At 37.4% G+C, this 72,089-nt stretch overlaps 5 protein-coding genes and 1 non-coding gene across 7 annotated transcripts in view; 5 read left to right on the forward strand and 1 right to left on the reverse strand.

Annotated features, from left to right (window-relative positions):
* The first annotated feature begins 19,579 nt into the window (after positions 1 to 19,579).
* LOC130589988 (uncharacterized) lies at positions 19,580 to 19,957 on the forward strand. Its single transcript, XM_057391775.1, has one exon. It carries the CDS (start codon positions 19,580 to 19,582, stop codon positions 19,955 to 19,957), a length of 378 nt encoding a protein of 125 aa, XP_057247758.1.
* Positions 19,958 to 35,513: 15,556 nt separating this feature from the next.
* On the forward strand, positions 35,514 to 44,720 carry LOC104897802 (hypothetical protein). Of its 2 annotated transcripts, XM_010684758.4 has the most exons (7): positions 35,516 to 35,763; positions 37,778 to 37,869; positions 38,068 to 38,209; positions 39,850 to 40,154; positions 42,587 to 42,640; positions 42,723 to 42,850; positions 44,224 to 44,720. In XM_010684758.4, the coding sequence occupies exons 1-7, from the start codon at positions 35,673 to 35,675 to the stop codon at positions 44,414 to 44,416; spliced, it is 1,005 nt and encodes a 334-aa protein (XP_010683060.1). In that variant the 5' UTR covers positions 35,516 to 35,672; the 3' UTR covers positions 44,417 to 44,720. The 2 variants fall into 2 exon arrangements, with proteins under 2 accessions (XP_048500419.1, XP_010683060.1); XM_048644462.2 differs by lacking the exon at positions 42,587 to 42,640 and having other exon boundaries at positions 35,514 to 35,763.
* A 1,818-nt stretch (positions 44,721 to 46,538) lies between these two features.
* LOC104897792 (hypothetical protein) lies at positions 46,539 to 47,725 on the reverse strand. Its single transcript, XM_010684740.4, has 2 exons — positions 47,145 to 47,725; positions 46,539 to 46,995 (listed from the first exon to the last, which is right to left on the reverse strand). The coding sequence occupies exons 1-2, from the start codon at positions 47,556 to 47,558 to the stop codon at positions 46,780 to 46,782; spliced, it is 630 nt and encodes a 209-aa protein (XP_010683042.1). The 5' UTR covers positions 47,559 to 47,725; the 3' UTR covers positions 46,539 to 46,779.
* A 1,300-nt stretch (positions 47,726 to 49,025) lies between these two features.
* LOC104898137 (uncharacterized) lies at positions 49,026 to 51,416 on the forward strand. Its single transcript, XM_057391776.1, has 4 exons — positions 49,026 to 49,509; positions 49,732 to 49,864; positions 49,985 to 50,825; positions 50,915 to 51,416. Exons 1-4 carry the CDS (start codon positions 49,026 to 49,028, stop codon positions 51,065 to 51,067), a joined length of 1,611 nt encoding a protein of 536 aa, XP_057247759.1. The 3' UTR covers positions 51,068 to 51,416.
* A 13,526-nt stretch (positions 51,417 to 64,942) lies between these two features.
* On the forward strand, positions 64,943 to 65,049 carry LOC125494492 (small nucleolar RNA R71). Its single transcript, XR_007270740.2, has one exon. It is a non-coding gene; the product is annotated as a small nucleolar RNA R71 (small nucleolar RNA).
* A 3,712-nt stretch (positions 65,050 to 68,761) lies between these two features.
* The window catches only part of LOC104897781 (C-type lectin receptor-like tyrosine-protein kinase At1g52310), an 8,248-nt gene continuing 4,920 nt past the window's right edge, over positions 68,762 to 72,089 (forward strand). The window contains exons 1-2 of the mRNA XM_010684730.4: positions 68,762 to 68,978; positions 71,092 to 71,164. Of these exons, the coding sequence (XP_010683032.1) occupies positions 68,922 to 68,978; positions 71,092 to 71,164 (130 nt within the window). The 5' untranslated portion in view covers positions 68,762 to 68,921. The remainder of the gene's footprint in view (positions 68,979 to 71,091; positions 71,165 to 72,089) is intronic.

The raw sequence follows: 72,089 nt of genomic DNA on the forward strand, positions 1-72,089 counted from the left end.
ACTTTAACATCATCTGGTTGACACGTCCCACAAACTTCAATTTCATCATAAGTGATAAATTTTAGCATAAACAATTATCGCCCGTGTGATAACGTATTGGCTTATCAGAATTTTGCAGCGGAAAAAATCTAACTAAACTTCATACTTTATTATCATAAATAAGTACTTTAAAATCAAACACTCTAAGTATGTCTACTCAAGCAAACTTATTAAAGTACGTTCCTACTAATGCAGAAAATAAGATATACTAGATTACACAAGCTCTTCATTCCCAGATTCCCAATGATGTAACATCAACGAACCTGTAAATGTCAATGCTTCAAAGAATCTTCTCTCCAAAATTGGGTCATCACAGGATCAATAAGACAAAGTCATGATCAACAATCACAAACAAAGCACGTAATCAGCAAAACTGAGTTCTACATACTAATACATAAACATTTCTATCATGATACTAATAAATAACATGCAGGGATAAATAATAGTATAACAATGTAACAGTCTGCAGACAACTTTTACTGAACTAAACTCTGAACATCTTTTTATTACTTTAATGGAATAGTTATTGGACTTAAGTTGTCTTATCTACTAATGCCTTCACCTACGAAAACGAAATACGGGAGTTACCACGTATTTCATAATGACCTGTGATATCGAGGAACCTTTGCTAACTGTAATAGGGATGGTGATCAATCCATCTTGCGTAAAAAGCCATGGCCCGCTCACCATGTACCCCAACTCCTAATGTCCAACTCTAGACGTGTACCAGTCTAAAGTCTATAACTATCCTCGTTACACTTTACATTATTTACAAATTATTACTTATTATGACACACATACAAGCAACATAGAAATACAAATCAAACATTCACAACTGAACTTCTTTTATCTTAGGATTTAATAAGTGATCACAACTTACAACCCAAGATTACTTTTTTTTAATTACAATCTTTCTTATTTTGTTGAACCTAGCCAACAATAAATCTTACCTTTCAAAGGTATAACTTGTCAACTTACCAGATAAGGCCCACAGTCCTTATAGAGTAGTGGAAATAATACTTGTAAGGGAACACATGAATAAACATGATTCAATCTCAATAATATATTAATTCCTCCATGTGAATTAATAAGTAAAGTTCCCATCCACATGCTTGCATCAATAATCCCATAGAAACATGACAATCTTTAACTCATACTCAATCTCATAATTAACATCCTTGCACCAGGCATAAAACATGTAAAATCTAATCATATACTAGAAATCACATATGAACTTATAAAGTTCTTATACATGATACTACAACGTTTCCTTCTTAAATCATGATACTATATACATAGCACATATGTATGTACGTACCTTGTGTAAACTAGTTGATAGGCCACCTTTAATTCCTTAAAAGTCACATACTGAGTAATCTCTGCCTAAAATAATCAATATAAACTAAAATCAATACTTTTAAATAAAATACGTACAACAACTTTAAAATATTTAAAATCCCCCTTAAAAATTCAAAAGTTGTTTTTACTATTAAAACTTCAATTACTTTTAATTCCTAGCATAGTACTACCATACTAGTAATTAAAATCCTTAAAACTCCATTATTAAAGCTTTTTCTAAATTTTAGCAACTTATAAAATCATAAAATCCTCTTTAAACATATGTAAACATGCTTAAATTCATAATTTAAAACAATCTCATAGTGTACAACATACTACTATGATTTTCTAATAATTAACACTCTAAAAATCCATGCTTTGATGATTAAAACTTCAATCTAAAAATAATAAACATATTTGAAATTTTATTCTTTTAATACATAATATACATGAATCAAGATTATTTATTAAAACAGTAAATTAAAATCAATAATTATGATTAGCATTAAAATAAAGCATAAAAACATAGTCTTTAATGGAAACTTGAGGAAGAAGAAAAGAAATTAACCAACAGTCAAAGAACCAAGAAAAGAGAATGAAGGTGCGGAAAAACAAGGGCACGCTGTAATACTCCGTATTTTTTTTACTAAGTTATTATATTTTTAGAAAAATTTTAGTTTTTTTTAAAAATAAATTATTTACTAAAAAGGCTTATTATTTATTAGAAAGACTTTTATAAGAAAGGTTTTGGGTATTTAAAATATATTCTAGCCCAAATGGATTTTAGGCCTAAGTTTTCTAAGTTTCAAAATCAAGTAGTTTGTTCAAAATAAAATTAAAAATGTTTTAAAGAAAATCTAAAAATATTTACAAAAAGAAAAGAGAAAAAAAAAGGTTTATAAAAAGAAAAAGAAAAAAAAGAAAAGGAAAAGAGTTACAAGAATTTTCAAAAGATTTTAAAAAAATAAAAAAAATAGAAAAATCCTGGCACACAGGGCTCACACGGTTAAGTGGGTGTGGCTTGATAAAAATTTTATTAATAACTTTATCCTTTTTGCTTATCTTTTAGTTATTTTACCTTATATAATTATAGATTATGGGATAATTTATATCTTTTCATAATCTTAGTTGGATAAGCGTAAATATTAGTTATATCTTAGCTAGATTAGTTTATCCTTTTTTCTATCTTTATCTTTTAGTTTCCAAGTCCTATTTCGATTCTACTTTTCCAACTAGTATAAATAAAGGTCTCTACCCATCATATTTTTCACACCAAATTTGAGAAACAAATCTCTTTTCTCAAGTTTAAACTCTCACTAGGCGAAAAAAAAGGAAGGGCTGCGCTTTTTTAAAAAAGCGCAGCCCTACATAACAGATTGGCTGCGCTTTTTAAAAAAAGCGCAGCCCTTCACTTAGTAGGGCTGCGCTTCTAAAAAAAGCGCAGCCCTTCTGTAATGTAGGACTGCGCTTTATTTTACTAGCGCAGCCCTTCGTTTAATTTTTTTTTGAGTGAATTTAGTGCGCGCATGTACAGTATCCAGAGCACTTTCCCTCTTTCTTTCACTTAGAGTAATTACAAGCGAAAACATTTCGAGTGCACCACCATTTTTTGCGACCTAATTCCAGTGCAACCACCACACCACCACATGCACATTGGCGACTTTATTCGAGTGCACCACTACCACCACACCACATTGCGCGACGTCATTCGAGTGCACCACCACTGCTGCCCACCACTGCTGCCCCACCAATTTCGAGTACGTGGGTTTGGCGACCTAACTCGATGTCCGCCACCACTTGCGCACCACACCACGTGCAACCCTTCTCTTCTCTTCTCTTTCCACCATCACATACCTTTCTTCTCTTCTCTTCTCACCATTTGAGTGGTTAATTAGGTATGAATTAATTTTGTTTTTAAGTTACTTTTGTTTTTCTTAATTGAATTAAATGATTAATGTGCAATGTGGGTTTTGTCAATTGTAGGAAGAAGAGGCTAAGGAAGGCAAATAAAGTTCCAAGTATCTCTTTTCTCTTCATTGCTCGTCGTTGGTGTTAAGAGGTAACTAGATAGTTTAACATGTAGACAAAGTTGATAATTTATTGATGTATATATGTATTTTTTATAATGTATATTATATTATTTGATATGAGATTGTATGAAAACGCAATGTGATTTAGCTATATATTAAATCTAAAAGTTGTTTGAATCATCATCATATATGCCTAGATACCCGTTCAAGACTTACTCATTAGGAGTAAGTCTTGAATAGTCCCCGGTTTGGGACTGTTCTTGGACGTTTGATCTCACTTAGGTGGTGAATGTGTGTCTTCTTTTCAATTCTGAGGAAAATCTTGGCTTATCGTTTTTCTACATTGTTCTCTGGGTACATATGTAGATAAGCAATTATCTACATTGTGTACTTGGAGAACTGTAGGGAAATGCTGCCGGATTTTCCTTAGAATTGAAAAGTTGGCATATATTCACTAGTGAGATTAGACGTCCAAGGATGGGTTAGGTTGGAGTGATAAGGACCTTTGACTGCATGCATACAATTGAACATGTCACTATCTTAGCTTGTTGTATACGTGTGTGATTTGAATATGTGAGTGTGTGTACTTTAATAATGATTGATGCATTATAATGAATGTTGTGTTTAATTATTAGAGGTGGTCTTCTTGAATGAGATGGATCGTACTTGGATGTATGGTAGTCGTGAATCGATTGAGTTTGTGAATGGGGTCTCGGAATTCTGTAGAAGTGCATTAGAATATCAAACATCCTCTGGAGCAGTCGACTTTTATTGTCCTTGTTTGGATTGTAGAAATGTGAGCAAGGTTAGTAGTATACATGTGGTTAGGGAGCATGTCTTTCGCCGTGGGTTTAGGCCTCAATACCACGTATGGTTTGGCATGGTGAGCAAGGGAGGTATATGGGAAGCTCTGGAGTAAAGAATGATGTATGTGAAGAAAAAAGAAGGATGATGATGAGTTAGGGGATGAGAATTTGGATGATGAATTTGGAGATGAGATAGGGATCGGGTAGACGAGATGATACACGAGGTTGAAGATCAGTCGTGTAGACGACCTCGTATTTTTGAGTCTATGTCTCAGGCTGCTGAAAAGCCGTTGTATCCAGGTTGTACAAAGTACACCAAACTTTCCGCGGTGGTAACACTGTTCAACATTAAGTCGAACGCTGGTTGGACGGACTCTAGTTTCACATCGTTGTTGGAAGTTTTAGCTGAGATGCTCCCTGATGGAAATGAACTGCCAAAGTCGTACTATTATGCGAAGAAGCTGATGTGTCCTTTGGGTTTAGAGTACGAGCGGATACATGCTTGTCCTAACGATTGTGTGCTTTATCGTAATGAGTATGAGCATTTACATGAGTGTCCACGTTGTGGATTGTCGAGGTACAAGCGTGAAGGAGCTGGAGGTAGTGAAGGACCACCAGCCAAGGTGTTGTGGTATCTACCCATAATACCTAGATTTAAGCGCATGTTCTCAATTAAAGGAGATGCGAAGAATTTGAGGTGGCATGCAGATCGTAGGAAGAAAGACGGTCTGCTCAAGCATCCGGCTGATTCGCCTGAGTGGAAAACTATCGACAGGGTGCATAAGTCATTTGGTAATGAGGATAGGAATCTGAGGCTTGGATTATGTACGGATGGCATGAACCCTTTTGGCAATCTCAGCTCGCAGCATAGTACATGGCCAGTAGTTTTAGTGGTTTACAACTTGCCTCCTTGGTTGTGCATGAAACGCAAGTACATGATGTTGTCGCTTCTTATATCGGGGCCCAAACAACCTGGAAATGACATAGATGTATACCTTCAGCCGCTTGTTGAAGATTTACAGAAGATGTGGAACGAAGGAGTGTTAGTATTTGATGCGTATGCTAATGAGATGTTCACTCTGCGTGCCATGCTTTTTTGTACTATGAACGATTATCCAGCTTATGGGAACTTATCTGGGTATAAGACTAAAGGAAAACAACCTTGCCCGATTTGTTTAGATGACATGAAATCTACACACCTTAAGGGCTGCAAACATGTGTATATGCGCACACGAAGGCTCCTCAGCCGCGACCATCCCTATCGGTTTAAGAAGAAGGCATTATCAATGGGACGGTTGAAGAAGAAGTTGTTCATCGACCATTAACTGCAACTGAAGTTTATAATCAGGTGAAGGGCATTGAAACAGTCTTTGGTAAACCTGCTAGTGAGGTTGATGGACCTACAGGATTATGGAAAAAACAGTCCATTTTTTGGAAACTCCCATATTGGAAAGATCTAAAGGTCAGACATTGTTTGGATGTCATGCACATAGAGAAGAATGTTTGTGAAGCTATTATCGCGACACTTATGAATATTCCGGGCAAGACAAAAGATGTTAAGGCGTCACGACTTTACTTGGAAAAAGAGGGGTTCGACCAGAGTTGTGGGCTCAGAAAAGGGACGGAAGGAAGAAGAAAAGGAGGGAGGAAAGGGTTGATGATGAAACTCAGAAAAGTAAAAAGGTGGAGGATTCGGAGAAGAATTATTTGCCACCAGCTTGCTACACGATGTCGCGTGCAGAGAAACGGATTTTTTGCGAGTCATTGTATGGCATTAAGGTCCCTACTGGCTACTCATCGAATATGAAGCGCTTTGTTACCTTAAATGGTGAGTTGAAGTTATCGAGTATGAAATCGCACGATTGTCATGTCATGATGCAAGTATTCTTACCGATTGCAATTCGTGGGATACTTCCAAAGCATGTGAGGCACACCATTACAGAACTGTGTTCATTTTTTCATATAATCTGCAGCAAAGTCCTAGACCCGTCGACCCTCGATTCCTTGCAGCCAGAGTAGTTGAAACTCTATGCAAATTTGAGATGTATTCCCCCCCCGCATTCTTTGACATTATGGTCCATCTCATTGTCCATCTAGTTCGAGAAATTAAGCTGTGTGGTCCAGTGTTTTTGAGGTGGTGCTATCCTTTTGAGAGATATATGGGAACTTTGAAGGATAAAGTTCGGAATCCTGCACAACCAGAAGGTAGTATAATTCAAGGGATTGTGGGTGAAGAGATCAGTAATTTTGTGGCTGAGTATTTTGCTAGTGTTGATCCTGTTGGACTTCCGACATCCCGACACGAGGGCAGACTTGAGGGCAAGGGTACAATTGGTTCAAAATTGATCACACCTTCCGTAGAAAAGCGTAAACAAGCTCACTTATTTGTATTGCATCACGTACCAGATGTCCATCCTTATTTAAGTGAACATATGGAGGAATTACGTGTTAGCAATCCTGGAAAAGGAGTGAGGGCATTGACGCAAATGCATAACAAGACTTTCATTGATTGGTTTCATAAACGAGTACTCAATGATTTGGATGAAAGTGTTCCTGAAACAGTCAAGTGGTTAGCATTTGGTCCTCGTGAACTGTACGCTCTTATGAGGGTTATGATATTAATGGGTATACGTTTTGGACTGAACGTCAAGATCTGAAGTCAAGATCGCAACAAAATAGTGGTGTTTCACTTGTGGCGTCGTCTACACAATATGCAAGCTCGAAAGATAAGTCGCTGTACATGCTGAAAGCAACTATTATGGGCGAATACAAGAAATATGGGAGCTGGACTACTGTACTTTTAATATTTGCCTCTTGTGTTGACAGTGGGTTGACAATAATCGACGTTGTGTAAGAAACGATGATCCTTGCGGTTTCACTCTGTTGACCTTAGTCATCTACCTGAAACTGAGGAGCCATTTGTAATTGCATCACAAGTCAAGCAAGTATTTTTTAACACTGATCCTGCTGATCATAAGTGGTCAATTGTTGTACCCGCTAAAAGGAGTATCCTCGGTATTGGTGATGTTGATAATGAGGAAGAATATGATGCATTCGAGGACCTCCCCCTTTTACCTATCCTAAATTGTGTGGAAGATGATGTAATATGTCGGAGAACTATATGCGTGTAGATCACACGGAAGGGATACATGTACTTGAGGATCCTAAGAAACGGCGGAAGCTCAATAAATCATGAGACATAAACTCAGGTTGTGTAATTTCTCCAATTTGTACTATTTTGGCCTTTTCGCTCCCAAATCGTACTTATCGAGTTTTAACCCCAAATTTCTTTGAACATGATTATATGAGATAATATAACTAGTATGTAGATTTTAGGCTTTAATTTGTTGTTGGTTGCATTTCGGGAACGAAAAGGCCATTTCCGGCCTATTTTGGCCTTTTCGCTCCCAAATGTACTTATCAAGTGATTTAACCCCAAATTTCTTTGAACATGATTATATGAGATAATATAACTAGTATGTAGATTTTAGGCTTTAATTTGTTGTTGGTTGCATTTCGGGAACGAAAAGGCCATTTCCGGCCTATTTTGGCCTTTTCGCTCCCAAATGTACTTATCAAGTGATTTAACCCCAAATTTTCTTTGAACATGATTATATGAGATAATTATAACTAGTATGTAGATTTTAGGCTTTAATTTGTTGTTGGTTGCATTTCGGGAACGAAAAGGCCATTTCCGGCCTATTTTGGCCTTTTCGCTCCCAAATGTACTTATCAAGTGATTTAACCCCAAATTTTCTTTGAACATGATTATATGAGATAATATAACTAGTATGTAGATTATTAAGCTTTAATTTGTTGTTGGTTGCATTTCGGGAACGAAAAGGCCATTTCCGGCCTATTTTGGCCTTTTCGCTCCTATTGCACCCCTCCCCCACCCTCCCACTGCCCCCCTCCCACTACCCCTTCCCCTACTACCCCCCTCCCCCTGCCCCTCCCTGCTGCACCCCCTCCCCCTCCCCTGCTGCTCCCCTCCTCCCTGCACACCCTCCCCTGCTGCCCACCCCTCCCCGTCCCACTGCTGCACACCCCCCTCCCCCTGCTGCACCCCCCCTCCTGCTGCACACCCCCTGCTGCCCCCTCCTCCTGCACCCTCTGCACACCCCTGCCCCCTGCTGCACACCCCCCTCCCTCCCCTCCCCATGCTGCTCCCCTCCTCCTGCACACCCCTCCCCCTGCACACCCCCTCCCCTGCTGCCCCCCTCCCTCCTGCTGCACACCCCCTGCTGCCCTCCCCTGCACCCTCTGCACACCCCTTGCCCCCTGCTGCACACCCTCCCCCTCCCTGCACACCCCCTCCCTTGCTGCACACCCCCTCCCCTGCTGCACTCCCCCTCCCCTGCTGCGTGCCCCCCTCCCCCTACTGCCCACCTCCACTGCCCCCTCCCCACTGCACAGCCCCCTCCCGCACTAAACGTGAATTTTTTTTTATTAATGCGTATGTTTGTTCAATTTCAGGGACATGGCGGAGGTGCATACGGATACGAGTGCGGAACACACTACCGAGGATGAGTGTTTCGATTACTAAAAGAAGCGGCGTAAATTGGTTAAGACTCGCAGTGAAGAAAAAGATGTACAAAGGCCAAGTAAGAAGTTGGAGACGAAAAAGAGAAAAGGAAGGGGACCTACAAAGTCATTAGGGAAACCCACCCTAATGACTTTGGAGTACGATCATTTGGGGCAACCTTGTGGAAAATGGCGTCAAAAGTATGCCATGCAAGTTGGGATTTGCACGCATAAGCTCTCCATTCTCCACTCATGGAAAGAGGTGCCCGAGTCTTTGAAAAAGATGATTTGGGAAGATACTATGGTAAGCTTCGCGTACAATATTGTTTAGAATCTTAACACTTTAGTTAAATATACTATGTAATATTTACTAATTTGTGAAATGTGTTTTTTGTAGAATCAATTCAATATTGGAAATGATGGAGCCAAGAAGAATGTGTTTCTATCCGCGGTTGCCCAGAGATTCAGAGACTTCAAGGCCAAGCTAGTGTCGGGGTGGATCACGAAGCGGAGAAAAGTCGTGGGTACAAAGAAGAAGAAAATCTACGGGGGAGCAACACATTCTTCTTCTGAGGCTTCACTGGACACATCATTTGAGGCGCCCTCCAGGTTTCCATATCAGATATGGAGGCATATCACACCTGAGGAGTGGCATGCATTTGTTGCACAAAAAACAACCCCGGAAGCTGTTGTAAGAATATTTTACTTGCTAAGATTTAATACTATTAGATCCAGTATTATTGTATAACACCTAACCTTTGTTTATAATTGTGTGTTTCAGGCATCTCGTGAGAAAAGTAGCGCGAATGCAAAACTATCACGATCTGGGTGCTCAGTCGTACGGGCAGGCGAGAGATACGTGGATGTATAGCCATTACCCCACGATTGGGTCGACAACGACAACGGGCACTAGCTCTACGACGATAGTTGCACAGCCTCGGCAACCAGATAGAGTGCTCGATTGGTGGTGTTCGATGCATGGGGTTGATGCAAAGGGACAGAGAGTCTTGCCTGATCCCGGAACACAGCAGATAGTTAATGCCATTGTAAGTACATATTATAAGTTTTTGATAAGGTATATATAATATAACTTGTGCGCTCACGAGCATTTCTCTCTTATCCTTATGTAGATTGGCTTGAAGGAAAAGGAGGCAACTGGTGAGTTCACTCCTAAAGGACAAGTTGATGCCTTACACGAGACTTTAGGACGGGACCAATATGGACGTGTAAGGGGCGTAGGAGGTGTCCGCCTCGAGGTGAGAAAGGTGTATGGTGATCAATACATGTCTACGTCAAAATCCAGTGCCTCCAATGTCAATTCGGCAGCTTTCATAGATGTGGAGGCTATGAAAGCCCAAATTCGGGAGGAGCTCAGAGCGGAGATGACTCATAATTTCAACACCATGTTGGCGCAGATGTGCTTACCGACTTTTGGTGCTTTCCAGCAGGGCAGTGTTCCTACGCAGCCTGATCCAGTTCCGGCGTTCACGGTAATCACTTAATATCACAACTATTGTTCTTAAATGCATGAATTACTATATATATATGTTGTTTCATAATAGACTAACTATGAATAGAGTTTTTTTTTAAAGGAAGAGACACCATGTGAGCTATTAGCTCAAGGGGATGGTCATGGCAGTTTCATTCTCGTTGCTTATGGCCAAGCACAATCCCATAGGGACCGGGTACAATTGCACAACCAGACAGTCGCTGATATTCACTATCAGCGTTTCAGAGATGTGTGCTCGGTTTCGAAGAATTACCTCTTCCGAGTGCCGAATGCGGAAGTTGGTCTACAGTTAGTGACTGATGCCCTTGGCAGTTACGTTCTATGGCCGCGTGCATTGGTGCGGTTATCAAATGAGGTACAATGATTAACATAATATATATATATATATATATATATATATATATATATATATATATATATATATATATATATATTATATATATATATAATATATATATATATATATCTATATATATATATATATATATCATATATTATATTGTTTTCTTTTATAGTTCTTATATATATATATATGATTGCCAGTAATATCTGTTTAATTTAACTAATTAATAGGGTTCGGGGAAGGCCGACAAGAAGGGAAAGAAGACATGTTCACCTCAGGAAGGCCGACGTGAAGTGTCCAACTCATTACGGAGATAGAGGTGGTGCAAGGCCTTACTTCTCTGTGCTTTTGGCTACATGAGTGCGCTAGCGATGTAGCCGATGAAGCAATGATTGAGATTCAGTTGTCGCACCACCAATTCCACTACTTTGAGGATACATCGACCTTCATTTCTAAGGTTGATATAGGAGAATTCTTACGTGGGGAAGAGTTGAATGTTTCGGTGATACAAACATTCATGAGGTAAAACTTTAGTATATAAATTAAATATGCATATTATATATACATATATATATATATGCCTTAATTAAGTAGTTTTCAATCCAACTAACTTCCATAATGAGTAAGTTTTCTTTTAATCAATATGATGTCTCAGGCTATTATACAATGAATTGCGTGCATCTAGTGAGCCAATGTTGGTTGGTTATGTCAAGCTTAGTACGAGATAACAGTTCTTAAATAACAAAAGGAGGTGAAAGACTATCTCAAGTCTTCTTTGAAAACATGTTCTCGCTTGGACATAAGATCGTTCTTCTCCTTACATTGAATCGTATGCTTCTAAACTCACTTTACTTTAATTAAATTGACTATTAGTGTTCTACGATTAATAATAACTATTTTATTGTTGTAGGAATCATTGGACACTGATTGCAATATGTTTGTCACATAACGAAGCCTACCACTTTGATTCTTTGCGTAAAGAAACAATGCGGCCCTTACTAGTCAAATCATTGTGCGCACTTATTTTGGCCTTTTCGCTCCCAAAATGTACTTATCAAGTGATTTAACCCCAAATTTTCTTTGAACATGATTATATGAGGCATAATATAACTAGTATGTAGATTCTTAGGCTTTAATTTATTGTTTGTTGCATTTCGGGAACGAAAAGGCCATTTTCGGCCTATTTTGGCCTTTTCGCTCCCAAAATGTACTTATCAAGTCATTTAACCCCAAATTTTCTTTGAACATGATTATATGAGATATATTATAACTAGTGTCTATACTTTTATGCTTGCATTTGTTTTTGATTGAATTTCGGGAAGGTATATGTCATTTTTAGAACTACTAACTACGGTAAAATGATTGAATTCTTATATATGTGTTTATTCCTTGGTTGTTTTGCAAGGTTTATGAGAATTCCAAACCAAGTTCGAGAAACTTCAGCAAAGAAGAAAAGATGAAGTTCGGGATAAGTTGGCGTCCACATTACCGATGATTGCATATGATACATTTTAGCTCGAATGTACTAGTTTCTATCAATTCTATGTACACTTTTTACATTATTAAATATATTTGAAGTTAATTATTACCTTTCTCCACTTGTCATATATTATTGCATTTGCATTTTTTTTTGTCCAAGGGAGGTTTTGGGTGGGGGTGGGGGTGGGGGTGGTGGTGGGGCTACTGGGTGGGCTGGGGATTGGGGTGCAGGGCTGGTGGCAGGGGTGTGGCAGGGGTGTGGTAGAGGGGTGGGCAGGGGGTGTGGCAGAGGGGTGGGCTAGGGGATGTGTAGGGGTGGGCAGGTGTGGGCTGGGGGTGGGCAGGGGGGGTGGGCTGGGGGTGGGCAGCAGGTCTGGGTGGGTGTGGGGGTGGGTAGCGGTGTGGGCTGGGGTGGGCAGCAGGTCTGGGTGGGTGTGGGGGTGGGTAGGGGTGTGGGTTGGGGTGGGAAGCAGGTCTGGGTGGGTGTGGGGGTGGGTAGGGGTGTGGGCTAGGGTGGGTGGGTGTGGGGGTGCGTGGGCTGTGGTGGGCAGAGGCAGGGGGTGGGCTGGGGTGGGCAGGGGCTGTGGGTGGGATGGGGTGTGCAGGCTGATTTTTTATTTTAAAAAAAAAAAAATTCAGCAAGAAGGGCTGCGCTAGTTGCGAAAAGCGCAGCCCTTCAAGCATGAAGGGTTGTGCTTTTCTCAACTAGCGCAGCCCTTCATGCCCTTCATTCTTGAAGGGCTGCGCTTTTCTCAACTAGCGCAACCCTTCATAGTAGGAAGGCTCGTGAAGGCTGCAGCCCTTCAAGCTTAGAAGGGTTGCACTTGTAAAACGCAGCTCTACTTAAAAAGTGAAGGGCTGCTATTGAAAGGGCTGCTGTCAAAAAGCGGAGCCCTACAGGCCATTTTCAGCACAGCCCTTCTTCATTTTTCCACTATTGTCTCTCTCTCTCTCTTTTAGCCTACCTTTCTCTTTCTCCCTAGTACTTATTAATTTTCAAGGTGCGTGTATATGTAGATCTTTAATAATTATTTTTCTACCTTATTATCATGTTTTTAGGAAAATATTTTATATTGAAGTTTATGTTTTTATTATGAACTGCATGTGTTTTATATGAACATGTTTGAATGTGTACAAATTTTATTTATGAACTTTGAATTATGTCTTTCGTTTAATATAATTATAAAGTTTGATCTTTGAATTTATATTCAAATATTTTAGAAGGAGTTTGATCTTTAGATTATGTTTAAATATTTAAAAAGGAGTTGTTTTGAATAATTATTATTTTTCAAAAGTTACCTCTTAAGCAAGTTATTTTATTTATGCCTTTATATGGCTAAATTTATAAGTAGTACTATTCTTTTTAAAGGAGGATTATTTCAGAAGGATTTTGATTAGATATATGATCTTTATGATCGCAATTATAAAGAGGCAACGGCTTGTTATTTATTAGCAAGAACGATAACCATTATATTATTTACCCATGTACTTTTTGTATAAGTCATGTGGACAAGGTAGTAACCCCTCGTAATAGACTCGGTAAAGAATACTAAACTTGGAGGGTGTGCACACTTTAGGAAAGGTACCTAGGCAAGGAAAAAGAATTTTTAAAGTTGTATATATACTTTATATTATATAAGTATTATCAAGTACACAAAAAGGTTTTTTGAAATTAAATATTTCAAAGGATTAATTAAATAAAGTGTTTAATATTCCGCATATACATGTACTCAGTATTTTTATTGACACGCATTTATTTGTTTTGTGTTGTTTTATGGCTTTGTCCCTGTGATGATCCTATTTTGGCGAGGAGAATTTACAGGTTGATTTGATGCATACTTCATGTGGGGGGAGTTAGTGAGGAATCATAATTAGTCAACGAGTTGTTATTTTACTTTATTTATTTCATTGTATATATTGTACAATAAAGTTTATATTAATAAAGAGAAGCTTATTAGTTATTTCCGCTGCATTAGTTTAAGTTCAGTTAATAGTTAGTATTAAAGCCTTTAATGTTATCACGTGGCGGTAATACTCTCAAGTTTCTCAAGTAATTTATATTAAAATGTATTTTCCAAAAGAGAAAAATTTGGGGGTGTTACACACGCAGCAGCACTGCAATGCCTAAGATTAATGGTTTGAAAGTTTTATGATGTTTCTTGTTGAAGAAGAAACGTTACTTGAAGAAGAAGAAAAAACATGAGAGAAGGGGAAATAAAGAAAATCGTGAGGAGAGAGAAGAAATGAGGCAGCCGAAAACTTTAGAGAGAAGAGAGAAAATAAATCTTTGTGTGGGGTAAAGTAATTGGGTATTAAGATATTTATAAGGAGCTTTCTTTTGGGCTTAGGAAAAGGAGATTTGGCTCAATAAAATTTGATGATGAATAGGATAAATAAATTAGAACTCCTAACATCAAAATAATTCCTTTTTCCTAATCTACTTAGAATTTTGGAAAAATTGACAATAGAGGTCTGAACTTTGGGTGATAATTTTTAAAAGGTCTGAACTATTGATTAACCTGTGTAGGTCCCAACTTTAGGGGGTCTTAACTTTTAGCGGCCTCGACGACTTAAAACTGAAGATTTTTTTTTAAATCTCACCTAGTTCCTACATCCCTCCCTCAATCAACCCTTCTGATGTGACCCAAGTTTTACAAGTGATGACCTATTAAGTCAGTTTTAAGTCACTAAGGCCTGCTAAAAGTTAAGACCCTCTAAAGTTAGGACCTACACAGGTTAATCAATAGTTCAGACCTTTTAAAAATTATCACCCAAAGTTCAGACCTCTATTGTCAATTTTTCCTAGAATTTTTGGTTCCTCAAGTCCACTTAGACTTCTTTTCCAAATCAAATTAATATTTCAAACCTTTTTCAAAGCTTGCCTAAATAAAATATTTTTAACTTCTTTAAATCCTTAAAATAATTTATTTTGACTTTTAAAATAGTCAACCTTCTTTAAATAAATAAATCATTTGAAACTAAATTATATTTAAATATAAATATATAAATACTAAAATATATTTATAAAATCCGTAAAATTATGGGGTATTACAAATAATGAATCATTTCAATTCAATAGTGCACCATACCTGATAAGACATATAGGTCATACCAATACAATAATGCACCTTGCATGACAGACCTATCAGACCATTACATGGGGAGTAACGCATTTGGATCGACAATCAACCACTCCATACCAATCTAATATCAAACAATTATAATAATGATTCCAATATGTAGTCACAACACTAGAAACATTAATAAGTATCCAAAAAGTAAATGATAAAAAATTTAAAATTATTACTTTAACTTTCATAAAATAAATAAATTAATTACATTATTTAAGAACATGCTTAGATTCTAAAATATGTTAGTTAACTGCACAAAACCCTAGCCGCCCTCCTTTCTCTTTTTTTCTCTCAAACCCTAGTCTCCCCTACCTTTTTTCACCAATTAGGGGTTGCCATGGATGATTTCATCCATGGTAAGCCCTTTTTTTCCTTTTATTTTTAGTTTTTAGTTCATTTATTTCTTGTTTTGTTAAATAAAGTAGTCTACGTATGAGATTTTCTCAAACCCTGTTATGGAGTTTTTAGTGTCTATTGTGCGGATCTCCTTCTCCCTCATGAGAATTGTGAGTATGGTTCTTTTGTCTTCAGGTAGGAGAAATTGTTCTCGTTGTTTGAAGTTTAACACTAAACATGAAGGTATTGGAATCTCGTATGCGGTCAACATGGTTAGTTCAAGAATGTTCTTCCCAAACTATGTCATAATGATAAACTTCCTCATCAATTGCTGCTTGATTCAGCAAATACAAGGGGGTTGCGCTGTATTGCTCGATATAGTTCATTATAGTTTCTTTGAAGATGAATTTGATCTAACCTTGTTTGATTGAATTTTGTTTTTCTTTAGTACCTATTGTAGATGTCGTTTGGCCTTCAATTAAAGAAATTTCTCTTTCAAAAGAAAAAAATTTAAGAACATGCTTAAACTAGGATATTACAGCATAACTGACATTAACAAAAATTACAACATTGATAATTATTAACTATCCTCAAGTATTCATCAGTTCATTCCATAAATTATCTCGTGCAACTATCACTTGTAGTAATTTGTACTTAAGTTATCGTTCTTTCATAGCGATCGCTTGTTCTTTTGTCCTTTATTATTTTATTCGCTCTACTTCGATAAACTCTTTCATTGCTTTTGAAGTTTCTTCATTTGAATTGAGAATATTTGTGAGCATTTCTTGTAAGGATCCATAACATCTTGACAATTTTTTGCTTTTGTTTTTGAACTCTAGGCTGTGCAAGGGCGTTAGCACTCCTCGATGTTGTTTTAGTTGATGAAGTGGAAAAGTTTTCGCTTTCGTCAAGACTTGTTCTTTTCTCACTCCCTTCACTCTCCCCAATATGATTGATATCAATTCCGGTAAGATAAGTAGGAGAATAAAAAAGAGGAGTTAAAGAATCAAACGTTTACACAAAAGTAGACATGGGCATGAGACGGGCCGGGCTTTTTCACGGGCTCGGCCCACGGGCTTAGGAAAATGTCGGGCCGGGATTGAAATTTCCAAATTTGTCTCGGCCTAGCCCAGGCCCGCGGGCCGGGCTCGTGCCTCCCGCGGGCCTGACCCGTGTTTTATGTTGTTTTTTTGTATTTTTGACAATTTTAGGCTAAAAAACAAAGGAAAAGGAGTGTTCGGCCCAAGGGCCGGCTCATGCGGGCTCGTGCCGGTGCGGGCCTGCAATAAAATTTCTTGACCGTGACGGGCCCGCGGCCCACGTAGCGGACAATGGGCCGGGCCGGCCCGACCCATGCCCACCTCTATACAAAAGCGTTCACAAATTCAGGTTGATATAATGTGATCTTTCCCATGCAAAACCAAACTTGCAATTCTCCTTTAAACAATAAACCAATTCAGCTTGTTCTGCAACATATAAATCAAACTCACCACTCTTTTGTCGTTGTAATTGATTAACACATGCAACATATTTTGCTACAATGTTCTTATGTTACCTCAACGACGCTTGAGCATCGTCTTGATTCTTTCACCTTATTCTTTCCTATTTTTGTCTTAATAACTCACTATCTTACCCTCAAAAGACCTTGTCGGCTTGATTTGTCCCATTTATATTATCATGAGCGTAGTAAGGAGTTTAAATTATTTGAATCCATGACTACAAAAAGTTGAGTTTGAATTAGTTGAATCCATAACTAAAAAAAATAAATGATAATGAAATAGAATGATAGAAGTTTGAGTACAGTATTTTTTTAATGGAAGTTGTTGTAGGTAAGCATTTGGGGATATGTGTTAATTGGAGATTTGTGTTAAATTATTTTCCAAAAAATTTCTAACCATTATACATTAAATTAACCATTTATAAAACAGTATAACAAGTTTAAAATACCCATTCAGTACATATTCTTATAAGTAGTTGTTGATAGCTGTATCTTTTCCCCAGATATCAATAAAATTGGTGTTCCTTCCTAAATATGCATGAGTTTTCAATATCTTATTCCTTCCTCTATTTGCCAAAATGTCACATAGTGCTTTAACTCTCCACCAACTATTAGTAAAAAATAGTCTCCTGTTTCATAAAATTTACACCTAACTCGTATTAAGAGTCTTCATTTCACATGTAAGAGTTGCTTCTTAGCTTAAAAAAATCTTTCTCGTAAGAGCATGTACAATGGGTTGGTTTTAGGTTGGTCTAGCAAATAGTAAAACTAGTTTTACTTAGTTTTATTATTGGGGCACTTGGCCCTTTGGGTTGGTTGGTCTTGATTTCCGAACCATATGGACCTAGGATAGAGTGCACAAGACCAATAAATCTCAAACGCGTGGCAAGAAACTGGCAAAAAAATTATGACGGGCCCTTGTGAAACGCAACGTTGGAAGAAGAAAAATGCAGCAGCATTGGCGGAACGCTGCACCAAGCAACATGCAGAATAAATGACAGCAGCTTGCTGTCAGTGGCCCTCACGCACGTCAGAGGCCCACTCACCAGCAAGTGGCAGCGCGCCACATGTCTTTTTTCTGCAACACTCTTTACTTTTAATGCTCAACAGTAATTTTGTAACGTTCTAAAGTTTGTTACATTAATAAAAAAAATAAGGTTATTAATTATTTTAAAAAAATAATTACAATAATGGCTATAAAATATTTTTATCTATAAATTGAGTCCAAAATTTCATATATTTTACCAAACTTCTTCCCAACCTATTTCTTTCTAATTACTCTCTCCTACCTAATATTACTTATATTAAGCCAATATTATGGATTCAAATAATCCAAACCACACACAAAATTCCCAAAATAATTTTCAAATCGATCCAAGTGTGCTACAAAATCGGAATTCCAAAGAATGTTTATGTTTTTTCAAAGCCAATCGAATTACCAAAATTCTCAACAAGCTACAAAACAATCTCCACAAAGTTCTAATCATCTATTCCAACAACAAGCTCAACCATCTTTTCCTCTATCCCAACATATTTCACAAAAACATGAACAACCTCACGAAAATGATGATGTAGTTGAAATCTATCACCAAAAATTTAAAACACTCCTTCAAAAAAAGCCACAACACCAAAGTTTCAATGGAATGCAGATGAAGATCATGCACTCATTTCGGCGTATCTATAATGCAGAGTAGATGTGTTGAAGGGAACCGACCAAAATGATGACAGTTTCTAGGGTTTAGTATTTGAGAGTGTGGAAGAGTCACGACGACTCAATCCAACATTACGCCCAAGGACATTCAAAGCTCTTACTAGTCGTTGGAAAAAAAATCAACGGAGATGTAATGCTTGGGTCTGGATATATACCGAGGCAAAAAGGAAGAAGGGGTCGGCTGCAATGACAAAGACGTCCTGACTGAAGCCCGTGAGATGTGGATAAAAGTCCATGGGCCCCGATTTACATTGGAGCATGCATGAAATGTTATGAAACACCATGACAAATGGGCAGATGGCACCCAAATGAGCGGCCGAAGCTCAAAACGATCTGGTCCAGACGAAGGTGTGAGCTCAAAATGTCTTGAGGGTTTCAAGAAAGTTAAGAGTAGGAGAAAAGCCCCAATATCTAGTTCTACATCTCCATCTCAATCCTCTTCAGAATTTACGAGGAGGATTAGTTTGGGAGAAGACTTGCTTGAATATCAAAAGGAGCGTGATGCCTTGAGAGAATCAACGAAAGAGGAAGATAGAAAGTTCTAAATTTGGAATATATTAATTGCTAAGTCTTCCCTTGATTCGGATGAGAGAGAGAGAGAGAGAGAGAGAGAGAGAGAGAGAGAGAGAGAGATGTATGAAAAACTTAAGCTACAATTTAAGGATAACTATGTTTAGTTAATGTTCATGTTTATAATTGGTTTTAGTTTGCAATTTAGTTGTATCGTACTTTAATTATGAATGTGTATGTGTCGTTATTTTTGATGATGAATGTATCATTATCATTATCGTTATAATTATTGTTATCATATCATCATTGTTTTCATAATTTCGTATGCATAAGCATATTTTCCTTCGTATTGTCGAAGGTGTAACAACTGAAGATGATGGGTTTTTTACGCAAAAACCAGATGCTATTGGAAGGATAGGTGCATCTGCACTGCAAAAATGCACAACGGTCATCAGGATGTTGGCATATGGTTCATCCTCTGATGCTGTTGACGAGTACCTGAAAATTGCTTCAAGTACCGCTAGAGAATGCCTTCTTCATTTTGTCGAAGGGGTTGCTAGATTTGGACCTGAATACTTGAGGAAGGCAAATGCAAATGACATTGAGCGTCTCCTACATGAAGATGGGCCCCGTGGCTTCCCAGGCATGATGAGAAGTATCGATTACATGCACTGGAACTGGAAGAATTGTCCTCGGGGCTAGAAAGGAATATATCAAGGAAGAAGCAAAACAACACATAATCTTAGAAGGGTTGCTTCAAGTGATTATGGATATGGCATGCTTTTTTTGGCACCCCGGGTTCATGCAATGATATAAACGTATTGCAGAGGCTCCCGCTTTGATGATGTCCTACAAGGAAGAGCCAGAGGTCAACTTCTCGTGAACGGGACATCTTATAACATGGGTTACTATCTTACTGATGGCATCTACCCGAGATGGTCAACATTCACCCCGCAATAAAGCTCCCCCAAACCCCAAACAAAGATATTCACACAACATCAAGAAGCTTTAGAAAAGATGTAGAACATGCATTCAGGGTATTGCAAGCTAGATTTGCAATCATTCGCAAACCCGCTCTCGCGTGGGATAAAGACATATTTGGAAAATAATCATGGCATGTATCATCATGCACAATATGATTGTTGAAGATGAGCGTGATACTTATCAAAATTACCGAGATCCGAACGAATATGATAAAGCTTCAAACTCAAAATAACGAGGGGTCATCTAACCAAGCTGGAGAAGACTCCTTCGTTGTGCACAACGGAATACTCGGGGCGCGAAATTTAGGTGCATACATGAGAAGATCTGAGATGCGAGATGGGGAAACTCACATCTCACTAAAAAATAACTTGGTTGAACACATATGGCGTAAGTTTGGGCCTAATCGTCAAGTTGATTAACTAACTTTATTTAATTAATTATGGTTTAAGTAATTTCAAATTTCATGTATTTGTGTGTTTTAAATTATCTATCTTTATGTATCAATCTATCATGTATTTGTGTTTTAAATTACTATCTTTATGTATCAAATTTCATGTATGTGTGGTTTTTAAATTATCTATCCTTATGTATTAAATTTCATTTAAAGTAAGCTAATCAACACATAGTTACTATAATCAAGTTAACACTAATTTAATTTAACGTAAGCTAATTAGCTTGTAACGTAATTTAATTGATCGTAAATAATTTAACGTAATCTAAATTAACGTAATCTAATTAGCTTAGTTTAAATCAATATTTCATATAAAAATAAACATTGAATAAGAGATAGAGTGTATATGGTGGGGTTTTGGTAAAAGTAGGAGAGAGAAATAGAAAAACCAAGTAAGGCCAACCAAACCATTGTGAGACAAAAAACGTGAGTTGGTGGGAGTTTCAGTGGGATGTGAGGTTTAAGAAGAAGGAAAGGAGAGAGAAAAAAAAAATTCAAAGACCAACAAACCAATTGTACATGCTCTAAGAGCATTCTTATCAATGAACCCAAATAAATGGTTCATCCTTCTCTCTCCTCTTTTCTCTCTCCTCCACATCATTCTCACAAACCATTTTCAATTTCACTCTTAACCATGAACCCAAAAATAATGATTCATCATTCTTTTTTCTTACCCCACCTCATTTTCTCTCTCTTATAATTTTATGAAGTTGTATTAATTAATATAAAATCATTTTATGCTAATTAATTATAATTAATTAAGTATTATAATTATTAATTTTTAGATACTAATTTTTATTGTATATAAATTTTTGAGGACTAATTAATTATCATAATCTAATTGGTGTACATTTATAGATAATAAAAAAAATAATGTAATAAAAGAAATGATAATAGGAAAAGAAGAGAAAACTAAAATTGTGAATAAGATATAGCAAAATTGGTGTCTATTTATAGAGAATAAAAAAAATATGAATTTTGGTATTTTTTAAATTTTTTTTGAATCGTATTTTTTGAAATATTAACGTTACAAAAATTATAACGTTAAGAATAAAAATGACAAATGAAAATTAAACACTTGTCGGAATTTAATAGGCTCGCAGGCGCAGGAGAGAGCAAGTCATGCCAGCTGGCGCGTCAGAAAACTGCTGCCAGATTTTTTTCGTCTTTTTGTGGGTTGTTCCACGAATTAATGAACGACATGTGGCGTTGAGCAATTTTTTTTGGTTTTTCTTCTCCTCCCAACTGCCAGCGTGTAAGGTGAACCTTGCTTCCCGAACCATTCGGATTTCCGAATAGTTGGGCCTCGCTCCACGCGTGAACAATTTTTCAGTTCATCATTAAAGGAAAAAATAATGGTTCAACCTTATGAACCATTTTTGGGTTCATTATTAAGAATGCTCTAAGAGTCACCTAAGAGACCCTTATTATATATATATATATATATATATATATATATATATATATATATATATATATATATATATATATATATATATATATATATATATATATATATTCAAACTTAAAGATATTTTAGTTTTATAATTATCTTATATTCCTATACTGATCAATATCTATGATACTTCAATAACATATATTCAAATTCAACTAGGAAAAAAAATCACATTTGCCCCGCCTAAAAAAAGAACAGGTTGTACATAATAATTCAAATTTTTTGTCAGGAGAGACCTTATAAAAGGTTTTGGTTGTGAAGACATACCCAAAAAAAATTGTCAAAAGGCACCTTTTTAAAAAAAATTGGTTGTTATTTGGAACCCGAAAGTCACTTTACGGTGAAAAAAGTCAACTTTCAGGCATTGACTCCATTAGGGGGTGTAAGTTATTTGGTTAAAAATCGAAAACCAAACCCGAAATTACAATTCGGTTTGTTTTTTTTCTTAATTCGGTTTGGTTTGGATTGAGAAATTCTTTTTATTTGGTTTTCGGTTTGGACTCGGTTTTAATTATATAAAACCGAAAAAACGGAGTCCAAACCGAAATTTCAGATGTGGGCTTTGAGTTTGGCTGCTGTTTAATAAATTGGCCCAATATAATAAGATGCCCTCACTTATCTCAAAACCCTAAAATAGTAACTCCCGTATTCTTTAACTTCCCACACGTCTCACTGCAACAATTCACTTTCTCTCTCCACATTTTCACTCTCCTCGTTTTCTCTCTTTGAAACCTCTAACAATGGAGGAAAATTATATCTTGCTTTGCTACAAAGTGCTGGAAGAAGTTGTCAATTAACATATCTTCTTTTTTGTTCTTATTTTGTTGATTTTCATTTGGTATTTTTTTCACCCTTATCTTCGTGGTATGTTGCCATGTCTGTAATTTTTTTTTTTCATTTTACAATCGGAAATTAACAGAAATATTTCGTTTTTTTATTTTTTTCTTGAGAATTACTTTTTCTAGCTTGTAGTATATATGTGAATTTCAGGCTTTGCAGTATAATGACATTTTAATTGCAAATCTAGTTTGGTTTTTAAGTTTATTGAAGATTCAGACTTGATAGTATGCGTAAGTGTTGGAGAAACGAATTCGGATTTTAAGAATTTCAGTTTTTCGGTTTGGTTTGGTTTTGTTCATGAAAATTTGGTTTGGTTTGGTTTATGATAAATTTTGGTTTGGATTTAGACTTGAAAGTTGAAAACCGAATTTAGTTTGGTTTGGTTTTGGCTCAAAACCAAACCGAAAACCGAACTTACACCCCTAGACTCCATCCTTTTCACTTAAAAAAACCATTATATCTCCTAATTGTCACGCGTCAAACCCAAATTCTTCTCCCATTCCACTCGCCTCTTTTCTTTCATCATTTTGTCTCCATTTAATTTCACCAACCAGCTAAAAAATCCTTACTCACCTTCAGAGGTTCTCGCTGACTTCATCACAGCAACGTTTCTCTTTCCTCTATATGACTAGCAGATGCTGACATGGAAAAGCAATGAGAATATGGGAGAGGTAAGCAATGTTGTTGACGTGGAAATTGAAAGATAAAGAGTTGTCTGCTAGTTGGGTTATTCTACTCAAAGGGTAAGTTTATAAATTAATGTTAAAATTATATTTTATGGGTTTGATTATGATGGTTGATTAATTTATTAATTGAAATAGTGGTATCCTAGTTTGTTGGGTATTACTAGAAAATGAACACTTTAATTTCACCTAGGAAATGCAAAAGATTAATCAATTAACAATTACACCATACTTTCAATAACTTAATCAACTATAAATTCTATTGGTGTTGTATTGTGCATAAAAAATTGAAATATGGTACATTTGTTTCGCGTTCGCATACGTTGTCAAGTAGCAACATATAAATCTTCAATATTGCAGGTTAATTTGAAATTATATCATGGGAGATATTTGTGAGCAATAAAGGTAAGTTAGAGTATATTGGGGGTCAAATATTAATGATAGAGATATTTGGTGAACTATGTTACTTTAACCTTGTCCATGTATTGAAGCATGACCTCAAACCTTTTGGTTTAGAAGGAAGGGTCTTTGCTGGCTAAAGGGAAGAAACAATTTGTAGATGATAAAGACTTACCTAAGTTGTTGAAGACTCTAGATCATTAACAATTTCATCACGTTGAAGGTGGAGCATGATGAATAGTAAATGGATGATGATGACGATGAAGGGAATAAGATTGGTGATGTTGTTGGTTTGGATTGGTTTGATAACATATGGGATGACACTGATAATGATGCCTTGACACTTGAGAAAGTGGGAGATGATGCTTCCCAAAATACCCCTGGTGGTCCTACTAGAAATAACCCCAACTTCTTACCAATCAATATAGGGAGACCACAAAAGCTTATTGTTGTTAAAAAGCCAAAAGGGAACCCCATTCACAACAAAACCTCAAACACCAAAGATGTAACCAGTGAGGTGGAGATAAATGAATTTAGTGAGCAATGTGTAAATGAGCTTGACGAAATATATATTGAGGCTGAAGATGATGAAGATAGAGTGCAAGGAGAGCCGTTTTCAGCTGGTATTGAGGGGAATATACCATATCAAATCGGTAGGGTTTGAGACCTCTTCAAACATATCAAGGATCAGTTTATGCAGCGGAGGTTCATCTAAATAAAGGTGATGAGAATGATGAAAACTGTGACAATGATATTGAATCAGAAGATGGGGTAGTTGAAGATGAGCACAATGATGTTGATTTAGAAGACGAGGATGATTTAAATGAGGATTCAAAAGAAGAAGGCAGCTTGGATGGATCTGATAATGATGAGAACATGGAACTCTCAATCTCTCTTTAGACTTTAAGAAACCAATTGTTTTTACCCATGGGTTACAATTTTCATTTGTTGAGATTCTTAGAGAAGCCATTAGGAACCATGTTGTGGAAATAAGTACGATTATTATTTTTGCAAAACAAAAAGAGAAGAATTACCATTTACTGTAGATATAGATGTGATTGCACTTGTAAGAATGGTAAGAGGATGAAGTGTTTGCAATAATCCTAGGAAGTCTCCATTTACAATTAACACTAGGAAGGTGAAGCTTGAGTAGACAATACAATTAAAATCGATAACCTTGAAACACACTTGTGATGAATTTAGAGATGGAATTTAGAGATGCTGAAGCAAAGATGTCTTCTCAATTTTTAGCAGAAAAATACATAGAGGATTGGAGGGTATATTGCAACTTGAGTCTGACATTTTTTAGGAGTACGATTCTGAGGGATACAAAGGGTTGAGATAGGCTATTATAAAGCTTATTGTGACAAGATAAGGGGACTAAAAATGATACACGGGTCTGCTGCTATGCTATTCGAGAGTGTGGAACTAAGTTGATACCATTGTAAAATCAGACTTTTTACCATATATTCCCGACAAATTTTTTATTCATCATATATCCTCCCACTTTTAAAAATTCACCATATATCCCTAAATTTCTTCAAGATTCATCATATATCCTTAATGACTAATGGTTGTCAACTTTTATAGTCATTCACACCTAATTTTGTTATCAAACCCTAATTGACCTTTACTTGAGTCGTTAACCTTAAATGACCACCATTAAAACACCACAAATAGCCTCTTTTATCACTCTTCCTCCATAACTTTTGTTTCTTTTTTGATCTTATGTGTTGTCTCAATGTTAATTTAGGTAAATGAGTGAAGTAAGAATTATTTAAGGTTTAGAAACGAAATTAGGAGTTAATGATAAAAAAACTTGATAGTTATTAATCATGAAGGGCACGTGGTGAATTATCAAGGTGTTAAGGGGTATATGCTGAATATTAAAAACATGGAGGGTATTATCATGAATAAATTTTTTTATTGTAACAACCTGTGGTTCAAGTGCTTATTTGAAGCTTGGTAGAATTGAGAGACCTCCACCATTCTTTCAAAGGATGTACATATGCTTGCAAGCTTGTAAATAAGATTTTATCCAAGGGTGTAGGCATATTCTTGGTGTTGATGGGTTCCATTTAAAGGGACAATTCCCTGAAGTGTGGTTGATTGTTGTAGGCAAAGATGGCAACAATAACCTCTTTCTTGTAGTTGAAGGCAAAACAAGTTGGGCTTGATTTCTTGAATTATTAACCAAGGATTTAGTATCAGTTAAAGAGTCAATAACTTGGCTCCACTGAAAACAAAGAGCTAATCATAATGTCAGATAGACAAAAGGTAAATACAATAACTTCATATCTTTATTTCAATGATTTAGAAACATATTTTAAAGTTAAATCCACTTTTCATGGCAAATATTATAGGGTTTGTTGGATGCTTTTGCATCAGTGGTACCTAATGCTGAGATAAGATACCGTTGCAGGCACATTTGGGAGATTTTTAAGCAATTTTTTTTTGGAGAAGTGTGTAGGTTAGCCTTTTGGATAGCTGCAAGGGCTTCAACAATGGTAAATTATTGTTCGATTATGTCTTGGTTTTATTTTGTTGAGTCGGAATTCTATCACTTGTGTAAGTGCAACAATAACTATTTTTCTTTGGTATATCAAGTGGAGTTTGAGAAAGCAATGGTAGGCATAAGATTCCTAACAAAAGAGGTGCATACTTATTTTGGCCTAAATCCCAAGCAAGCATTAGTCCAAACATGCTTTCTTAAATAAATGTAAGTATGTTATGTTGCTTAATAATGTTTATGAAAGCTTCAACAATGGCTTAAAGCTAGCAAGGGACAAGTCAATATTATCAATGATAGAGTGGATTAGGAGATATGTCATAAGGAGGGATAATAGTAAAAAAGAAGGACTAGAAACATTTCTACAATCAATTATGCCCAATACTTCAAAATAAATGGAAAAAGGAGTTGAAGAAGCAACTTTCTGCAAAAAATTAAAAGTAAGTAAAGTAGAGTTTGAAGTTGACCATAAAGGTGAGACATATGTGGTAAATCTGAGAATATAACATGCACATGCTATAAGTGGGATTTGATTAGGTTACCTTGTTGTCATACTTTGAGGTGTATCATGTCCAATAGGAGAGATCCAAAAGACTTCATTGACAAAGCATACACAAAACAAGTCTATGCATTGGCATATGCACCCCAATTCATGCCAAGCCTGGTATTAGCTAGTGGGATAAAACCCCAAATGTGCAGCCTTAGCCCCTTGAGTTTAAGGTGATGTCAGTCAGACCTTCACCCAAGAAAAGGAGGAAGAAGAAAGGTGAGGGCAAGAGAAAGTGCATATTGAAGAAGCCCTTGTCGTTCGGAAGAGAAAGCCAAATCAATGTAGTACTTGTGGAGGGTATGGACACAACAAAGCAAGGTGTTCACAACCTGCAAAGGCAACCACCAGTAATCCGGCACCAAAAGCTCCAGCCACGGATGGTCAACCAAGAATAAAAAGGGGAATGCCTCCTAAGAATCAATTGGCAAAGGGAAAATTGGTATCCTTGACTTCACAAAAATTGGGTACATCTTCAAAAAAATCTAACTCAATCCTCCAAAACTCCATAAAAGAAGAGAAAGACACCACCACCAAAGGGAAAGCAGCTCCTAACAACTCAAAGCAACCCAAAGAAGCCCCTCCAATGAAGAAGCAGATGTCAAATGTCCAAGTCAGTTAGATAGTTCCCAAGTTTGAGGACCCTCCATCACAAATGTAGTAAATAGCAAGAGTTTATTTTTCATTTTTAACTATGTTGCAAGTATTGTGACATTTTCTAAATAGGACTATGTTCCAAGTAAAAAGAAACAGAGTAAATACACAATAAAAAAAAAATTATGATGTGAATTTGTGATGAGTTGTAAGATAATTTTTAGTGTTCCCATTTTAAACTATAATGGGAGTAAGAAATTACTAGTTGAATGGATTAACGAAATCTTGTGTTAAGTAATCATGTATTATATGTATTTCTGAATCATGAAGATAAAATAAGAAAGGGATAGTTCAAATTGTTTTTCAAAAGGGCCACCTAAGAAAAATCGAGAAATGTAAAACTTGATGAGATTGTAATCAATTCCAAAATTTGAGAGCTCATAGTGGACAATCATAATTTTTTTTCATCAAAATATTTTGAAGTTGTATTTGGATTTTATAACATTTGAATTTAGTTGTTTTTGGTCCTTTTTTTAGGTATTCGATGATATTGCAAAATTACACTACCCATAACTCCAAATCTTGGATCTGTCCCTCACTAGTAGAATAAATGCTATTTGATGCTGTGATATTGTTGCGATTTTACCTATACGTAGCAATATAACACGCAAAAAAAAAGAAAAAATAGAAATTGACAATATTGTTGCAGTTCCCGCCCAAAACCGCAGCAATATTGTCTAACGAATACTTTTTAAAATAAAGTGGGGCCTTGAACAGATAATATTGTTGCATGCGGTTTCCACGTAGGACTGCAGCAATATATTAAAAAAAAAATATTTTTAATATATTGCTGCGGTCCTACGTGGAAACCGCAGCAATATTAGGCTCCTCACATATATACTCTCACGCTGCTAAACTCTACTTCACGACATTCTCTTAAAACCATCTGTTAGGGTTTTTTCCCACTATCCTTCTCTCAACCTCACACGCCTCTCCTTCTCTCTCTCATCCAAACCCTCAGCCGTTTTTCAAACCTCTCCTCTCTCCTCTCATCCTCTCACCTCTCACGTCTTCCCTCTTCGTTCACTGTTCAAACCTCACCAACGTCGTTGTCATTCACCTCCCACCAACGTCGTCGTCGTCCACCTCCCACCGATGTCGTTGTCGTTCACCTCCCAAGCTCTCACCAACGTCGTCGTCTCCACCTTTCATTCTCTCACCAACGTCGTCGTCTTCACCTCTCACCAACGTCGTCTTCGTCGTCATTCACCAAGCTGTCGGTCATCGGTCGTCGTTCGTGGTCGTCGGTCCTCGTTCGCGGTCGTCTTCTGTCATCGTTCACTTTAGTTTCAAGATCTGTTCACTTTAGTCTTCTGTCAACGTCGTTTTTTTGTTTTAGAATTTTCTGTTTTTTTTTCGTTTTTATTTTCATTGTTTTTTCGTTTCTTAAGTTTGGTTTGTAGTTAGATCTCTTTTTTATTTTCAGTTTTTTATTTTTTAGTATTATTTGTTCTTATTAGTCATTTACTGATAATCGTTTTTTTAATTTTGCTTTTTTATTTTACATTTTATTCTTTTGTAATATTGATGTAATAGATTTTTCATCTTTATATATTAATAAACATTTTATCTTCAGTTTGTCTGCAAATTTAATGGATAGTGAATATGTTAACTGTTTGGTTTTAATATTTCAACTCTAATTGGAAAATGCAAAAAAAAAAAAAAAAATCTGTACCAGGTCATATTGCTGCGGTTTTGGCCAGAAATCGCAGCAACATACTGGATTTTTTCTGATATAAAAATGATAATATTGCTGCGGTTTTGTGCTAGAAACCGCAGCAATATGTTGAGATATTGCTGCGGTTTAAAACCGCAGCAATATAATTAATACCTATTGTTGTCCCCTTAATTGCTGCACGCCCAAAACCGCAACAATAGGGCACTTTTTAACCTCAACAAATAGCATTTATTCTACTAGTGCCTGATGGAGGTGATGGCTTTTTGAAATGATTTCATAATCCAAAATATGTTTATTTTTTATTTTTGTAATTTTTTTCATTTGTTTTAATCAAAGGTCATTGGATACTATTTTGTTTGGTTTCATCATTGAATTTGAAGCATAAAATAAAAATAATGATAACATACAATTGTATTCATGAAAATAAAAATACCATAATAAATGAAAGTGCTAGAGTGACTTTGACTCGATGAGAAAGACTACAAATAGCTAAGGTAAGGAATCGTCAACTCAACCTAGAAAATTTTGAAATAAACAAATAAGAATCTTGAATTGGGGATACAATACTTGATCATGTTTTGATGTTTTTTTATGGTCCGACATGTAGACGTTAGATGCCCTTTACTTTGATGGTATTTTCACTAATAGTTTAGGTGCCACTTCTTGGATCTCATCCTTCTTTTTTAAGGTACAAGGTCCGTAGTAGGCCTTATAAGAGACGACACCTCTGTTGTGAAGGCGGTCAAAAGCAGTCTCATGACTCGAAGTGAAGTTGGGGATGGTGATAGTTCGTTTAATGAACCTTTGAGTGGCTTTACCTTTTTGCTATTCCATTAGGCATGCCCAAGTTGTAATCTCTCGGCCGATACTTTTTATTTTTTCAAAAAATGATTTTGGGAATGAGATGGATGATTTGAAAATGATATGAATTAAATATTATATAGGTTTGAGAATAGGATGGGCTTGACCATGATGGAGACATGGACTGAACTACATGAATTTGCAGGCATGGACTAGACTGAAAATAAACCAACATGAAAATGCAAGCAGACTAGACTCAACATTCAGCCTGTATGAATATATAGGGAGAAATAGACTTTTGATTTACATGAAAATATAAACAGACTAGATTAAACAAATTGGGCCTATATGAAATTATAGATGTAGACATATATAATCATGTCTTCCCAAGTTAGTACCTGATGATAATACATAACGTCGTCCTAATTGGTCTGATCTAAAAGAGAGTAATTCAAAAGGCTAAATCGAAAATATGAGTAATTTTAATTAAATACGACTGACATTTGAAAACACCCAATATTGGGCCTTCTAATCACAACCTCTTCGAGCATTTGCTTGGAAATCAAGGTGGCGTCAGGGGATTGGGGTGTATGTTTATAATAAACATCTAGGTATGGGCCCTATATAAGACACCGAGGGTAGCCTGGAGGATTTATTCTTCCCTGAAAATACAACCTTCCTATACAAGAGTGTAGAGTGTCAAAAACTGGGCCAATCCACGGGTGCACCCGCATCCGACCAGACTCAACCTACTTGTCTGAGCCGAGAGTAGAAGGTTGAAAAGCTGACTTATTCCGTCCCAATGTCTACTCGTTCCCACTTGTACCCGTGAAAATGGAAACCCACACAGATCTAGAACGACCCAAGTTGTACTCGTACCCAATTGGATCGTGAAGTATGACCCCGAACCAACCTGTTTCTAACCCAAAACTAACCTGCACCTAACTTCACCTGCAAGTGACCCAGTTATACCTGAGTTGATTACACTTGGCCCATTAAAAACCCACCCATTATCAACCCACACCAATATCATTCTCACCCAATATCAACTCGACTAATATCGAACTGATCCATTTACTTCCCGACCCAATCCTGCAATAGAATCGACCCAAATCCAAACTGACTTAAGGCTACTCGATCCAAAACCATTTCGACCCAAGGCCATAAAATTGAATGTGAATTCCTCATCTCATAAAATTTCCTTGGTTATTTCTCCTATTTTCGATCAAACATAACAATTGCAAACTCTTTACAATATTACAAAATAATCTAGGGAAATTCTCATTGGTAACCTTTTACTATTGAAAATTATATTTGGTAACCAATTTCAAAAGTTTATTCAAAAAGTGACCTCTTAGTTAGTATATTATTACCAGATGTGACATTAATGAGGTAATTGATTAACTTTTCCGTTAAAAGTCACTTTTAAACACAAACTTTTTGTCTCCTCCTTCAACAATGACAAAGAACTTAAACTTTCACCCCTATCCCCCTGCCAGCCCCCACCCCTACCCCTGCCAGCCCTTGTTACCCCCACCAGCCCCCCACAACAACCCCTCACACAACCCTATGGCAGTTCCCCCAACCCATTCCCTCACAAATCAATGGCTTAATTTTGTCATGTTGATTAATTTGATACTGTTTTCAATTGAGAATTCTAAATTAATCATTCTAGTATTATTGACTTATTGTTAGAAATTCATATAAATTTCAAAATTCAATTAGTTATTAGTATTAATTTTAAAGAACTTATTAGCATAATTATTTAAATATGCAAAGTTGCAAACATCCGAACATGTTATCACTTTATCAGTTATTTGTCTATTTGTATTTTAGTATTTTTGTGCTTACTAGTTAGTAGTTAGTACTTAGTACCAAAATAAACTATCAATTAACAACTAACTAACATTAACAAGATTATTGTGAACTTAGTGAATATTGAATAGTGTTTAACACAAAATAACAATTAGTTATTATGCTTTTAAACAAGTTATGAATTTCGACAAAATCGAACAAATTAGGATTATAGCAAGAACCGAAATCAAACAAGTCAGTCTGAGACTATGAGTCATTTTACGCCTATTTGTGATTTGATCGTTAGTGTATCAATCATTAAGCAGTATTCACTGATCATAAGTTGATTAAGTTCAAATAAATTATAAACTTCATACTTTTCATGCTTTCCTATTTTTGATTTCATAGGTTCATACTTCATCACTTCATGTCTCGCAGTCTCGGTGTCTCCATTTTCAACTCCTTTTTAACGGTTTAACTATTTCTGTTGTTATATAGTGACCTAGTGAGAGTGAGAAAGTCACTAACTAACTAAATGACCAAGTTTAATGACTTTATATAGTCTAATCATTAATCAGTATGGAGTATGAACTTATTGATTATGGTTGTTAATTGTTAGGTGTTTCGTGTTCAAAAACAAGTGAAGAACAAAAATTGTTTATCTATCTCGATTATCAAATGTTTAAACTCCAAAGTAAAAACTATAATCCTAATTTGATAAATTGATGATTGATCATTAGTCATCAATGATTAAGGATTTTTTTATTTTACCACCTTATAAGTAGGTGGTTTTACACTTCACCACCTTTTTTTTTTTTAATTTTACCAGCTTAAACTTTCCAACTCACTAAAACTTACCACCTAACAGTCTATGTCATGATATTGTGGAGCTCTTTAGAAATTTAGTTACTGTGAAATTTTCAAAGTAGATAGAGATTTAGTAAGGGAAAGTCATGTATTAGCTACTCAAGCTAGGAAGGGTATTATTGTGTAATTTTCTTCTGTTTGTTCTTGCTGCCAAAAAAAACAAAACAAATCATACTCCGGCCAATAATCTGGTGATGGCGGGCCCACATGCCGGATTAAAAAACTTTCCCCTTGTTTTATTATCTTTCTTCCCGATTTCTTTCTCTTTGTTCCTTCACCATTTCATTTCCTTAAACAAATCACATTCTTATCTTCAATTCCTTATCAGCACTCTCTTTGTAAAAATCATCAATAACTCCTCTTTGATATTTACACAGATTATTTTACCATCTTTTTCCTCCACTTCACCAAAAATTAAGAATACCAAAGTGCTTTCTCTTCTCCTTTATTTCGACTTTTGTAGCAAGAGGAATTTCATAGTTGCACTTTTGGTTAAGAAGAAGACTAAGACATTATTGGCCCAAATAATGAACATGAATGAAATCCAAAGCAAGCATCGTGCTAAAGAACATCATAGATGCCCCAATTTATTCCCAATTTACCAAAGAATCAATGAACAAGAAATGCCCAAAATTGAGGAAGAACCCTAGCCTATTAAATTGGTTGGAGAAATCATAACTTTAACAGTAGCGGAATCTTCAATTTCTCCTTTGATTGAGATCAAATTTATCAAAAAATGGTAAGCCCTAACTTGATTTAGGTTTTCATCAAAGAAATTTGGGTTTTTGGAGGGATTGAAAGACAAAATTGGGGTTTGAATGAAGAGGAAATGAAAAATCAAGGGTAAAGGGGAAAATGAGGAGAAATTAGACATAAACCAGTTAATTGGGACCTCCTTCGCCAGATTCTTTGTCGTAGTTGAGTTAAGGTGGTGATTTTTAATGAGTTAGAAACTTTAAGGTGGTAAAATTGGAAAAAAAAAACAAAAGGTGGTAAAGTGTAAAACAGTCTACTTATAAGGTGATAAAAATAAAAAAAATCCAATGATTAAGCACTTTAAAGTTTAAATCTTTAATGTATATGTATTAATGAAAACATGCAATAAAGTCAATACACCAATAACCATTAGCCAATAATATAGTTAAGTCTTAGTTTAGTTTATTAACTTTAAAAAGTAGTAATATAAGTATGAATGTATATTGTATTATCACAATGATTCAATATTCCAATCACATGTTAATTGTTATAACTTTCGATTTTACTATAACTTAATGTATATGAAAAATAATTATAATTGTATTTTATGATTTTATTGATAATTCGTTAACAAAATTTAATCTAACCATTTGCGATAATATACAAATTAGACCCCAGCACAGAAGCAATCGAGGTTTAGCCGAGTTCAAGCTCGATCCAATACATCTCGAGAGTGGGATTGAGTTGACCCAAGTGGCGAAGTCAACCCGAAGGATGGCTCAAGGCCTCAAGCCAAACCAATACTACCTGTTGTCGATTTATCCCGACCCAAGTTATGATGAAAACCAACTTAATCCAATCCAACTCAAATCGATGTCGGATTAAGCCGACTCAAATCCTTCTGAAAGTCAGTTTGAGCCGACCCAAGTCCATCTGGTGCATGCTTTAGCAAACACAAGTCCTTCCAAGAGCCGAATTGTTCCGACCCCTATCAATCCGGCGCCGGGTTGAGTCGATCCAAGTCCTGCCGAGAGCTAATTTGTTCTGACCCATGTCCTTGCGATAGCCGATTTGTCCCGGTCCAAGTCCATCCAAGAGCTGACTGGGACTGGCTTCACCTTATTCCCATATCCACCCAAATTCACCCAACCCAACCACCAACAAACCCAACCCCATCTGTGAGCTCCTTCACCTAGTTGGGCCCGACTCAAGGACACACAAACCCACACACATCTGACCCACATGCCATATTTACTCCAATTATTCCGACCTAAACATTCCGACCAGTGGCGGATTATAAGTGGGGCGGGCAGGGCCTGGCCCCCCTTAGCTTAAAATAAATTCTACCAACTGCAAGAAAATAAATGAAATCTACCTTGGGACAGTGGTAAGAGACACGGAGTAATTCACTGTAGGTACAAGGCTCGAATCTCGCGACCGACAATCAACTTAATGTGCATTACTTCTTGCTCTTCCAACAATCATCTTTTTAAATGTCTTGACTGATCTTTGGGATGTAAGTGGCCTTTTTATGTTATAAGTCTTTTTTCATCAAAAAACTTATGCTCTATATTTGTTGCTATGGGGGCTCTAATTATATAATATATATTTTCTTTCATGTATTCAAACAAGGCCTTTTTTTCTCCCAAGTGTTAGGCTTACTATATTCTTTGTACACATTAATGATAGTATATATAAACTTTCATATGCTTCGTTTAGTGTTTTTATTCAACATTTAAAATGTTACATTAAAACTTTTGATTTGTTTACTCGTCCCCTTGTAAAATAGTTGGTCAAGATCCGCCACTGATTCTGACTTAGGTTGGGTCAATCCAAACCCACCAGTGACACAGATAGAGGGTGTCAACCGCCAACCGTGTATAGACACGCGAGTCAGCTGTAATTTTACTCAAAAACATTCTTAGCATACTGCACACACAGAAAACCGAACCTGGCCACGGCTAATCTACACAAAAATCCAGCAAAAGTGACCTAAAACTATGTGATTCGTTATTTGTTTGTTGTATCTACTATTTAGATTAGAGAAGTGAAAGAGAGATGTTCTGGAGGGAAAGAGAAAGAGAGAGCAGGGATAATAATGGCGGTCCACCCATCGGCATGGTCCGCGTCCTAGTTGTCGGAGATTCTGGTGAACTTTTTATTACCAAGTTGTTTATTTTCACACTTTGATTTATGAATTGTTCTTCATTTCGCTTCGCAGTAAAATACTTTTTTTTTCCCCTTTTATTTTATTTATGGTGTTTGTGTTTGGTTTATACTTTATAGCTTGTTTATCATTGGGAATACTTGGGAAAGAAGCGGTGAAAGAAGTTTTGATTATCTCAAGATTTATGCTCCAAGTTTAGTCATGATAGATGGTTGCCTAAGGCTATGATAATGAATCTACATGTGAGTTTATAGATAATACAGTACAACAACAAAAACAACAAAAACAACAAAGTCTTGCTTCTAAAATGATTTGGGGTCAGCTAACATGAATCGTCGTGACAAATTAAGTAGTAAAAGAAAGGCATAAGATAGAGATAATAGAGTAGTTGCTAAGAAAAATCTGAAGATTACAAGGTAGTTTTTCATTAAGGCTCCGTTTGGTTAAAAACAGAATCTTCTCGATGAGAAAAAAAAAAGACATTTGAAGATAACTATTTCTTTGTTTAGTTCCATGTATGGAGAGTTAGAGAGAAAAGGAGGAATGGAAATGGAAATGGATTGGGACATGATGGCAGGGGTTAGGGAAAGGGGAAGGTAAGGAATAGGGAAGAATATTGGTGCCTCTTCATTTAAGAATAGAAATGTTTTCCACTATTGGCTCCGTTTGGTAGGGCGTAAAACATTTTCAGTGTAAAATGATTTTCATGGAAAACAATTTACAATGTAAAACACAATTCCAAAATTAGTTTTCCGTTGTTTGGTTCCATGTAAGAAAAATGATGAAATGAAAGGAAAATGAAAGGGAAAGTAAGAAGGTAGTGAGAGGAATGTACAAGAGAGATAAGGAAAACAGTTTCCCTTCATTTTGAATGGAAAATGGTTTTCCATCATTGTGAGAGTTATTTTACCCTAAGGGAAAATGGTTTTACACTCTTTTGCCAACCAAACAATGTAAAACTGAAAATAGAGGAAAACAATTTTCACATTTTACGCCCTACCAAACGGAGCCTATGTGGGGAATTATTTTCCTCCATTTAGGGAAACTGTTTTCTACCCCTTACACAAACCAAACAAAGGGAAATAGGAAAACCACATTTCTTGGCAAATATTTTTGAAACTCTCAATAAGTAAGCCTTTTCATCTTACCACCTTCGCCTGATGTGGGGTTCAATTGGGTATCTCAGATCCTATAAACTTTACATGTATGCAGTGTAGTAAAGTTGGTGTATATGATTGCTGTGGCCCTTCTCTGGCTATTAATAATTTGATCCTTCCTATGATGTTAATATATGAAAGGCATAATTTTTAGGAGGTTACAAGAAATTTTAATGATGTCGAAATTGGGAAAGTCAGGAAATGGCAGCTTATGCTATCTTTTCTTAGAGTTGGAAACTTTATGCTATGAGACTTAGATCATGAATATAGCCACTATATTACAATTGTCTCCTTCCTGTTTTGATGATAAAAGTGAGTTTTGACTTTTGAGTTAGAGTAAGATATGGGCTTCTTATTGTGTTTTACTGGTTGTTTCATGATTGCCTTGTCTGTTTAGATTCAAACTTGCACATGTAGATAGATACTCCCTCCATTTTTTTTAATTGCTAAATTTTTACTTGTTTCTTTCTAATTGCTACATTGTTTAGACTTTCCTAATTTGGGGTACTTGGCCCAGCAAAAAGTAATACTATTATATTCATTTTTCCTCTTTTTCCTTTTCAAAATACTATTTTTTTTAACTTTCCCCCCTTATTTTACATTAAATGGGTCAAAAAGTATCCTCCAAAAAGCTTGAAAGTGACATTGCCTAGACTCTTGTGCATAACACAATGTAGCAATTCAAAAGATACGGAGGGAGTTTGAGTGCTCTATGAAAATAAAGGGCAGTATCTAACAAGTGATGATAGTACACCTTTTGCCGTTATCATAGTATTTTCTTTAAATAAGCTGCGTTGCTTGTGTATTTTTTAAAAAACTTCAAATTTGATGATTGGCAGGTGTGGGCAAGACTTCACTTGTGCATCTCATTGTAAATGGTTCTGCTGTAGCACGTCCTTCTCAAACGGTTGGATGTATGGTTTCAGTTAAGGTGCACTTGATGTTATTTTTTGTGTTCTAGGTGAAATAGAACAGTGATACATTTGTTTAGTAGCCGCTCTTCATAATTTTGAATTAGACAAATCTTTCCTATTGTAGGAAAAGTAGCCTAGAAGCAGGTAGTGCACCTCCTGGCTTTATGTAGCAACTTTTTCCACCTGCTTGAGATCATTTTCTTCCTTTGGTGCAGCATATTACTTATAGAAGTTCTGCAAGCTCTTCAAACGGCTTGGAGGGGGATGTAGAGAGAGATTTCTTTGTGGAGCTTTGGGATGTTTGTGGGCATGAACGCTACAAAGATTGCAGATCTCATTTCTATTCACAAGTTAATGGTGAGCTATGAATTCTCTTATAGCATTCAACAAGGAGCATCAAACTTTTGGGGTTTAGAGAAAGTATGACAATCCAGCACTTATAAGTCCTTGGTACCCTCAGTCAAAATTCAAAAGCAACAATTTGTTGGTTACTCGTGTGTTTTTGTTAATGCATCTAGATTTATAAGAAAGAACAAATCTCAAAAGATGCTCATGCTTTAATATACTCTGAAAACCACAAATCGTGTGATTATATAGTACTTCTAAAGGCAAGTTGACCTAATTTTATGTATTGTAACCTGTTAAGGTGAAAAAGCATTTCTATCAACACTAAATTAGAATGTAAGTACTTCAATCTCTTGTCTAGTTATCTTTATGTTATGGGGAAGGTGAAACTTAATTGTGTAGTTAAACCTTCTGAAATTGGTGAATAATAGTGCAATTGCAATAGCAATTGCAATTGCAATCGCAGGAGTATCAATTTTCATTTGTGTTTTGCTTAATAGATAGTGTATAACATTAGGATCAATTAATGACATCTAAATCACTAGCTCTGATATTAATATACAATTGGCTAGATTATATTATGTTGATGTATGTTTGAGTTTGCTGATTCAAGTATCTTAAAATTTTAAATTTTGTAGATTGCTTAAGTGTTTACTAGACCTACCTTCTAAAGAAACACGTGTTCACTAACAGAAGTGGTTTCCAATATGTACAAAATGAAGCTCCTGTGTGTTGGATTTACTTTTGGGTTTTCCAAGGATTTTTAGGGGGTGATTGCCTGATTGGTGATTCAATTTCTGTTTTGTGGAGTTCCATGACGGTCACAGGAAAGACCATTTATATCTGTAGTATTACACTAGTCCTCAAGGATTAAACTACAGAGATCAGGACTGCTGCGCAGCTCGTTCTATTTCTTGGAGGATAGCTTTGGTGGAACATCTAACTCAACTATAATAATAAGAAAGTTCAGGAACATAAGCACTGATTGATGCCTGCTTGCAGCTTGTTTGTCTCCTGTGTTGCACTTAACCTGGGTTTGCTGCTTCTGCTTCTGCTTCACACTTTACTGCAGCTGGTCGAACCAATGTATCCATAAATCCATATTTTTTACATATTGAATGAAACAGCCGACAGTTTCTCTTGTACCCATAATTATAGGCAATATTTTTCAATGTGTTGAAGTGGAGGCGTGTTTGGACACATCTTATTGATGAAAATGTTGTATATTGAAAAAAAACTGCAGGAACATTTTAGATTCCTCGTTAGGCCTTTGCTTGATAATTTTGTTATTGCTGTTTCTTGTGACAAACAGGCTATTTTGATTATTTGGTTTAAATCTGAGTGATATTCAAACTATAGAGGCTTGGTAATGTCTCCTTATAAGTGTAGCTCTTGTGGGTTCCTAAATGAATTTCCTGATGTATGGCATTATACTAATTTAGTAGAATTGAAATGCAGAGTCTTGGAAGTCCAGAAAACACCACATATATGGAGGGAGACTTCTTTTAGTTACATATGTTACTATGCATCTATTTATGTGAAAGGAGAACTTATGAAACTTGTATAATAGGTTCAGTTTTTCAAGTTGTATTGTAGGGGAAAACTGTTACCTGATGGTTCATGCTTCTATCCTCCATGAAAATACTTTGCAGGTATCATCTTTGTTTATGATCTCTCCCAGAGGAAGACAAAAACAGGCCTTCAGAAATGGGCTGCTGAGATTGCTGCAAATGGGACATTTTCGGCACCTCTAGCATCTGGCGGGCCCTACGGGCTTCCTGTCCCCTATATTGTTGTCAGCAACAAAGCAGATATTGCAGCAAAGGAGAGTGAAAGAGGCAGCAGCGGTAATCTTGTTGATGCTGCAAGGCAATGGGTTGAGAAGCAAGGTCTGCTTTCATCAAGTGAGGACCTTCCCCTGACTGCAAGTTTTCCTGGAAATTCAGCTCTCATTGCTGTAAGAACTGAAAACTTTGGTTGAAAGTGGCTAATACTGATTTATTGTATTTTATGTGACAACACGTTGCTTCATTCTCGAGTACAACACGGGGGGGATCCTTGGGAGAAATGAAGATGCGTACTTCATGAAAGAGTATAAAATGCTTACCCAGTCAAAGCGATTATTGCATATCCCTGGAACAAGTGAGATGCTTGCAATTAAAGAGTGTAAAATGATGGTATGCTATCTAAGTATCTAGTGTAAGCTATACTTCATACTCTCCCAAATCCCAATAAATCTTGACAAACTACATATAATATTAGATTGCCATAGTTTTACATAGGATGAGCTTATAATTGAGGTACTTGATTAAACTATTGCTGCTGCTCCTTTTGACATAAGAGGAAAGTGTAGTGCCTTTTTGGTTCTTATGTTTTACTTTAGGATAGAATAATTGTCTAAAAATCAATATCATGTAAATGTGGAAATTTCTCCCTGACCTCAAAAGTTGTTTAAAGTGTTTGTGCAAAGTGATGCAAGTCACTTTCAGAATACTTAATATGTAAAATTATATTTTACATTGAAAATAGTAAAGCAAAACAATTGAAAAATAAACTATAGACCTCTTTTAGTTCCCACTTTATGACCATGCTTTCCCACTGTTAGGCTTTAGGCATCGATGGTAGGATGGTGAAATCTGTTTATGATGGGAGACACTGCTAGTAAGAGTTGCTTGTGACTTTTTTTTTTGGAAAAACTCATACTTCTGTCATTTTGCTAATGCTTGCATTATTCTAAATGGCACGAAGTTTTAGTAGAGAGAAAGGACCCACCCCCACCAACTCTAAACTGTCGTTCCCCGTGTTGGCCCTCCTACTAGGCACGTTTTGTAGTGTGCCAAGGTTGGTGGATTGGTTTTCTTGTTGGTGCCCTAGTTACTAAGAGATGCGCTTCTTCGTGAAGGAGATGAACAAGCTGAAGGAGAACTCTGGATGTTTTGCTTGGCTGTAGTGTGGGCTATCAGGCTGGGGCGAGGCTTCAAGGGTTGGACTTTAATGTTGGGCTCGTGCCTGGTTGGGTGTTGCGAGTTCAAGGTGGGCTTTTAAATTTGCTATCAGTGCAGGGGAAGACCTAGCAAAGAAGGGTAGCTTATATTTACAGGTAAGAAGATCGCAGGGGGAATGCATGGGCTGGTGCACTTGTGATCCTGTGATAGTGGGCTCAGACACTTGCAAGGGATGAGGCATTGGTCCACATGGAGGCACACTCACCAAATACTAACAGTAGTCAGTTCAGTAACGATATTAATGAAGCCTTGGGCTTATCTGTTTGCAAGTGATATCCTGTTGCTAAATGGTGGCTTGACATTACGACAAATTCACATTGGATGTTAGACATTTGTGTGCCATCTCTAAGCATCATTTAGGGTTTCTTCAAAAAAGCGTAATTTAGGGACAATTTTGGAAGACCAAGGGCTCTATAATTAATGTTTTTGAAGACTTTGGTGTTTAGACTCTAAGCCCATAAGTTGTCCTTTTGTATTCACAAGTCCTTTTTGTTTGAAATGTCATTCAGCATTAAAGAATGGAGAAATTCTAGGTGTGTACATCCACCACCAGGACACTACGATGTAACCCCCCCCCCCCCCTCTCTCTTTCTGCCACCAACCACCATCTAAAATGAAAATAGAAACAGTTACAGAAAATGACAAGTTATTAGAAGTTATGAAACATGAAATGGCTTGAATACCCACTCAATCTAGATGTTGGGAGAGTTTAAAGTCAGAGCCCCTATTTTGAAGATAAGGGGGTGGAAGCTCAACTCCTTTATTGAGCTCCAATATGATTCTCACAGTGTGTTTCGAAAGGGAGTGGAGGGAAGAAAAATGAAGGTGAGGGTAGGAAAAGATTGAGCTTCCATTTGCTTCCAAAATTTTCTGTTAGGGGAAGGATTTGACTTATTAAAAGGGGAAGGAAGGATCCCTCCAATTCTTTCTCTTCCCTTTCCCTGTGTCATACCCAAATAAGAGTAGTAATGAATCTCACATTGCCTCCAAATCTACCAATATACACGTACTGTTAATCTTTGAGGTCTAAAATGACTTGCAAGAGGTTGTATATGTGATCTAGTTTACTTGAGAACCTTATGGATGTCGGACAAAGACTTACTGCACTAATGCTTTCCCATACTGATATTTACCATCATCACTTTCTTCGGAATATTGCAGCATTTCCTTCTTCATTACTTCTGTTTACATCTCAATTTGAGGAGGTATTTATTAGAAAGGCGCACTTCATCATCGCTTCTTCTAGATATGTTAGCACAGTGACTTGCTGAAAATTAATTCTACGATCATATCATCATACTATGATTGCGTGTTCTTTTTGCCGATGACGTGCTTATCAAGCATACATTCTAAATAGATCTTGTTTTCATTTGAGATCGTGTAGGCTGCCAAAGATGCAAGATTTGACAAGGAAGCTCTGATGAAGTTTTTTCATTTGGTATCTTCCTTGAACTTTTATCTTAATTGTTTTATCTGATCATGTTGCACTTGGAGTTTTTTTTTAATCTTTTTTTTTACAGTTGATCAGGAGGAGATACTTTGCTGATGAAGTACCTGCACCATCTCCTTGGTCTTTCACATCTCAAAGAACTAGTCAGCGCTCAACTGATATTTCAAGTGATGATGATCTTCTACACCCATCAGCAAGGTGTGTTTCATTGGACTCTGCACCTATAGTGTGTCTATCACGAAAAAGAAAAATAGCAGCTGGTTGAAGATTGTCAAATTTCTTCTATGAAATATGATATCTTTTCTAAGGAGATAACATAATAGCTATCTGAAAGTGGTGATTAGAATTTGTAAATGCAAGTCTTGCCAAATTCCCTATCAGTGGTGCTATCTAACTTTGGAATAAATATATGTTGGGCATTACATCTGAAAAGGTGGACTCGTAAAGTTTTGCAAAAACAAATTCCTATGAAAGGTGAAGCATCTGAATGGAAATGTTTTGTTCTGGCATGAAATTTGGTGCGGGGATCAACCCGTTACAGCTTAATGTCCAGATTTGGTCAGAATTGCTTTTCTTAAAAAGGCTAATATTTCAGAACGCAAGTGTTGGTGCAGAATAGTAATCAAAAGCATTGTAAATTGTAGTGCGGAATAGTAATTAGAAGCATTAGATGTTCTTACGAGTGATTTTGTTCATTTTGAAAAAGACTTTGATTTGTTTGGTTTAATGTTGCTACATTGGGGTTTGGAGCATACTATTAACTATTTTACTAGTTTCATAACAGTGTTACTTTCATGTGCTTATTAATCTGGCAATGTGCTGTGCTAAGAATGCTGCATGTATCAGCTTTTCAGATTTGGTATTGCCACTATGATTGATTATAGCTCCTTCCAATTGTTAGGAGAAAAATTGGTGATTGTTCCTTCTATCCTGCATGTGTCTGGTAGCTTATTGAAAATATTTAAATGTCTGCATAGACTGTTCTTTTGGCGTGTTCAATGGTTTTCTGTGATTGGAAATCTTACCACCACACTATATAATCCTAACACCAGAGTGTGATGTGTGTCCCAAGCTGGATGTTCATAATGTTAATTTTCCAGGAGGCCTTTTTTTCTTCTTGTTGTAGCAATATTACTAGTATATATTTAGGGAATAGTGGAGAAGCTAAAAGCATCAACAATTTTAATTTCGGTTGTGCCTTGTTGCTTGGTTAAATTCATTGTATGCATCATCTTATAGTTTCATTGATTGGTATTTGGAAAACAGAGATACATTTAGTTGGTTAAATATTCTTCTGGCGTGGTGCAGTTACAGAAGGAGGTTAATTCAGTCTTCTTTTGTTTAACCATTGTTGATTTCACAGATATGGAGTTGCTTTTCAGTGTGTAAGAGACATTTGTGGCATGTGCTAGTTCTATTAATCTTCTAAAGGCTTGGGTACCAGACCATTGTACTTTCAAGTTGACGTTGAATATAGTTATTTGAGAACTATTACCTGTTCCATGATTTCAAGTAGTTGTTACTCTGTTACTATCATTAACAAACCTTTGATTTCTGGGTGTACTCTGCAGGTTAAGCAGCAATATGTACAACCATGACGTCCATCCTCCTCTTCCAGCTCAACGTAATCTTCCACCTCCTCCAACTTTGTACCCTCAGCAACCTGTGTCCAATTCCGAGAACTATGGCTTCCCAAGAATCTATCAAAATATTTCGTCAGAGTTCAGTTACTCCAAGTCTAAGCGAACTGATATCGACGTCTGATTATTGGGGAAGCTCACAGCATATTTAGCTTGAACATCCTTGGCCCCTTTAGACTGCGTAGGTGAAAAGTGCCAAATTAATTGTTGGTTATCCTGTTTGTCCGAGTATAATAACCTTAATTACCTGATAGTATCTTTCTTGAGATAGACTGCTGGATGATTCGGAGGGCGAATAGAAGATAGATGAGCAAGACAAATTCTTTGTCTGTGTGTGACTGGGCATTGTTTGTATGTATATCACAGAATGATAGGGCTGATGTACAGAAAAGGTCACTTTAATTTTAATGAAGGTTACTAATTTGTCATTTGTTTCTGTATAGAAAGTTCGAGTATAGGTTTGGTACTTGCCCTTGACTACCTGTTTGGTATGTAAATAATAAATGGTAATATCTAAATAGTAAGCGGTAATAAATGCAAGGAAGGATGTAAACAAAGTCACATGTCAATAGTCATGATAATGTTGAAGGACATGAACAAAGTCATATGTCAATAGTCATGATAATGTAAATGGACATGAGTTATATCTTTTGTGTATATGGGTAAATGATAGTGAAGATAATCGTAAAGATCTACGTTCATTCTTTTAGTAATCTAAATCTTTCTAATGGTAGAAATAAAAAATATATGAAAGGAAAACACAAGTTCGCTTTCCTCCCTTTTTCCAAACAAAACTATAAATCATAATTAGGTTTCTAAATTTCTAAGCTAAATAGTATGAAGGGAAAAAGAAAGGGATATCATTTGCTTTTATCCGACGTCACTGCAAGATTGCAAATTTAGAAGCTCAGTCTGGAACTTTTGAAGTCATCCCATTCTTATGTGTTTCCTTAGAAAGTTTTAACCTTTCTATATTGTGTTCTTTTGTTTCTTCTAGTAACTATTAAAAAGTTATTTTAGTGAGAGTTCAAAGTATGAAAAGGATATGAAACATTCACGAGCATGTATAATGGTAATGACTCTCCAATAAACTTCATTTCTCTCTTCAAGCTATTCTCAAAAATATATCTAAATCACACAATTACAATAAAACTTTTAAAGAGTTCTCTATTGTATATTTCACTATGTAATGGTCCCCGTGCCAGTTAAGAAAACTCATTCCTTTTGTGCCATGTGTCACCAATTGATTGGTTGAGGTAATGGAGAATCATTTCCCATATCTACCAAATGGTATCTCCTCCAAAAGACGTTTTCATGGAGATACATTCAAGACACGCCTAAGAGTCCATTGTTGAATAAAAAGTAGCTCTCTATTTTCTCTCTCCTTAACTAGTTGGAAAGGCCTTCCAAGAGCCCTATTGTACATAATCAAAAGAGAGAAAACAAAGAGAGCCAACATTTTCCTCTTCTTATATGCTCCTGTTTCATCATTCCTGGTAACAACTACCCGCCAATTCAAGAAAATTTTGATGTGTAAACCAACCTTACACACAAAGTGAGTCTGCCCAAGCCCAAGTATATCATCAGCAAGTGCTAATTGAAGGCTTCTTTTGCTTACTTAGACCACTTCAAATGAGCAAGTATATTATGAACAGCAATTTCTTTAAGAGGAATCCTCCTCTAAATACCCCTCACTTGGTAAATTCAAACTCTTAACCTTGAGGTCATAACAAATGAGCCAACCCAAACTTGGTATATTGTAAACAAGAAATAGTATGGAATATTCCTACTATTTTCTTCTGTAAAACAAAACAAAATTTTCCTACCTCTAATTACACTCGTATGCATAAATCATAATATAAATATGTTGCATTTGCTTGGGTGCGAGGAGGCACTTGTACCAGCATTGCTTTGCCTACCTAAAAGCGTTAGAATGGCTCATAGACTGCAACATAACTACAATTCTCAAGACAAATTGCTTCTTCCAATTTGGTAAGTTTTTGCAGGAATGTAATGACACAATGCTGACCAATGTACTTGAGATCAAATGAAGAATATCCCACATTCAACAACTTGCATACAGCTAGATAATGGTGTATTGTTCGCAAAGTCAACAAACATGTACAGCTCAGCCACGCCTTATATAGCATATGCAGAGAGTCAGTTTGGTTCATGAGTAATATGTTCTTCAAGTTCCACAAGTTTGATAATTTAAGAACAGTTTCACAACTTCTTAAGGATCAGAGTTATGAACCATAAATTTTACTTGAGCGAAACCAATGTACTTTTGACAAAGCACCTAATCACTTCAAACTCATAAAACTAACATGACAAGAGTGTACAAAATATAGAGAAAATTGAACTTTCACTCAAATATACCAATTCTTCCTCTGGTACACGTGAAATTTGATTTGAAATACATGAATTATTGGTATAAAATAAGTATTGCAGAGCAGAAAAAGAGGGTTGAAATGGTAACAAGGTTTATTAACACCAACCACGACTCTTGAGAAAGTCCTTTGTTCTCTTCCTCATGCGAGTAAAGATAATGACAGCACAGGTAAGAACCCATGGAGGGATTCTCATACCCTTCAAGTTAAATTTTTCAGCCCACGCAGGAGTTTCAGTCACCACAACAGCTATTAAGATTGTCATGATGGCCACACCAACAATTATTCTCGTAACAGGTTTGATCGTTGAGTCCTACAAAGACAACATTAATGGATCATTTTTAGTGTTCATAACATGTTAAATAAGTCCAAGAAAACTCGACAAGCATAAAACAAAAGCAGTAATCCAGAATCAAACAAACTAACAGATGCGCAAAACAGAACATAAAAGAAAAATGAAACCTTGGGTTGGCCGTCGATGTAAATAACGGAGCCATCTTTATAAGGAAGCATAGATCGACCATTCTTAGGATGAAAGCGAATAGGAACAGTGCGACCTCCATGATTAGGATTAAAAGCGTAAATAGACTTGAATCCATACTGTTCCAATATATCCTTCACTTCAAGTTGGTCTTGGTCCCAACCACCGAGCGCTGATTGCCGCACATCAATCGGACCTTTTCCTTCCCGATATACGTGGAGCTCTACCTCTGCTACCTTCGTTCGCACGGATCGCCGATTCTCAGCTGACTTTTCTGCTTCTGTTGTTGTTGTTGTTGTTGTTGTTGCTGTTGTTGTTGTTGAGTTCAGGAGAGGGGTGCTTTCATCTTCATCGATTTCTGAGTGGGGTTTTTTCAGTAATTGATTGTCTTCCATTGCTGTTTTTTTTTGGGGGTTGTGTATGGGGTTTGGATTTGGGAAAGGAGAAACAACAGGGATTTGTTTGAAACGGAAAGGCAACAATGAATTGATGATATACTATTAATGTTTTTTTATTTTATTTTTTGATAAAGAGAGAAAAATTAGGTTAGTTTTTTAGATAGGATCAACTTAAAGCATCTTTTCAGGTGATAAAGAAGAATATAGGATCGCGGAGTTCAAACCAGCGGTGAGGAGATCGAACTGAATGACCTTTGTGAGTCAGGAAATTCACCCCTTGATTAGTTTCACGGAAACAGTGGTGAATAGAGAATGAGACAGCGTCTTAAAGTCCTTCCCTGCATCCAAAATAATATTAGAAATTTCTCACGGAATTTTCCAAGCATTCTTAAGAGAGTTAATTACTAGGTTATCAACCTCCACAATGAGATGAGAAATTCCTAACGAAAGAGCTACTTTAAGCCTTTCTCTCATGCCCCAAGCTTCAGCTACCGAGATAGAAGTATTATGGTGAAGACTACCTGCACCCATAATGGATATTGCCTTGATCATTACGGATAATAAAACCAAAAGAGGAATCTCCACTACTTCATTACTTTGGAGCCATCAAAGTTAAGTTTGTAAACATTTCTCAGAGGCTTATTCCACCAAACCTCCTTAGAGAGTTTCAAGGGCAAGCTTTTATTAGGAATAGAGAGACTGTCCTCCAAATTATTCGCATGATTCCAGTCTTTCAAGAATCGAACAATGGACATCACAACCTTGGGACCAAAGCCTCTTGAAAGATAATCCTGTTACGCACAAACCAAATATGCCGCCAAATACTGAAAATTTTACAATTTTTCTCTTGATTAAAATTACCCATCGTTCCAGCAATATTCTCACTTAACTAATGACATATTGCTATTAAAATAAGACCTGGCAGGCTAAGGCCCATAATTAAAAATATTATGGGCAAAGGAGCAATCATAAAATAATGATAGTCATCTTCCTTATGAAAATTGCAGAAATCACACTCTTAAGGAAGAAAAACATGGCTTCTTTCAAGGCAATTTTTTGTAGGAAACCCATACATACACACTTTTTCAGATAAAAATCTAATCTTAGGGGGGAAATTACTCTTTCAAATCCAGTCAAAGTTTACTTTCGGGGTACAATGAATACCATAACCTTGTAGTAACTTAGCCTCTGATTGAACTGAGTACTCACCATGGAAAGTTAAACTACACACCAAATTGTATTCCATAGCAGAAGAAGGAATGAATAGACTTTGAATGTTTTATGAGCATATTATGCAAAACGAAGTTCTCCAACTTGGAAACCATAGTTAATGAAGCGTAGAATTATATTTATATGAAGCGTAGAAATGTATTTATATGAGAACAATTTTAATTATTGAATGTAATTGATTATTCATATTTTGACAGTATTAATATTAATTAAATTTTGTACGTTTAATCAAAGATGAGTGGGCGAGACAAAGGCAAAGCAAAGTCTTTGCCTACAGATTCGGGTCATCGTCATCCTCACGATAGAGGAGTGACAATCTCATTGAGGAAGGCTAGAGAGTTGCTTTTCAGGAGCACTCAGTCTTCATCAGGTGCGGAAACGGAGGAAGTACCAGAGATTCCTCCTTTATCCGTTGCATTGCCTACTCCTATTATGGACATTGAGGCATGGAGACCTCACTCACCTTGGAGAGGCAACCCGATGGCGGCGAACGATCAGGAGGCCGGTACTTATTACGATAGTCAGCCGGAGCATCCATCAACGGACGCAGAGGAAGGTCGTCCGTCTCGGGGATGCAAACCACGTACCTCTCGTGGTCGTTTTGCACGTTCTTCAGATGGAGCATCGTGCAATGCTGAGGGATCCGGGAGTAGTAGGTTGGGCAAGAGGAAGGGGACGGAGGAGGACACTTCATGGCTAGTACGTGACGCTAGGCCAGGTGGGCCGTTGGACGGTAGTGTCATACCTAGTTTTGGAGGCCACATAGCGACACACGTGGGCTGGGGAGGATGAGAGGACTATGTTGAAGTGTCATAACCGGGAGAAGACGTGCAGTAAGCTTCAGGCGTGGTACGCTAGCATGACACCCCAGGTTCAGGGGATGATAGATGCTACTAGATTGAGTCACTTGCCTGAGATCATGTTTGATCATTTGGATCAGCCGTTGATCTGTGCGTTTGTCGAGAGGTGGCAGCCCGATACAAACTCTTTCCACCTCCCTTTTGGAGAGATGAGTATCTTGCTACACGATGTCAGTTCTATCCTCCATATCCCATCAGATGGATGGATTACAGGTTACTTTGGTTCATGGGATGACGTGAAGAGTTCACGTGCAGAGCTATTTGGAATGGAGAGAAGCGCCTTTTTGAAGGCGCATTGGTCCCGTGGTGGTGTATTCATTGATTCTTTGATAGAGAGATGTTCTGCTCCGGATCGGAGTCCGACCCACTAGTTTCGAGGTTATTGACCCTCCTTGGTGCCACTCTATTCGTTGATAAGAGTGGTAACCGAGTTCGTCCTTTGCCACTGTCGTTTTTGTCTTGTAGCCCACAGGATGTGAGGCGGTATTCTTGGGGTGCGGCTACACTAGCCTATTTATACAGGCAGCTTGGCATAGCTAGTCGTGCTGATTCAGCCCAGATTTGTGGTTGCCTCACGCTATTGCAGGCATGGATTTACGAGTATTTTCCCATGTTTCGGCCTAACCGCACTAGGAGGATGGTTCCTAGAGGATCTGCTTCGGCACTTTGTTGGGAGGTTCGGCATGAGAACAGGGGGATTGACCGTCTACTGAGTATTCGACAGGCATTGGATCAGACGAACGCCATGCAGCCTGATTGGTTACCTTATGGTATATGTCCGGTATCTGCTTATCCTCGTAGCACGTACTACGGGTGGCTGCGATACTTGGATATCGTTGAGCCGTATATGCCAGACCGTACTTTACGTCAGCTTGGATACATTCAGGAGGTTCCCCATCATATTTTGGAGCCGGAGTCTTGCTATAGGCCTTCTGCTAGGGATAGGTACAGGGTAGACTTCTCATTTATAGCACAGCGACAGACATGGGATTTATTTCCACGTGCTTCACATCTTATGTTGGGTGGTCTGCATAAGGCCCCACTTTCTTCGATGGCGACAGATGCTTACTTGCAGTGGTATGATGCGTACTCCCATCGTTACATCATTAACCCGACTAAGTTGCCAGATGGTGGAGTCGGATCATATTATGTTGAGGGTTTGGTTCCAGATCAGGTATATTATAATGTATTACTTATTAAAATTAAGTGTTGATAAAATTATATTTCAATACTAACTTTATTGTTATATACTACTATATGCAGGTATTAGCTTCGATGTTCGGTATGATGGACCCGTTTCTTGAACGGGACACCAGTGATCTGCCCGATGATTTTCGAGCATTATTTGAGGGACTGTTTGGGTGGTATGAGGCATGGAACCTTACCCGTGGTGTGGATCGACGTCGGAGAATGTAGTCATATTTTGTGTTTTATTTGAACTTATTTTCGATGTAATGAGATTTGTATTTGAGTATTTATTTTTTTTTTCGGCTATAGTGTAACGATTTTATATGAGTATTTATTGTTTTTCAGCTATTTGAGCATTTAGCCGAGCTTATTGAAAACATATTTGAGTATTTTTTGTTCTTTTGTTCGTATACGTGAAAACTATTTATTGAAAACATATCATTCCTTCAACACTATTTATTAATGTAATCACTAACATACGTGAAAACTATCCTTTCATTTAATAGTAGGTATGTACAATGTTAATTACAATAATATGAACTTACAGCTAACTCTAATATTCATTACAATAACAATTACATTACAACTAACACTAATATTCATTACAACTACAGTTTGATAGCGACTTTATATCGACTTTAATTGCTACAATGAACATTCCATAAATTAATCCGGCTAGCATAATAAGTCTCCCATCCAACTACAGTTTGATCTCTCAAACCAAACCATTGTACCGCAATTGGAGGAATCGAGAAATTAGGAGCCATGAATAAGCGGATGTAGTGTTGACTACGTGCTCCAAGGTGTACTATAACAAACTCATAACATGGTCGTGTGACCATGACTGGTGCAGTCAATGGTAGAATAGTGCAGCAACCCCACAAACTACCTGATTCCCCCACTGTAAAGTACATCACAGCGCAATTGTACAATGTAGCAACAGCATACAAATCAGCAATAGACTCCATCCAATGTGCACGACGAGCAGGACCTTGGGTGTGCATGATACGGATTCTCGCTAAATCGACGTACTATCGTCCTCCATAAATAAACTCATAAACTTGTCTCATAGAAATCTCGTTGTAAAGGTGTTGACGAGCGTGTGGCCAACGATCTTCTCCACCATTGAAAGCATCAACAACACACCTGAATCCGCAGTTCCCATCACCTAAGACGTCATTCCACCCAACTATAAAAGGGATGATGATATCGGGTACGTTATCTGTGTAAGGAAATGGATCTGCTCTTCTTTCAAATCTCTCCCGTTCAAATGTTCTTGTCGCATTTGAATCTGTTACATAAATAAGAGTTACGGTTATTTTTGTATATCAAATTGATAAATAACATAACAAATAAGTTTATATATGTGTACCTCCATCTCCACTAGTACGAGTCGTTGTATTTTCTGCACTTGAATATGTTATATAAATACGAGTTAGACAATTCACACAGCAAATATGATTTATTAACATCATATTAAATAAGCCATTGAAGAAGTTAATTGCAGTAAATAGGTGTACCTCCATCTCTAGTAGATCGAGTCATCGTAGTTGTACGAGTACGACTACGAGACCTTGATCTATCCCGGAACTCGCGCTGCGCATGTTCGAAACCACTCGGGTCACGTCTAGTAGATGTTGAACCAGGAGGCCTACCTCTCGTAGAAGTAACTACATGAGGCTCTTGAACTCCCTCATCCTCTGGGTGTAACTGCCGACGAATAAGGTCTGCTATACCCCTCCTAATCGCAGGATCACACTCAGAAAGTTCATCAAGTAATCCCTGAAGGTATTCAACATCCTGATCACATTGACTAACGTAATCCGATGCATTTTACACCATCTCCGATCACCAAACTCTTGAAGAAAAGATGAATATCATCAAGATACAATCTCCCGTTTTCGTTAATAGCAAGTTGTATGGCATATGCACATGGGATACCAAAAGAAGACACAAGCACACAACCACAATAATCAAACACTTCATGTCCCATGTTTAGGCGTTTAGTGTTTTCCATTTTCAGCATATTGAGACAGTAATGTGAGACATGACCAACCAAATGACGAAAAAGATCTATCATATGTTGTCTTCCAATTCTGCACCTAGATTTCTCTAAGTTATCCCTGATCTTGATCATTTGGCTATCTATGAACAAATTAACACGTGTGAAGAGCGTATCCAAGGCACAAGTGGAAGTTTGCAGCCACGCTTTCAGAGCTGCATGTGCACTCTCCACTCTACATGTGGTTGTGTTCCCAAAATGAAGCACGTTGTTGGTCCATGCTTTGGCAAACTTGGTCTTATGTGGATTCAACCACGTTGTCTCAACATAATTAATAACGGAGGGCTTCCATGCCCAAGCAGACTTCAAATTTCCCAATGCAACCTCATAATTATGTTCTGTGTTTGCATTTACTACATTCCACCAATGACCAACACGAAATCGCTCTCCAAATGCCGCCCCCCCCCCACATAATCTACTAACTCTTGCCTCCACATCTTTGTTAATATGCCATGTACGAAGAAGATGAGTAGAAGCTGGAAAAACTTCCCTAATAGGTCTAATCAAACCCAATTCACGATCTGTAAATATGACACTCGGGCTCACATCATCGCCAAGTAGATTACGCAGACACTGCAACACCCACTGGTAACTGTCTGCAGTCTCATCCTTCACTATGGCATAGGCGATGAGGAAGTTCATATTTGTCGGTGCCACCCCTACCAGCTCAATGCAAGGCATACCGTAGCGATTCGTTTTATATGTTGAATCGAGGCCAACTACCCATGGATAGGTACGAAATGCGTTCGTACCACCAGGATGAGACAGGAATGCATGAGTGATCACTCCATCATCATCCCGTAATGACCAATACACATAGTTTTTCGAACGAGCAAGGTGTAGAAAATTTTCAGTTGAAGTCCGTTTTTTCACGCCCTTCCATCTTGTAAAAATACCTCTCGTTGTATATATGCTTTATCATTTGGTGAAGATGGGGGAATGCCTCATTTACAGCAGTTGAATGTTTCTGGGTGCGGTCTCGGCATCAGTCATCTGTCGAACCATCCGCATAGCATCATCATTGAGCCCACTAGTCCGTCTGTGACCCTCCGCATATACTATGAATGCGTGATTGTGAAAACCATAAAAACTTTTCGGAATAGACACATGCCATTGGTCCCCCAAAACCAACCTAATCATAAATTTACATCCACAAAACTTTGTCGATGTATTAGGTTGCACCATAATTCTCGGATCTACCTTATCCCCCGAGTATCTCGCCCCCTAAAACATTTCAAATAGCAACGCAGTGGACCTGTCGGATTCTGCTTATACGAGTCAATAACCAATTCAAACCCTATGGAAATTGCAATTTCATAAGATGGTTACACGCATCATTAACCGTTGGGAATCCATCACTTATCTGAAATCTACCGTGATAATTAACCCCGTCTCCATCATTGCTTGAATATGGAACCTATTAAATACCATAGAAGTAATAGAAACTATTTCATAAATTATATATCTAAATTACATAGTTAAATTACATATCTAAATACAAGTGAAAAATTACAAAAAGTAAATAAGTCCAATATATTTGCACAGGAGAAGTGGTGATTAGGCGCCTGAACCAGAGGTGAGGCGTCCAATAAAGGCGCCTGCACCACTGGTGAGGCGTCTAATCAAGGCGCCTGCACCTTTGGTCAAACGTCTAGAATAGGCATCTGACCAATGGCGCAGGCGCCTTGATTAGACGCCTCACCAATGGTGCAGGCGCCTTTATTGGACGCCTCACCAATAGTGCAGGCGCCTTTATTGGAAGCCTTGACAGGCTAAAGTCGTATCACCTTATCAAAAGTAATCCTAAGTCCTCTAACAAATAGTAGTCAGGGAAGTAGGGTCGAATCCACAGAGAAACAGTGTTCTTTTCCTAATTGTCAGTCAAATCTAGAGTATAGGAACGAGTGTTTGTGTGTAATTATACTAAACTAAACGATAACTAATTCAAGAATTATCAATAATAAAAAGTCTAGGGCATAGGTTCACCAATGATCAATATTTCGGGATGAAACACTAAAATCGACAATTAATAATGCAGTTAAACAGATTGATTCGCTCTCTCGAGTCTAAATCAAGCATAGAACGATATTAACAGGCTCTCGCAATTTATTAACACCAATTCTACCTATTGAAACTAGCCTTAATATCAAGTTTATACCTCTCGGCGCATAACCTAATATTGCAACACTATAACAATCAAATCTGGCCAAATTGGATTGAATAGAATAAAAACATTCAATAGGAATCAACATGCATCAATAAAAATCAATACTTTAACTAAACATCCCTTCCTAATTGATCATGGATCCCCCTAAACCCTAGAAATAGACTACTCAATCATAATTGGAGAAAACATATTCATAATTAAATAAGCAAACATGAATTGATAATAAAGGATTGAATAGAAATAAGCAAAGAAGAGAAATAATACCAATTGTAGAACCAATCTTGCAAAAATCAAAGCTTGTATTGAAAATTCAATGTAAATGGAGAAAAAGCAAAACTAAGGTTCTTCAATAATTGAGAGAAAAAAGTTCTAATCTTTTATGAATTAATGACGGAAAAAACAAAATAGAAAATAAGATAGGAAATAATAATATTCCCTTGAGTCTTTATACCTTTCTATTTCCTAAAACAACTAGAAAAATAGAGTCTAATTCGTCAAAAGATAAAGCCTTATTCGACTAGGAAACCCGGAATAATCCGCGGCCGCGGATTTTCGGGCTGCAAAAACAGCGTCAACTTGCAAAGACCATATCTCCCAAACTAGAAGTCGTATCGGGGCGTGTAATATACCGTTGGAAAGCTCTTCAAGTCTAGTTTCCAACCCCACTGGAATCACTGAATTCCGATTCTGGATAATAAGTTATGATCAAAAGAGTGCACATGACTAATTTCCATACTTCTTTTAATACGTTTCCGCTATGTTTGAGTTGCAATCCGACTTGAAGATGCCCTTTGGACTTCTCATTTGACTTAGCTCCTTCCTAGATGCTTCTCATGCTTAAGCTTATCCAATAATACTCCAATTGTGTTCTCAATACCTGAAAACTATCAAAAACACCGAAAACACACACTAAAGTAATATCTTCTTAACTTAAGTAACTTTATGCAATTATGGACTAAGAATGCAACTAAATGATCCTAAAATGCAACCTAAATGCATCATGAAATGCCTATATTAATATGACTCATCAAAATCCCCCAAGCTAAACTGTTGCTTGTCCTCAAGCAATTAAACAATAGACACGGGAAGAAAATGATAACCTACAATATGGGACTAAAACAGGGTCAAGCACACAATCCAAAACACGAGAGATATCAATCCTACATGAACCAAGCATCGAGTATCAATGAAACAAAGCCGCATAGCACGTCATGTGACCAATCAACTCAACAATCTTACCACAGACCCTTTCCCCCAAGCTGGACTTAACAACACTTGACAGACCTCACTATAGGTATGTGAATAATACTCTCTTGTGTTTAGGGCGAAAATCAATGACACTCAATGATCTCAACCTATATATATCAACTCAGAAGAAGCAATACTCTTTAACTTTGACCTTTTGACTCACTTTCAACACGAAAAATGTAACACACAAAGATCAAGAGGACTTTCAAGGGTTGTAATGAGGCTAGGGTTAAGGGTATGGATCATATTTTGGGAAATGTGTGTGGAAAAGCCAAGAAGGGGAGCAAATATCAATGTAAACGGCCTAACAAGGCATTCATCACAACTTCATATAACACATCATTACCACAATATCACCACAATATCTTTCATGCATAGTAACCCATATATAACCTTTTCACTTTTCTTTCAAAATAGTTCACTTTCTTTGTTCTTTCATTTCTTTTTCTTCACTCTTTTTCATATTGCCAAAATCTCTTTGCACCACATTCAAATTCGATGATAAAGCTCATTAATAACACTTTCCTTCAACATAACCATGCATTAACTACATCCATGTAATACAGTATGACCAAAACTAACACTTGCTCCCCCAAGCTAGGCTTGGGACAATAATCAAATGAGGTTAAGGGTTGTAATATGGGTGTAAGTAGCAAGCAAGGGTCAAGAAAGCTCAGCGGGGCTAGAGACGGGAAATATGTAAACAAATAGAACTCTGGAGCTAAAATCATGAAATGAACGCCTCAATCATATCAAATAGTGTACACAATCAAGTATCAAGGACGTACCAGGTCAAAATCAAGATCAATACATCAACTGAGGAACTAATCACTCATGAAAGAACATAACGACACAGATTCGTCAGTTTATTAGGCACAGAAGCTCACATGGGTCAATTTTGTCTGCACAGTAAAGTTAAAGCCAGCCAGAGAGACAAACAGTCTTACCACAGCCAATCAATCGTATCACAATTATGCTATGAAGAATCATGCAACCACTGTACAACAAAGCTGTAGAGCTGTAGTAGAGTATCCACAAAGTTCTCGAAGGTGTGCCAACAATAGTCCCATAGATGAAAACTAGAATGAAATGAGCTAGCTAAAATGCAACTATGATGCAACTAAGAAAGCAGTACATTTTTTTGGTTACACGTAAAATCCTATTCCTAATGAACAGGCAAAAGCGTGTAACAACTACAAAGCAATAAAAACTACACTAGAAATTAGTAAAGGATAGAATATCCCTCCCCCAAGCTAAATACAGCACAGTGTCTCACTGTGTAAAAAAAAAATAAGGAAAGGGAAAAAGAAAAGCTCACGCAACGGGAGCTTCGTCCATGAGGATGGCTCAGGAGAGTGTCGACGCCAGAAGCGATGGGGCAGAAGCATCTAGCGGCCGACGTAGATCACGGACCTCGGCACGAAGGTCCTCCATATGACGCTCCACAGTCTCGAGACGAGATAGATCGTCGTCTGAAAGGAGCAAAAGAACTCATGAAGCGACTGAAACGGGCTTCCATGCTCCAGGAGACATAGTAGTGCTGGACGAGGGGTCCTCAGAGACTGGAGGTGAGGGGCTTCAAGTGTGGGAGAGATGAAGATGCTGGGCTGATAATGCAACACACTGCAGGCACGGGAATGTCCCCTGAACCTTGCCGCCTACCTCTATAGTTTCAGAGATAGCACGGGGATTCCACAGCCAAACACTAGAATCCTGAGGATGATCATTTGGTAGAATATCGTAGATGATGCGCTTTTCTGTGGAATGACAAGGCTTAACAAACCATAGTACCTGTTCTTAGCTTGGTGGACGAGCCATCCATATCGATCCATAGCAGTGGTGTTAAGGAGGTTGGTGGAGGAAGAAGTCATTTTAGAGGCTAAATCGATGCCTCTATCCAGAGCAAACACAGAAACAAATCCACCCATAGAGATATCACCTTTCTTTACATCCCGCTCCCAAAGAAATCCACCATAAGAAACTTGGCAAAGTTCAGTTTACCGTGCACAGTCGTGGGAGACATAGAAAGAAACACAGAAGTTTCAAATCTTGGAGAGTGACTTGCCCTGATTCCGCTTTGGGACGGAAAAGTTGAAGTATAAAGCGGTGAAGCAGGCGGAGAGCAGGACAACCAATAGATGAGGACTTGCTAGAACCCGATGCCCAATCAGAACGCCCTGTAATCTGCTTCCAAAAGGAGGTGGGATCAAATTTGTCACAACTGGAGCCATCTTGTAATTGCATGAAGGTAGATGGACCAACATCCCCCCCTGTAGGCCAACCAAACATAATGTTTATCTCATCCCAAGACATGATATGCTCTGTACCCTCAAGGGTGAATACGACATCACCTTGCGATGTTCCCACTGCAAGGGAATCCAGAAATTCAACTACGAGCTCAGGATAAATCCGCTCGTTCAATCGGAATACTCGGCCCCAATGATGTGTCCGCTCAATGTACTCAAAAGCCCAATCAAAGCCGATCTTAGTCACGGCATTCAGAGAGAGATAGAGGGTTGGGGCGATGGTGCGCTTTTGGAGTGTAGCAAGGCGCGTTTGGGAAGTGGAGGGTGAGGGTGGGGGTGAAGGTGGAGGGGGTGAATGGAGGTGGTGGCTTTAGATGTGGTGGATTTATTTGCTTTGGATTTTGAAGTTGTGGAAGTCTTTGAAGGTGGTTTGGAGGGGGTTTTCTTGTGTATTTTGCGAGAGTGCTCATTGGGATTGTAGATGGGTTTAGGCTTAGACAAAGCTCGCGTGGAGGATCTCATGACGCTTTTGAGCACACAACCAAGAACAATCACCACAAAACAATCACAACAACTTCACAAGAATCACCACACAACCAATGTAATGCCTAGCAATCCAATCTCAACAATTTGTCGCCACCAAGAGACCCAAAATATTGTCAATTGCAATTAGAAATTCAACACAATCGAAACCACAATCAAGATTGATGAACAATAAACAACTTGAATAGCAACAAAGTATAAAAAATGAGTAGTAAGCACAAACGATAAGTGTTCAAAATTTGGAATGAAAGTGAACAAATCGAAAACTTACGACCAATTACATGATTGATTGAGAAGATCCAAATATGTGTCCAAGATGCCCAATTGAAATTTCAAAGCACCTTCAAGAAGAAACCCTAATTCAATGTGAAAGGTTAGGGTTTGAAGATGATGTGAATGGAAAAAGAAAAGGGGGAAGATGGTGGTGTTGTGTCGAGTGGCCGAGGGTGGGAGTAATCCCGCGGGCGGACAGAAGTGGGAGATGGGGGGGCTTTTGTGGGCTGCGGGCGCGGGGTATCGAGTGGGGCGCGGGGTATTGGGTAATTGTGGAAACCTGCGGGCGCGGGTGTCGTCCCGCGGGCGGACAGAGGGGGGCTGTAGGCGAGATTGAAGTCCTGCGGGGCGGGTTCTACACCGCGGGTGGATAGTTTTTGGTGTTGTGAAGGGTGTTGCTGGCCGCGGGCGCGGGTTCTACACCGCGGGCTCATGTGGAACCTCGTGCTTGCACCTAGGGTAGAAATGAGCACACCAAAACCACTAAATAACACTTGTTAGCATGGTTAGTCTAATAAAAAAAAAATAAATGAAGATGGAATTCAAGTGAATTACAAAACAAAAGAAACTACGAAAGAAACTAACTAAACTAAAAATTAATAAACGAATTCAAGTGAATTCAAAACACACAAAAATTGAAAAATAAATTGAATTCAAGTGAATTCAATATGCAAATATTTTTGTTCTTTTCTTTTGTTTAGATAAATGAAGAGTAAAAGGAAAAAGAAGAGTTAGAGATTCGGGTTGCCTCCCGAATAGCGCTGTTTATGCAGGTCCCGCACGACCGTTTACCTCTTTTCAATGACTAGTAGAGGTAGGTGTTTGGAGGTAGAGTACCTCAACTAACCCACAGGAGCGCCTTCATAGTACAACTTCAGACGTTGACCATTCACCTTGAAACTTCACCTTTTTCGTTCATAATCTCGACAGAACCGAACTGTTCACTCTGGTAACTGTGAAAGGGCCTGACCATCTAGACTTTAACTTTCCAGGAAAGATTTTTAGCCTAGAGTTATAGAGTAAAACCTTATCTCCAATCGTGAACTCCCGAGGGAGGATCTTTTTGTCATGCCACTTCTTGGTTTTCTCCTTGTATACTCGTGCACTATCATAGCTAGCAACCGAAACTCATCAAGCTCATTGAGTTGTAGAAGACGTTTCTCCCCGCGCAAGCTTTTGATCCATATTAAGCTCCTTGATCGCCCAAAAAGCTTTTATTCTAATTCAACGGGGAGGTGCACGCTTTCCATACACAAGCCTATACGGTGAAGTACCAATAGGCGTCTTGAATGCAGTTCTATAAGCCCAGAGTGTGTCATCTAATTTCGTGCTCCAATCCTTCCTAGACCTTGCAACTACCTTCTCAAGAATGGACTTAATTTCGCGTTTGAAACCTCTACTTGCCCACTTGTTTGAGGATGGTATGCTAATCCAGTACGATGGTAGACTCCATATTTCTTCAAAAGGGTGTCTAAATGTCGTTCATGAAAATGGGAGCCTCCATCACTAATCACAGCTCGTGGGACCCCAAACCTCGGAAATATGATCTTCTTGAACAAAGCTATGACTACCTTAGAATCATTAGTAGGAGATGCCACGGCTTCAACCCACTTAGAGACATAATCCACAGCAACCAATAGTAGCAATTTCCATTGGAGGAGGGGAACGGTCCCATAAAGTCAATACCCCAAACATCGAAATTTCAACTTCTAGAATACCGGTTTGGGGCATCTCATGCCTTCTGAAATATTGCCGGTCCTCTGGCAAGCGTCACATGACATGATGAAAGACTGTGCATCCTTGAACATTGTCGGCCAAAAGAAACCCGACTCATGGAGCTTTGCAACAGTCCTGGAAGGGCCATGATGCCCTCCATAAGGTGAGTTATGGCAACGATTCAGGACTCCATTGACCTCCCATTCAGGTACACATTTTCGAAAAAGACCATCTGAACATTCACGAAACAAGTGAGGATCATCCCAAAAGTAGAATTTAACATCATGGAGGAACCTTTTCTTCTGTTGGTAGGACATATCAGGAGGTATCACACCGCCTACCAAGTAATTGGCGTAGTCGGCAAACCAAGGAATTTGTGCTGTGACTGCATATAAATGATCGTCAGGAAAAGAATCATCTATAGGAGTTGAGTTCATACCATCTTCATGCCTGATCCTTGACAGGTGGTCTGCACTACGTTCTCTGCGCCCTTCTTATCACGAATTTCTATGTCGAACTCTTGGAGTAAGAGAATCCATCGAATGAGCCTAGGCTTGCTTCCTTCTTAGAGAGAAGGTACTTCAAAGCAGCATGATCAGTGTAGATAATACTTTAGAGCCAATCAGATAAGATCTGAACTTCTCTAAAGCATAGACAATAGCCAAAAGCTCCTTTTCTGTAGTAGCATAGTTGACTTGAGCCTCGTCCAATGTCTTGCTAGCATAGTAGATTGCATGCAAGACCTTATCCTTACGTTGACCAAGTACTGCTCCAACCGCATAATCACTGGCGTCACACATTATCTCGAAAGGGAGTTCCCAATCGGGAGAGCGGATAATAGGTGCAGTTATTAAAGCTTGCTTGATCCTGTCAAAAGACTCAAGACACTCATCAGTAAAAACAAATGGAGCATCCTTAAGAAGGAGTTGGGTCAGTGGTTTAGCAATTTTCGAAAAATCCTTGATAAAACGGCGATAAAATCCCGCATGACCAAGGAAGCTTCGTACCCCTTTAACATTAGCTGGTGGGGGTAATTGCTCAATCACTTGGACCTTAGCTCGATCAACTTGGATGCCCCTATCAGAAACAATATGGCCTAAGACAATCCTTCAGTCACCATGAAATGACACTTTTCCCAGTTTAAGACCAAATGACACTCTTCACATCTTTTCAGGACTTTAGTGAGATTAACTAAGCATGTATCGAAGTGGAACCATACACACTAAAATCATCCATAAAGACTTCCATGATAGACTCGATGAACTCAGAAAAGATACTCATCATGCAGCGTTGAAAGGTGGCAGGGGCATTACACAAACCAAAGGGCATTCTACGATATGCAAAAGTGCCATAAGGGCATGTGAATGTGGTCTTTTCTTGATCATCAGGATGAATGGGAATTTGGAAGAAACCTGAATACCCATCCAAATAGCAAAAGTATTTATGACAAGCCAACCGTTCAAGCATTTGGTCAATAAAAGGTAGAGGGAAGTGGTCCTTTTTAGTGGCCATGTTGAGTCTCCTATAGTCTATACACATACGCCATCCAGTCACAGTTCTAGTAGGGATTAACTCATTCTTTTCATTTTTCACAACAGTCATGCCACCTTTTTTCGGTACTACTTGGACAGGACTTACCCACTTAGAGTCAGCAATAGGGTAGATAATACCTGCATCGAGTAGTTTCATCACCTCTTTCTTGACCACTTCCTGCATGTTTGGGTTCAATCTCCTTTGTGGTTGAATGCATGGCTTATGGTCATCCTCGAGGTGTATCCTGTGCATACAAAAATCGGGGCTAATACCCTTCAAATCATCAATACTGTACCCTATAGCCTTCTTGTGATTTTTCAGAACAACTAGAAGTTTGGAAAGTTGGCTATCTCGAGTGCAGCACTGACAATTACAGGATCTAACTCTTGCTTATCTAAAGAATACTTCAATGAGAGGGGAGAGGTTTAAGTTCGGGTTTCTTTACCTCAACATTACACCAGATCGATCAAACCTCTTTACCTGTTGGCATCCATGAAGGTCAGATTCTTCACTTGCTAGCATCCTCTCAATAGCATCTACTTCATCGCTCCATATACTGCCATCACCTGTGGAAGAATCAAGACAAAGTACCGCCTCCAAGGGATCTCCATAGAGAGCTTGGGGCATGTTATCATGGCAAATTAATCAACCACATCAATACTATAGCACTTTTCCTCTAGCATAGGACTTTTCAAAGCAGTGCTCAGATTAAAAGTGACCTCATCATCTCCAACAGATAGTGTAAGCTTACCATTTTTCACATCAATGACAGCACCAGCAGTATGAAGGAATGGCCTACCCAAAATGATTGGAATTTGCCTATCTTCCTCCATATCAAGTACAACAAAGTCCACGGGAATAAAAAATTTACCTACTCTAACAGGTACATCCTCTAAAATACCTAGGGGGTATTTAACAGAACGGTCGGCCATTTGTAGAGTAATATTGGTAACTTTCAAACTTCCCATATTCAATTTTGAGGAAACAGACAATGGCATAACACTCACACTAGCCCCCAAATCACATAAAGCTTTATCAATGAACAAACTACCAATGTGACAAGGTATAGAGAAACTACCAGGGTCTTTTAATTTTGGTGGAGATTTATTTTGTAAAATGGCACTACATTCTTCAGTAAAAGCAACTGTCTCCACCTCGTTAAAAGCCCTTTTCCTAGTCAAGATATCTTTCATAAATTTAGCATAAGCAGGCACTTGAGTAATTAATTCCGTGAAAGGAACTGTTACCTGAAGATTCTTGACGACTTCCAAAAACTTACCAAATTGCTTGTCCAGCTTACTCTTGAGGTGACGATTGGGGAAAGGAAGTTTGATAGGAGGAACCTCAATAGCAGGCTTTTTGGCTTCATTGGTCTCTTCATGTTCAGTGGCTTGCTGAGAGTTCTCCTTGTCATTTTAGCTTCAGCTGGGACCTGTTCCTCATCATTTTTACCTCAAAGTATCATCAATAGGCATGGGTGGTCCATTGTAGTGAGAACCACTTCGGAGAGTGATGGCATTTGCCGAATCTGTAGGCTGAACAGGTTGTGCTGGAAGAGCACCTTGTTGTCGAGTGGATTCGAAGTAGCCAATTGTGCCAACTGATTCTCCAACATCTTATTGTGAGCAAGAATGGACTCAATTTGTGCCTTTCAGCTTGTCGATCCTTTTGCATTTGTAGCATCATGTTTCTCATCTCAACCATCATTGGATCGGCAGGAGGTGCTTGTTGAGATGGATTGAAAGGTGGTCTAGAGAAACCAGGAGGGTGTTGGGAGGTGTTGGTAGTATCTTGGTTCAATTGTTGTGCTTGTGGTTGTGGTGCAGGAGGATTCAGGACATTAGTGCTCTTGTAAGACAAGTTAGGATGATTTCTCAATCCTGGATTGTATGTGTTGGAGTATGGGTTGTTCGGCCGATATGCATTGCTTGAAAAGCATTAACTTGTTCGAGAGAACTCCGACACTCTTGTGCCCAATGTCCAACTATGCCACAATTATCACACATAATCTCGGAGGTAGTACCCAAAGCAGCAACACTTGCAGGAGAGGAGAGCTGCATATTGTCAAGTTTATTGCTGATGGCATTCATCTGTGCAGCTAATAAGGATATAGAATCTATCTCATGCTTTCCACCCTTGTTAGCTAGTCCTCGAGGATTACCATATTGAGAGTTGTGGATAGCCATCTCCTCGATCAAATCATGAGCAGCATCAATTTCAGTTTCATGAATCTCCCATTTGCTGCAGAGTCAAGGATAAGTCTCGAGTTGTTCCCCAAACCATTGTAGAATCCTTGAACTAGGAACCATTTTTGTAGACCATGATGGGGACATTCTCTCTGAAGATCTTTAAATCTTTCCCATGCCTCATGTAAAGACTCATCAGTCCCTTGGGTGAAGTTTGTAATCTGACTACGCAACCTAGCAGTCTTCTCTGGAGGGTAGTACTTTCTGTAGAAAGTCAGAGCCAAGGTATTCCAATCAGTGATCCCAAGAGTGGCTCGATTAATCCCATTGTACCACATCTTTGCCTTGTCTCGAAGTGAAAATGGGAAAAGAATCTCCCGAATCTGATCTTGTGTCACTCCCTGCTGCTTAATGGTAGAGCAATATTGGCAGAAATCTTGATAATGAAGATTGGGGTCTTCATTAGGTCCACCACCAAATTGTTTTCTTTCGATCATGTTTAGCAATGCAGGTTTGATCTCGAAATTTACAGCTTCGATTTCAGGCATTTGATTGCTTCTGGGAAGTTCAGCCAAAGAGGGTTGGGAAAAATCAGTAAGCCTCCGAGCCATCTCTGATTCTGGTGAAGCAACAAAGACAATGCTGGTAGAATCAGAGTCAGAATCCAAAGGATTATCTTCCCTTGGATTATCTCGCAACTGTCTGGAAAAGTTCTTCTGTCTATGAAAGGATCTTTCGATTTCAGGATCAAATTGTAGGCAATCTGAACTCAAACTCCTGCGCATAGAAGAACTAAAGAACAAACAATTAAGAGATTTTGTCCAAAGAACAAGTGTTCTCTGAGACGAGAGTATATAATCTAGACTCTAAAACAATTAAAGAAAATGGAACAAAACCGTTTCCCCGGCAACGGCGCCAAATTTTGACAGGCTAAAGTCGTATCACCTTATCAAAAGTAATCCTAAGTCCTCTAACAAATAGTAGTCAGGGAAGTAGGGTCGAATCCACAGAGAAAAGTGTTCTTTTCCTAATTGTCAGTCAAATCTAGAGTATAGGAACGAGTGTTTGTGTGTAATTATACTAAACTAAACTATAACTAATCAAGAATTATCAATAATAAAAAGTCTAGGGCATAGGTTCACCAATGATCAATATTTCGGGATGAAACACTAAAAATCAACAATTAATAATGCAGTTAAACAGATTGATTCGCTCTCTCAAGTCTAAATCAAGCATAGAACGATATTAACAGGCTCTCGCAATTTATTAACACCAATTCTACCTATTGAAACTAGCCTTAATATCAAGTTTATACCTCTCGGCGCATAACCTAATATTGCAACACTATAACAATCAAATCTGGCCAAATTGGATTGAATAGACATAAAAACATTCAATAGGAATCAACATGCATCAATAAAAATCAATACTTTAATTAAACATCCCTTCCTAATTGATCATGGATCCCCCTAAACCCTAGAAATAAATACTCAATCATAATTGGGAGAAAACATATTCATAATTAAATAAGCAAACATGAATTATAATAAAGGATTGAATAGAATAAGAAAGAAGAGAAATAATACCAATTGTAGAACCAATCTTGCAAAAATCAAAGCTTCTATTGAAAATTCAATGTAAATGGAGAAAAAGCAAAACTAGGGTTCTTCAATAATTGAGAGAAGAAAAATAATCTTTATGAATTAATGACGGAAAAAACAAAATAGAAAATAAGATAGGAAATAATAATATTCCCTTGAGTCTTTATACCTTTCTATTTCCTAAAACAACTAGAAAAATAGAGTCTAATTCGTCAAAAGATAAAGCCTTATTCGACTAGGAAACCCGGAATAATCCGCGGCCGCGGATTTTCGGGTTGCAAAACAGCGTCAACTTGCAAAGACCATATCTCCAAACTAGAAGTCGTATCGGGGCGTGTAATATACCGTTGGAAAGCTCTTCAAGTCTAGTTTCCAACCCCACTGGAATCACTGAATTCCGATTCTGGATAATAAGTTATGATCAAAAGAGTGCACATGACTCAATTTCCATACTTCTTTTAATACGTTTCCGCTATGTTTGAGTTGCAATCCGACTTGAAGATGCCCTTTGGACTTCTCATTTGACTTAGCTCCTTCCTAGATGCTTCTCATGCTTAAGCTTATCCAATAATACTCCAATTGTGTTCTCAATACCTGAAAACTATCAAAAACACCGAAAACACACACTAAAGTAATATCTTCTAACTTAAGTAACTTTATGCAATTATGGACTAAGAATGCAACTAAATGATCCTAAAATGCAACCTAAATGCATCATGAAATGCCTATATTAATATGACTCATCAAGCCTCTCCAATGGCTCAGGCGCCTAATCAAGACGCCTGTAAGCAATTCTACGCAAAAAAATTACTGGTTCATATTTTTCATGTTTTTTATAATTTAAGATGAACTTATAACCTAGTCTAATATGCAAAATATTATAATTTAAATAATTTATGTCTACTATATTATAACTACTCTAACATGTTAAAAATGAAAATATAACTATTATAATATTATTAAATTCTACATATATCACTTTATGTAAATTCTACATCTAATATGTTAAAAATTATATATAACTATTATTATAACTAAAAATCTAAATATAATATATCATGTAATTGAACATTTATTATATTAAAAATTTAAATATAACTACTCTAATATGCTAAAATTCTACATATAAGACATCTACATGTGATATATGTTGAAAATGTAAATATAAGTATTATAATATGCTAAAAATCTACATATACTCATGTAAATTCTACATTTTAGCTCAAATATAGTAAATTTTTACAAATATTCTACCATGTAAAGATATTATTGTTTTACATATTCTACCATATAAGATCATGCTTTGACTTAACTCTAAAACAAGTTAGGCGCCTAAAATAATTGTCAAACCATATGGATTGGTGAGGCGTCTAAATTAGGCGCCTCACCATATGGTTGGGCATCTAAATTAGGCGCCTCACCATATGGTTGGACGCCTAACTGAGGCGCCTCGCCACATGGTTGGACGCGTAAGTTAGGCGCCTCACCATATGGTTGGACGCTTAAGTTAGACGCCTCACCATATGGTTAGACGCCTAAATTAGGCGCCTGACCACATGGTCAGACGCCTAAATTAGGCGCCTGACCAGTTTCGTCGTCTACAAAAACTCACATTGTTTGCCATGACGCCAGAGGAAATTCTTCTTGATTTGTCAACGCAGGTCAATGTTGGTCAACGTCGGTAAATTGGTCAACGCCGCCAAACACCTTGGTCAATGCCGGGAATTTCTTGAAAAAGAAAGTCAATAAATAGAGTTTGGAAAATGAAAGTGAAATGTATGGAAAACATGGGAAATGTGGGGGGTTTAAATAAAGAAAGGGAAAGAGGAAAGGAGTGATGGATGCCATGTATGAAAGAGGAAAGGAGTGAGGGATGCCATGTATTAAAAAAAACAACCCATGTATTTTTGTACTAAAATACAGAGCGTAAGTAGGAAAATCCAGGGCGGCGTTTAACAAAGCCCTTATTATATTTGCACATCCAAAATATATACTTCCTCCGTTTCTAAATAAGTGCAACATTTGCACAGTGTTTACTATTCACAATTTAAACTTTAATTAGCTTTGGCGATTTACATTTTAGGAAAAACATAGTAATGGGGGATCTTATTAGATTCGTCTTAATGTGAATTTTTTAGTATCAACTTTTTATAATTTTTACTTATTGATAATTGAAGATATTAATGGTTAAAATAATGCATTGGCAAACGTGAAAACAAGGAGTGTTGCACTTATTTAGAAACGGAGGAAGTATTTGCACATTCAAAACATATATTTACACATTCTTACATCCAAATATCACGTTTTTGCACATCCGAAAAATTTAGTTGAAAAAAAGACAACGAAACGGTTTGGTACATTTGTTACAAGGGTTGTTTTGTCTTTTACTCTTTACCTTCGTTCTGTTGGCGAGAGAACAGTATGAAGTTTAGTCTTTTTCTACTGTTTCCACTGAAAATTCCTTTGAAAATTCGAGTCTTAACTCTTGAAAATGGGGAACTAGAAAAATGATGGAAAAGAAAGAACACTCTCTTCTCCGCCATGCCCTTCTTGCACCTTCTCAGGTTACTTTCTCTCTCCTCTTTACTTCAATTTCTGTTCCAATTTTGCTTCTGAATTAAAGACCCAATTTTTACACATTTATCATGATCAAAATTACTTGTATTTCTTGCATCCTCTTCATCCCACCTGATTGTACTGCTACTGCAATGAATTTTCGTCATAATTATTATGCTTCTATGAATTTTCCTAAGTTTTCAGGTTTTGTTTTTCTAATCAGTACAATATGCTAGGGTTTAATTCAGTCATTTTTAGGAACCAGTTATGTAAGCTGAAGAAATTGTTTTTAGGTTCTGTTGTAGTATATGGTAATTTCATAGATTTTGAAGATATGTTCCTTGATATATATTTCCAGCGTTTCATAATACTTGCAACACTTTCCCTTCGTTACCCTCCTCAAAAGGACTATCTCTAAGCCTATAAAGGTATTTGGATATCTAAAATGAAGTATAGAAGAAACTATGCCTAAGCCTCAAAACACTACTTTTGTTAGTATTTATAGATTGCTTCCACTAGCTACCTTAAGCGACTACCTTGCCAAACACGATTTGTTTAGTTTTGTGGAGATTAAGGGTCCGTTAGGTTGGATGGATAACACTCTCAGGCTCCCCTTGGTTGAGTGTAAAACATAAACAGTGTAAAATGATTTTTATAGAAAACATTTTACAATAGAAAACACAATTCCAAAATTAGTTTTCCGTTGTTGGGTTCCATGTAAGAAAAATGACGAAACGAAAGGAAAATGAAAGGGAAAGTAAGGAGGTAGTGAGAGGAGTGTACAAGAGAGATAAGGAAAAGGAAGGAAAACAATTTTCCCTTCATTTTGAAGGGAAAATGGTTTTCCCTTCATTTTGAATGGAAAATGATTTTCCATCATTGAGAGAACAATATTACTCCCATGGAAAATGATTTTACACTCCTTTGTAAACTAAACAATGTAAATTTTAAAATAGAGGAAAATAGTTTTCCAGGAAAATGTTTTACGTCCAACTAAATAGAGCCTTAGTGGAAGATGATTTTCCATGAAAAAACATCTTTTAGGGGAAAACATAATTGTAGTTTAGTATTTGTTTGTTTTGGTTCCTTGTATGAAAAAGTTAGAGAGAAAAGGAAGAATAGAAAGGAACACGGGTGGATGGATGGGAGGAAGGAAATAAGGAAGAAAGTGTGGCGTTCTTTCCTTTGGGATGCAAAAATGTTTTCTATCCTTGGGAGTATATTCACCATGTGGAAAACTATTTTCCACCCTTTAAAAACCAAACGAAGGAAAAAGGGACAACCGCCTCTGTGGGAAAATGTTTTCCACCCAATTAAGCATCTTTTGATAAGCTGAAAAGCTTATGGCTGAATATTGCACTTTATTCTACCATGTACTGGATTTCACCCGATCCATTGTAACACCAAACCCATAGAAACATACACTAAGAATGATGGTTCCATAAACATCTTAGGACAATAAAGCCCACAAAAATCATCACGAACTGCTTTGAATCAATAAATAAGCCATGTTCTAGAATCAGAAGACTTAGACTATTATTTAATTTTGATTGCAAATGTTTTTTCCTTTTAATATGAAACGAGTCTTGTCTCAGTGGAGGCAAATACCATCTTCTCCAAGAGTGACCTAAGTTCGATTCTCGTGGGGAGCGGGGAGGGTGTTTGGTTTAGTTTAGCTTGAGTCTTCTCCCTGAGATAGGGATTGCCTTGCAATATGTACCTAATTAAAAAAAATGTTACACACATTTACTATATACTTCCTCCGTTTCTAAATAAGTGCAACACTTTTTGTTTTCACGTTTGCCAATGCATTATTTTAACCATTAATATCTTCAATTATCAATAAGTAAAAATTATAAAAAGTTGATATTAAAAAAATTCACATTCAGACAAATCTAACAAGATCCCACATGACTATGTTTTTCCTAAAATGTAAATCACCAAAGCTAATTAAAGTTTAAACTGTGAATAGTAAACACTATGCAAATGTTGCACTTATTTAGAAACAGAGGAAGTATATCCTTTTGCTTGTAGTTAGTTAGTCCTGCACATGCTGTACTTACCATATTAAAGATGCTATATTCTTTTTTGTGTATATATCATAATAAATTTTTGTCTCAGGTGGTGCGATCCAGCAATTCAGGAATTGTTAGTGGTACAGGTTCTGGTCCTTCTGGATCTGTCTCTGCAGAAGGTGAGTACTTTTAACATCTTACTTCCTCTAGTTCTTAGTTCTACCACCTCTAGTATGCATGTTTACCAACAAAAAGTTGAACATTAATATCTTATAATTGAAAATATATATTGAGACGAATCGAACAAAATCTTACATATGTTTTTCCCAATGTATAAATATTACAAGATGGTCAAAGCTGAGTATGGTCAAGATGGTAGAAGTGAAAAAGTACAGAGGAAGTAATTTCTTTACGGAGACTTTGTCAGTTGTCACCCATGAGTGATGAGCCTTCATCAACCACAATTTTATGTGGTGGTGGAAGATGCTAGTGGTCATTATCTAGTATTTTGATAGTGCAAACTGCAAACTAACTATGATCATACTATTCAGGGAGTTTAACTTTTAATAGAGAGCTATGCCAGTCTCAAGGATATACTATCCTATGCTACCTGGACTCGTATTAGTCATATACCCATGTCTGGCACTGTACGTGTCCAAGTGTCTGACTCGGTACGTGTCCAAGTGTCTGACTCGGCTATTATGTGAAAAATTTCAATGATTTTGGGCCAAAATGAAGTGTACAAGTGTCTGTGTCCACGTCCGAGTGTAAAGGATTTGACATGGGTACTTGAGGTGAATTGAAGAGTCCATGTAACTAAGATACTATCCAATGTCGCAGTCTTGCCTCCCTTCCCCATCTTCCTTCGCTTATGGTGGGTAGAGTGATGCTTACGTTAGTTTGCAATAGCAGAATATGTCCTAGTCATTTTCTGGTATTCCACAATAAGGTTAGTTAAGAGTTTGTTTATTCTCACTAAGGTGCTACACCCTTGGTAAGGCAAAACTCTGCCAAGATGGATACTCTACACTTGAGGCCAATCTATTGATTCTGTTGCAATTCTAGTCTATCAGCAACAGTCTCTGAGATAAGACAGTCCAATTT

Source organism: Beta vulgaris, chromosome 1 (genome assembly GCF_026745355.1).
Source record: "Beta vulgaris subsp. vulgaris cultivar EL10 chromosome 1, EL10.2, whole genome shotgun sequence".
NCBI classification, from domain to species: Eukaryota; Viridiplantae; Streptophyta; class Magnoliopsida; order Caryophyllales; family Amaranthaceae; genus Beta; species Beta vulgaris.

Excerpts from the sequence above, each read along its gene's own strand:
- LOC130589988 (XM_057391775.1), top strand. The coding sequence starts at position 19,580 with ATGCATAAGCATATTTTCCTTCGTATTGTCGAAGGTGTAACAACTGAA.
- LOC104897802 (XM_010684758.4), top strand. The coding sequence starts at position 35,673 with ATGTTCTGGAGGGAAAGAGAAAGAGAGAGCAGGGATAATAATGGCGGT. Across the intron at positions 37,870-38,067 it reads GATGTATGGTTTCAGTTAAG|CATATTACTTATAGAAGTTC; the intron begins GTGCACTTGATG and ends CCTTTGGTGCAG. Across the intron at positions 42,641-42,722 it reads TGATGAAGTTTTTTCATTTG|TTGATCAGGAGGAGATACTT; the intron begins GTATCTTCCTTG and ends TTTTTTTTACAG.
- LOC104897792 (XM_010684740.4), bottom strand. The coding sequence starts at position 47,558 with ATGGAAGACAATCAATTACTGAAAAAACCCCACTCAGAAATCGATGAA. Across the intron at positions 46,996-47,144 it reads ACATCGACGGCCAACCCAAG|GACTCAACGATCAAACCTGT; the intron begins GTTTCATTTTTC and ends TTGTCTTTGTAG.
- LOC104898137 (XM_057391776.1), top strand. The coding sequence starts at position 49,026 with ATGAGTGGGCGAGACAAAGGCAAAGCAAAGTCTTTGCCTACAGATTCG. Across the intron at positions 49,510-49,731 it reads AGTACGTGACGCTAGGCCAG|CCGTTGATCTGTGCGTTTGT; the intron begins GTGGGCCGTTGG and ends CATTTGGATCAG. Across the intron at positions 49,865-49,984 it reads ATCAGATGGATGGATTACAG|AGAGATGTTCTGCTCCGGAT; the intron begins GTTACTTTGGTT and ends ATTCTTTGATAG.